Genomic DNA, 71161 nt, shown 5'->3' with positions numbered 1-71161 from the left:
TAACACCCCCCCCCAAACCAAATAACCTAATCAATAAATGGGCAAAGAAACTGAACAGGCACTTCACAGAAAAAATCCAAATGGCCAACAAATATATGAAAAAGTGTTCAACATCTCTAGCAATTAGAGAAATGCAAATTAAAACTACAATGAAATTCTCTCACTGCAGTCAGAAGGACAATTATCAAGAATACAAGTAACAATAACTGTTGGTGAGGATATGCAGGGGAAAGGTACACGCATACATTGCTGGTGGGGTGGCAAATTGGTGTAACTGGAAGGCAGTATGGAGATTCCTCAGAAAACTTGGAATGGAACCATCTTATGACCCAGCTATCCCACTCCTAGGTTTATACTCAAAGGACATAAAATCAGCATACTACAGTGACACAGCCATGTCAATGTTTATAGCAGCTCGATTCATGATAGCTAAGTTATGGAACCAACCTAGGTGCCCTTCAACAGATGACTGGATAAAGAAAATGTGAGATATATATATATATATATATATATATATATATATATATATATATATATACACACACACACACACACACACACACACACACACACACACATACACAATGGAATATTACTCTGCCATAAAGAAGAATAAAATTATGGTGTTTGCCAGTAAATGGATGAAACTGGAGGCTATCATGCTAACTGAAATAAGCCAATCCCCCAAAACCAAAGGCTGAATATTGTCTCTGATATTTGGATGCTAGCTTACTATAAGGGGTGGGGAGGGAAGAATAGAAGTTCATTGGATTAGTCAAGGGGGAATGAAGGGAAGGGAGGGGGAATTGGAATATAAAAGACAGTAGAATGAATCAGAACTTTCCCATGTGCTTATATAAATACATGATCAGTGAAACTCCTCTCCCTGTACAACTGTAAGAATGGGATCCTAAGTAGAGTAACTTATATTCCATGTATAAAATATGTCAAAATATACTCAACTGTCATGTATATCTAAAAAGAACAATTTTTTTAAATCTTTAAGTATGTGCTAGGTAGAATATATTTTTAAAAATTTTTGATGTTTTTACATGCTTAAAAATTAAACATCAAAAAATAAAAAAAATTGATAGAACAATAAGACAATTTGATATGATACTAGAAGAAATAAATGCCTAACAGTCTTAGTTTGCTATTTATAGAACACTCCGCCCAAAACCAGCAACACATATCTTCTTTACAAGTGCTCATGGGACATAAACTGAGATAAGGCACATGCTTGATGATAAAATGAACTTCAACAAATTTAAAATAATTGGAATCATGTAGTGGGTGTTCTTGGACACTGTGGAATAAAACTGGAAATTAATAACAGAAAGAGAACAGAAAAATTTCCAAACATTTAGAAACTAGATATCCTTCTAAGCAATCCATGAATCAAAGAGGAAGTCTCAACAAGACAAAACAAAACAAAACACACATTGAATGGAATGAAAATGAATATGTAATGTTGAAATTCATGGAATACACTTAGAACAGTGCTGAGAGGGAAATCTGTAGCACAAAATGCTAACATTAGAGAAGAGGAAAAATTTCAAATCTAAAATACAAGCTCAAACCTCAAGAACCTAGAAAAACCCAAAGCAAGGAGAAGTATAAACAATCATAAAAAACAAGAGAAGAAATAAATATGCAGTTGTTTCTCAGTATCCCTGGGGATTGGTGCCAGGAGCCCCACTAGGATACCAGAATCTGCTCATGTCCCTTATATGAAATGGAATAGTGCTTGCATTAATTAGAACATATGCACAGGCTCCCGTATCCTTTGTCTTCTCTCAATTACTTATAATATCCGATACAATGTAAATCCTATGTGAATAGGATACACTGTTTATATTGTTTAGGGAATAATAAGAGTCTGTACATATTCAGGACTTTCTTTTTTTGGAGGGGGAGTACCTGGGATTGAACTCAGGGGCACTCAACCACCGAGCCACATCCCCAGCCCTTTTTTGAGACAAGGTCTTGCTAAATTGCTGAGGCTGGCTTCCAGCCTGCAAGCCTCCTGCCTAATCTTCCTGAGAACCTGGAATAAAAGGCATGCAGCATTGCTTTGGCCCACCCCTTTTATTTTTTATTTTTATTCTAAACTGTTATGTACGGCAGCATAATGCATTAGAGTTCATATTACACATATAAAGCACAATTTTTCATATCTCTGGTTGTATACAAAGTATTTATTCACATCAATTTGTATCTTCGTACATGTACTTTGGATAATGATGTCCATCACATTCCACCATCATTTCTAACTCCATGCTCCTCCCTTCCCCTCCCACCCCTCTGCCCTATCTAGAGTTCGTCTATTCCTCCCATGCTTCCCCTCTCTACCCCACTATGAATCATCCTCCTTATATCAGAGAAAACATTTGGCATTTGTTTCTTTGGGGATTGGCTAACTTCACTTAGCATTATATTCTCCAATGCCATCCATTTACCTGAAAATGCCATGATTTTATTCTCTTTTAATGCTGAGTAATATTCCATTGTGTATATATGCCACATTTTCTTTATCCATTCATCTACTGAAGGGCACCTAGGTTGGTTCCACAGTTTAGCTATTGTGAATTGTGCTGCTATAAACATTGATGTGGCTGTGTCCCTGTAGTATGCTGGTTTTAAGTCCTTTGGGTATAGACCGTGGAGTAGGATAGCTGGGTCAAATGGTGGTTCCATTCCCAGATTTCCAAGGAATCTCCATACTGCTTTCCAGATTGGCTGCACCAATTTGCAGTCCTACCAGCAATGTATGAGTGTACCTTTTCCCCCACATCCTTGCCAACACTTATTGTTGTTTGTATTCTTAATGGCTGCCATTCTGACTAGAGTGAGATGAAATCTCAAGAGTATTTTTGATTTGCATTTCTCTAATTGCATGGGAGGCAAGCACTCTACCAACTGAGCTATGTACCCATTCCCCCATCTAAGATGTTGAACATTTTTTCATATATTTGTTGATTGATTGTATATCATCTTCTGAGACTTGTCTGTTCAGGTCCTTGGCCCATTTATTGATTGGGTTATTATTATTATTATTATTTTGGTATTTAGCTTTTTGAATTCTTTATATACCCTAGAGATTAGTGCTCTATCTGATGTGCATGTGGTAAAAATTTGCTCCCAAGCTGTAGGCTCTCTATTCACCTCACAGGTTGTTTCTTTTGCTGAGAAGAAGCTTTTTAATTTTAATCTATCTCATTTATTAATTCTTAATTTTAATCCTTGAACTATAAAAGTCTTATTAAAGAAGTAGGGGCCTAATCCGATATGATGAAGATTTGGGCCTACTTTTTTTCTTCTATTAGATGCAGGGTTTCTGGTTTAATTCCTAAGTTCTTGATCCACTTTGAGTTGAGTTTTGTGCATGGTGAGAGATAGGGGTTTAATTTCATGTTGTTGCATATGGATTTTCAGTTTTCCCAGCACCATTTGTTGAAGAGACTATTTTTTTCCTCCAATGTGTGTTTTTGGGGCCTTTGTCTAATATAAAATATCTATAATTATGTAGGTTAGTCTCTGTACCCTCTGTTCTGTACCATTGGTCTACCAGTCTATTTTGGTGCTGATATCATGCTGTTTTTTTGTTACTATTGCTCTGTAGTATAGTTTAAGGTCAGGTATATTGATGTCACCTGCTTTACTCATCTTGCTAAGGATGGCTTTAGCTATTTTGGGTCTCTTATTTTTCCAGATGAATTTCACAACTGCTTCTTCTTGGTTGGCATCCATTTTGTTTCAGAGTTTGGTGTATGTTGTCCCAGGATCTTGTAGTTTTCAGGGTCTGGGTTGAAAAATCTGCACATAATCTAATTGGTTTTCCCCTATATGTAATCTGATTCCTTTCTCTCGTGGCTTTTAATATTCTCTCCTTATTCAAAATGTTAGGCCTTTTCATTATAATGTGCCTTGGTGTGGTTCTGTTGAGATTTTGTATATTTGGTGTCCTATCAGCCTCTTGAATTTGGTTTTCCAATTCATTCTTCATGTTTGGAAAGTTTTCTGATATCACTTCATTGAATAGATTGCTCATTCCTTCGGTTTGGAACTCTATTCCTTCCTCTATCTCAGTAACTCTTAAATTTGGTCTTTTTATGCTATCCCATATTTCTTGAATGTTCTGTTCATGGTTTCTTACTATTTTCACTGTGTGGTCTACATTCTTTTCAAGATTCTATATTCTGTCTTCATTGTCTGAGGTCCTGTCTCTCAAGTGGTCTAATCTGTTGGTGATGCTTTCAATTGAACTTTTAATTTGGTTTATTGTTTCTTTCATTTCAAGGATTTCTGTTTGGTTTTTTAGAACCTCTATCTCCCCACTGAAGGCATCTTTCGCTTCCTGTATTTGTTTATGTAGCTCTTTGTCAAAATGATCTTTTGCTGTCTGTATTTGCTCTCTTGTATCATCCTTCAATTTGCAGAACATTAATTATGTACATCCTGAACTCCTTCTCTGTCATTTCATCTGCTGTGCTGGCCGTGGATTCTAATAATGTGGTATCTTGATTTGTTTGGGGCATTTTCTTCCCTTGTCTTTTCATATTGCTGTGTGTCTGCCCTTCTAGCTCTGTGGATCCCAGGCATTACCATTTTTACCCTATAGGCTTATAGTGCCCCTGTAGAGTTTCAATACCTCTCCTTTGAGGTGAAGGACAATGTTAATAGAACCCAGTATAAACAATATACACTCTAAAAACAAATGTTTGCTATTAAGACTTTTGCAGTTTGGTCACAATGTACAGAAATGTTGAATTCAATTATTATCTACAATATACTCAGTAGGTTTGTAAAAGGGTTTACAGTTTCTGATGGTGGACAAAGAACTGGGAGTGAGGAGTAGGATGATATGCTGAGGAGGTAGGAGGAGAGGATATAGAGTTATTAAATCTTAGGAAGTGTGAAAGAGAAATCTAAATAATATTAAGGTCTGTAAACAAGTCTGGATGGCGCCTGGCATTTTGCCAGAGGGAGTGGTTTGTGAAGTAACACCAGTGAGCCATTAAGTGTGGAGATTCCTTATTGGTTGACTGCGTATCTAGTTTATGTTAATTAAGATAAGCTGTGTGGAATGTATAAATACCCTTCCTGTCCTACAATAAACAGCTCCCACTCCTGCTGTATCAATCTACACAAGTTGCTCGTCACCCTCCGGCTATTTTGCCCAGCCAGCCGGGCTGCGGCATCTAAAGAGGAAGATTAGTAGCAGAAGAGACAGGAAGTAATTTTTGGTAGACAGGTAAGTGGGAAGACAGTAGAGGACATAAAACAAGCTTATATATATCAAGAAAAATTAAAAAGAGGTAAAAATAGTAGAAATTGGTGGGAAAAAGGGAAAACAAACAAACCAAAAAAAAAGAAAAAGAAAATATAAAACACAATTGTAATATCCTATTCAGACCTCCCTGTCCTCAAAATCCTAGTTCATGCAAAGTACTTGGTTTCACAAATGTTGGGGATGTGAGGGCCGGAGAATAGAGAGGGAGAAGAAATAAAAAATCTTGAAGGAAGAAACAAGGATATTTTTGGTTGGAGATCAGTATCTTTCCTGCTTTCCTTCTCATCCAATATTTGGGTGGTCTGTTGTTAGCTGGCTTCTCTGCCCTCAGGATGGTGAGGGTAACCAGAGTGTCACTGTGCTGGGATAGTGGCTGCTGGGGAGAGGGGGCAGTTAGATCCTGGGTACCTGGCCAGCCAGAGTTCCAAACTGGGAGTTGCCCATATTGAATATGGCAATGAAGGTGACCCAAGATGGAGGTCGTTGCTTTCAGCCATGGGGTGTCGGGTCGGATGGGGGGAGCCAAGCGATGGCCTTGGACCATGAGTTCAGAGTGTGCAGTGTGTGGCAGTCGGCTGACTTCAGAGCCTGTGTGAAGTTCCTGGGTGCTGGCAGGCTACTGTGTGTAGGGGACTCTCTCCACTGCTGCAGAGTCCCGACATGGAGGTAGAGGGGGTCACAGGGGAGTGGTGGCTGGAGTTCCTGTGTGTGGGAAGCTGCCAGGTGTCTGGGGTCAGTGATTTCTGCTCGGGTGGGTGGCCGAAAGTTCTGCACCGTCCTGCTCGAGTAGCCGGTAATCCTGTGTGGCCGAGTAGTTGGGATACCTACTCTGACCCTGAGTCCTGGAGCCCTGGACAGCACAGTGGCCATGATTCCTGGGCAGGAGCAGGAATATCGTTCGCTGAGAAGCAGGATTCTCACTACTTGAGTCCCAGGTCAAGGAGCGACACAGAATACTGCCTCCCTCTAGCCTGCTGTCTTGGATCCTCTTGGATCCTCCTCAGCCCTTTTATTTTTTGAGACAGGGTCTCACTAAGTTGCCCAGGCTGGCCTCGACTTGCAATCTTCCTGCCTCAACCTCTCCCCTCGCCACGATTACAGGTAAACACCACCATGCCTGGCTCCAAGAGGCTCTCTGGCACTGCCTTGGAGTAAGAGACAAAAGAGAAAAGGCTTCTTAGTTTCTACAAGAAAATGCTGGGGCATGGATCTTACTGGTTCTCCATGGGTCATGTGACCACCACCTGGCCAAACCCTGTGACCTAGAGGCAGGGGCATCCCCTAAGGCACAGGTCAGGCACCTCCAGTGTCCTGCTCAGATGGAGTTTCCCTCATTCAGCTGCGCTGTGCCTTGTGGAGCTGTGGTGCCCACTCTTGATACCTGAGGAGGACCCTTTGGCCAGGGCCCTGGAGAAGAGGCCAGATGTATGTGTAGGGGAAGGCTGGGATGCTCTGGTAGAGGGAGGACTGGTGTCATGGTTGCTCTTTTGATGAATCCAGCGAAATAATGCAAACAGGTGCTCAAAGTCCCGCAGCTGCCACCACCCACATCCCCGCCTCCCTGGTCCTGATGGGCTCCTCTGTACACATCCTGGGAATCCTTGGACCCGGTGACAGTGCCCCTTTCTGCCTCAGGACTCTGAAGACTAACTTTTAACCTTAGCTTTTGCCTCCAGGCAGACTTTTAAACAATTGCCACTTTTATTTTGAGTCATATAAGATCATGCAGAAAAGTACAAAGAATGTTTTTATTTTCTAGTATTTATATTATTAACATCATCATAAAATATTTATTCATACATAAATACATAGATATAACTATCACCCATCACCCAGGAGTGACAACTATCCCTTTGCCCATCTTACTTTCTAATTAAAATATAGAAAATGTTACAGATGAACTTTGCCTGTACCTTTCCTTCATTCCTCCAAGCCGGATTCCCACCCTGGCCTCAATTGGTAACTTGAAGAAAATTTTGCTTTAGTTTTATTTTCAGTCAGATACTGTTGAATAGGTGATTCATTCACATTTAAAATTCAATAGGTAGAAAAGGAAAAAATATCTTTCCATTATCTGCATATTAATGCTTCCAGATAAATGAGGTCAGGAACAGGAGGGGGACAGGTGGGCAGGCTCTAGGCAGTGATCCCCAGCAGTGTGGATCGAGGGTGCTGTTACTAGGCTGCGGCCTTCAATTGTGTTTTCTTTGCAGCAATTTGATCTTTAGTGATCTTTTCATGTATTACACCATTATTAAGATTAGGTTCATTAGAGAAGGATAGAAACCCCAAGAGACACTGGCTTCAACAAGGTACATGGTTACTTCTCTTGTACACAGATAAAGTCTTAAAGTAGGCAGTCCAAAGCTGTTAGGGTATTTTTACAATCTTCAGGGACCTATATTGTTGCTCTACTATCCTCAATACATGATTTCTACTTGTTGGTCCAATATGGATGCTTGAGCTCCAGACATCACATCCTCAGTCTAGCCATTAGGTAGGAGGAAAGAAGGAACAAGGCCAGCTGCTTCTCTTTCAGGATTGTTTCCTTAAGAACCAAGTGCATTTCCTCTGATACTCTATTGGTCATAGGAGGGTGGTGTAATAGCGGTCTACTTTACGTTTTGAATATAGCCCTTGCTGCTTTGCCGCTGTGAAATGAAGTAATTTAGACTTTGGGGATGGCACCAGAGGATCTAAGAAATGACTCTCAAATTAGCAAGTGAATTACATCTCCAGACTGGAAACACTTGGAATGTAGCCTTGGAATCACCTCTTTAAAAGCCCCCGGTTTCTGTGATGGGCAGAATTACAGACTCTGGCATAAGAGTCCCCTGTGTTTCTCCCTTGTTGACAAAGCAATAAACATTCTTTTTCCTTTTCCCCAAAACCTCATCTTCATGATTGGATTGGCTTTGGGGACAAGGACCGAGCTTTCAGGAATGGGGGTGAACCACATCTCATTGTAAGGGAGACTGGGAAGTAGAGGCTGGCCCACTGGTACCTGGAGGTTCTACAAACCTCGACTAGGAAGCACAGAAAGCAGGTTCTGCTGCAAGGCCCCAGTTTCTAATCCTTTCAAGAGGAACAGTCCCTTACTGCAGGGACAGCCAGCTGAAAATAGGCAGGTACCCCTCAGGCAGCTTGCCACAGTGCCTCTGGACATCCTCTGGAAACACGTTCAGACTGTGGGGCAGACTGCTTCCTAAATAAGACCGTGCAAGTCCCACAGGCGGGTCCTTTGTTAGGCCCAGTTCAAGCCCTTTCTCTGAGCCAAGCGCCCCTCCAAGCTCTTCCTGCCCCCCCACCCCACCCCAAGGCTTTGTCATACCACGTCACTCCCTGGAGAGGGGACTGTGAAAACACCAAGCCCCTGTCATTCAGCATCTCAGGAACAATATTGCCTGAAGTGCCCCGGGCTGGCATAGGGCTTGGGGAAGGGCGGGCACCTTGGGAACAAAGAAGCTTTGCTGAGCTGGAAGCCAGAGGCCCGCAGCCGACTCCCTGGAGTTTCGGCCTCTGGGTCTTGAATGCCTGGCTTTTTGTTTGAAAAAGAAAAGTGTTTTGCAAAGTCCCCAGGCTGCCTCTCACATAGAAATCAGGGCTCCAAGGAGCCAGAGGGAGGGGGAGGGCAGGGAACAGGGAGGACTGGAGGAAGCTGCCAAGGTGCTGGGAGCTGTGGGACTTGGGGCAGCGAGGGAGGGAGACACGTGGTCCCTGCCGGGGCGGAGGCAGTAGGAACAGGTGGAGGGGCTGGGAGCTGCCAGTCTGGAAGCCCAGGCCGTGCAGTGGAACGGAGGGGTCAAGTGACAGGGGGATCCAGTGTCTGGGAGTTAGAAACCTGTGCTGAGGTGGGGACTCAGCAGCCCAGCCTTGGATGGGGCAGATGGCCCCAAGGAGGGGTCTCTGTGCCTTGCCTGAGCCAACAGGGGAGACCCCTGAGTTCCATCTGTCCTGGGCACCCCATGGGGAGCAGGTGGGGACAGGGACTGGCATCCTGGCCCCGGGGGACCCTGTGTGGGTAACTTGTCCCTGCTAGGGGTTGAGTGTGCCTTCACCCAGAGTGAAGGGGAAGCAGAGATGGAGAGGGGACCCTAAGAGACTGGTTCAAACCAGCAGAGACATCACTAGACCAGACACAGTTTGAAAAAATGTAAATCATCCTTCAGGGAATGTGAGGGGTTTCTTTAAAAAGGGGATATTTAGAGCAAGTCTGGGCAGTGCTGTGTGTCTAGACCCTCCTCAGCCTGGGCCAGGAACCCTGCTCCACCAGAGGGCCTGGGGCGCTGGGCTGGGCTGGGCTGGGAGTGGGCTGGTCTGGTCTGTTGGACAGGAAGCTGGAGTGAGCAGAGACCCAGGGGGCAACAGGGCAGGCTCTCTGCTAGGAGAAGATAGGACAGAGACCCACCCAGCCCTGGAGGTCAGAAAACAAGATGACCGGATCAGGCAGGGTGGGTGGAGGGTGATGGGTGGGAAATTCTCAGCAATTTGGGGAGGAAAAAAAGGGGTGGTGGGGAGCTGAGTATAGTGGTGCATGCTGTGATCCCAGGGACTTGGGAAGCTGAGGCAGGAGGATCTCAAGTTGGAGGCCAGTTTCAGCAACTTGGGGAGACTGTCTCTCAAGATAAATAAATAGAAGGGCTGGGGGTGTAGCTCCGCCCAGCGTGTGGGAGGTCCTGGCTTCAATCCCCAGAACTGCAGGAAAAGGAATCCAGGATGGTCCTCAGGTAGGAGGGACTGGGGTCCACGTGGTTTTGCTGCGTGGTGGCCCAAGCCGTGGGTCTGATCCCATTGGTTCAGGTTAACGCCGGGACTCTGCTTTTTAGTGAGCCCTCCTAGGGGACTGTCCCTCTGTAATCAGGGCTGGAGACTGTCTTCACGGCAGGAGTGGGGCCAGAGCGAAGACCTTGCCAGGCCCAATTCCTCCACTGGATGTAAGGAGGCGGGATCCCCAGCAGCATTCCCAACTGACGGAGAGAAAACGCGTGGCCGGTCCGTGGTCCAGCTGAAATTCAGTCCTCCATGACAGAGCAATTCCTGAGAGGTCTCTGTGGATGCAGTGTGCTGGGGAGGGGAGCGAGACCAGGCTTTCCCACAAGAGTGGGCGTCCCCTTGCATCCCTGAGGTGAGGCCTCTGTGGGAAAAGCAGCCCTGTCACCCAGTGTCCTCCTGGAGGCCTCCCCAAGACCACCTGCATATTCCCGGAGGGGACTTGGGGCTCCCATCCCTGTGAGGTTGGCCAGAGGCCAGGCTTTCCTCTATGCCCCTGTTAAGGGGAGCAGGGGTCCTAAGCTAGGCACCTGTGGGACCAGGCCTAGGAGGGGGCAGTCAGGACCCAGCGTCTTCAAGAAAGAAAAGAGGCAGCAAGTGTGCACAGGTGTTCCCGGCTGAGAAGGGTGAGGACAAGCCAGGCCTGCTGGGGACTGAGAGAAGACAGCAGGATTGGGCTGGGTGACAGCCAGTCGTGGTGTGGGTTTGATGGTAGGCGAAGAGGGTTCTGCTTTTGTCTGAACCCAGAGACCTGGGGAGGAAGGAAAGATGTGGTTTCTTTCTCAACATTACTGGAGGGTGCAGGGGGCCGCCAGCAGGTGGGCCTGACCTCATCAGGAGCCGTGCACCAGAAGTGATGAAGGCTGGGCTGGGGGTGACTGGAGCCCCTGGATCTGGCTTCAAAGTAGTCTTCAACTTGACACCGACAGAGGAGGATGAAAAAAACCCCCTGTTTTTAGGAGAGCTATTTTCAGGACTGATTTCAACTCTGATCACAACACCAGCCCTTATAGGGCTGAATGGAGCCACCAAAAAGCAGAAGACCCTTTCATCCTGGGTCCTCCGTAGCAAGAGCCGGGTGGAGGTCTGGTCCACAGCATCCCACAGAAACCTCAAATGAAGGGTTTAGGAGGGGCTGAAGCCCCTGGAGATCTTTGCACGTGGAGGCAGTTCCTTAGAGTGGCCGCTCCTTACTTACTTGGACCCACGTGTTGGAGAATACAAGTCCCTAGTTGGGGTCTGAGGCTGGGCTCTGAAGGGGCAGCTTCATCCTCCTCCTGTTCTGCTGGTGCCATGATTCTTCCAGAAAGGCCTGGTCTGCAGGAGGTGTTCACTTTTGTTTGTTTTGACTAAATTGCAGGCACAAGCCCCCAGGTGACCAGCTCCTAGGAGCTCTGCTGAGAGCTGTCCTGGGCTCCCTGTGGCTCTTCTAACTCCTCCTCTGCAGGCAGCCAGTGGGGAGTAAGCAGGTGCATTCCTGCCCCCGCAGAACAGAGAAATAAAACTAGCACCAGAGCATTCACCCGGAGAACCACCTCCCCGGCCTGACATTCAGGCCCAAGATGTTAACCAAATCCAATCATGAGGAAATGAGAGAGAGAACTGACTTAGTCAAAAATATCAATATTAAAAGAAATAATGCTGGGCATGGTGGTGCAGGCCTATCACCCCAGGGACTCTGGATGAAGGAGATGAGGGGAGTCATTAGCTGCACTGTGAGGTCCTGGGGGTTCCAAAGGCCTTCTGGAGACATCTTTGGGACAAGAGGAAACTCTGGCTATAGATCATTACATAATGATATATCAATATTAAGTTTCGGGGATGTGATAATGGGGTTGAGTTCTGTAGCCCGATATCATTCTTAGGAGATAGGTGTGGAAGCATTTAGGACTGAAGTATTCTGATGAGCACAGTCTGTTTTCAAATGTTTCATGTGAGTGTGCACATGTGTGCATGCCAGAGACAAATGGGAGTGTGAGCACAGAGTAAAAAAATATGACAGCACACTACCTGCAGGCTTGCTGTGGTTGGATACGGTTGCTTGTGTTGAACTCAAGCCCAACTGTGACGTGTCAGAGGGTGGGAACTTCATCTGACCATAGAGGCCACAGGTGGGGCCTTTGGGGGTGAGCGGGATTAGACAAAGTCTAATCAGGGTGGAGTCTAAGTTCCACTCCTGCTGGCTTTATAGAGACAACAGAGGACACACAGATTTCCTCTCTTGCTGTGTGATGCCCCGTGCCCCAAGGCAGGAAGGACTGTGCCTGTGAGGCCATCATCAGATGCTGTCCCTTGACCTTGGACTGGAACTATGAGCCCAAATTAAACCTCATTCCTTTGTAACTCACACAGTCTATGGTGTTGTGTTATTGGCAACATAAAAGGAACGAATACAGAGCTTACTAGTGTCTATGTTCGATCCTTTTGAAGTCTTTCCAAATAAAAGTTGAAAAGAGGTCATTGCCAATGTAACCAAATGGCATCACCGTCCCTGTCAGCCTTCTTCTGTCATCTTTCCAAACACTGTAATAAATGATTAATGCATCATTCCTCTCTGTGGTAAGGACAGTCACAGTTTTTACGCTGGGCACCTCTCACTCCATGTTACTGCTCTCCCTGGGCCCTCTGCATCCACAAGACCACCTGTGCTCAGGGATGCTGTTTTAATCACATGGAGCAGGGAGCCACTATGCCGGGGACTGCTCTGCCACCACAGACCACAGCACACAGCCTTCCTTTTCAGAGTTTATTTCATCTGCTAACATTCATTCTCAACCTAGACAAAAACAATTAGATGATTATGACTTGCCTTTCCATTATCAACTCATTTTTTTTGTATGAATAACCAAAAGATTTCTTCTCAACACTTTTTTTTTTTAATAAGAAGCTATAAATAAATAAAGCTTTTAATCACTTCTGGGTTCAAGTTAAACAGTTCCAGTTCCCAAAAAGTTCAGACGTGTTCATCGGACAGTTCTGCTGTCCCTGGCTCCCCCTCCAGGAGGGGACATCTGCAGGTCTGTAGGGTGCTTGTGACCAAGTTGTTAGCTCACTGCCTGCTGGCTTCTGTCCTCTGAGTCCTGGGACATCTAGGTGCTGTGGGCACAAGGAAAGTTTGCCCCCAAAGCAGGTGGCCTGAGTGGGAAGTGCTGGGTTGGACGGCTGAGGAACTGAGGGTACCTCAGCCTGGTGATGGCCTGAGAGGGGGCTATTTTCCCAATGCAGCAGATATTGAGGAGAGACCCATGCTTCCATGAGAGTTGGGACAGCGGGGCGTAGGTGAAAACATATTCCAATATGTACAAATCAGATCCTACACTCAGGCCCGCGCACACGGGAAGCACACCAAGGAGAGGCCATCTTGAGACTTGGGTACCCACTTCCTGTGGCCTGTGAAAGACTGCAGGGCTCCCTGAACAAACTCATCCTCTCCCTAGGAGTATGCCCACCCCAGACAAGCATCAGAACTGATCCTTCCACATGGCTTGGCCTCTCTTTAAACGAGCCACCCTGCTGACTCACCTTGGTGCTCACCTCCTCAGTGTGGCCACTCACGCGGGAGGTGGCTCTGGGATGGATGATGCCCACCTAGAGCCTATCTTGCCTTGGGACACCAAAAAGTCCCTTACCCCCTGCCTGTGGCAACAGATGCCTTCATTCCATGGTGGGACAGCAAGGGTGGCCAAGAGAAACCCGGGGCAGGAAAGAGGTCCCTGTCCTGCTTCGGGGTCAGCCTGCAGCCTCTGGGCACATGCACATGCCCTCTGCAGAGCCAGAGTGCCTGGCACTCAGGTGAGGACTCCCCTACGCCTCCTAGAATGAATGGGGGACAGGGCACGGGTCAAGTGTTAACAACATGGCTTCTAGTAGGGCCACTGGCTAGCCTGCAGGGCTGCTGGAAACAGGGCCTGGTCAGTCTTTGTGAGGAGCAGGGAAGTGCAGAGAGCCAGGGTGGGGAAGGCTGAGTATCTGGGTACCAGAGCTGTTTCTTCCAACCCTAGTTGAAAATCGGAATCTAATGCGGTTCATCCTGGCCATCCAGAACTACTATGGCCCCAGGGTACGGCTCAGGCAGCAGTGTGGTTCTGCCTTCCAGCCAATGGAAGCTTATTGTACTTTTATACTCAGGGTTGTAGGAGCAGTGGGATGTGAGCCCTTGACTAATTGCCCCAGTGATGGGGTTGGGGGCAGAGGGTCAGAAAGAACAGGGGTAGGGAGAGTTCTTAATGCCCATGCCCTTGCTGTCTGAGCCTGTCTGCCTGGGTGGTCACCCCCAGAGATCAGGTTGGACTGAATTTTGACCATGGGCCAGAGAAAGAAGTGGACTTCCCAGATGCCACAAGTCTCCTCTGCCGCAGCTGGGGTGGCTTCTGACCATCAAGCAGCTATGGATGGCTGAACCTAGAGTTCCGGTCCTGAGGACACTTTAGACAGCTGCCTGGGTTCCCAGGGATACCCTTCTAGGACCTGGGGGTATCAGGGCCCTCAGAGGCCAAAAAGTTTCGGGTTGGTTGCTTGGAGTTGGTCTCTCGTCCTTCCTGGCCTGGACAGAGGGCAAGAGAGTACAAATGTGTGCATAGTTGGTGTGGGACTCATTCCTGGCACATCCTCACTCTGATGTCTCTCTTCTCCAAACTTCCTGCTGTTGTGACAGTGATGTGGGGGTCAGGAGAGCAGAGAGCCACCTACCCGGAAGCCCAATCATGTCCAACATGCCTGGGGTATCCTAGCACACCTTCTTCTGACCTAGAGGGCCGCACACATTGTCAGGCCTCCAGACTGTGGCATACAGCAAGACCCGCCCTGCCTGGCCCACCCTTTCCCCACTCCATTTTTTCCCAGGATGTATCTGCCTTCTGATAAACGGGTTTGGGATGCTCCCCTAAACAGTTTTGGGTGGGCCCTTCTGTGTGTGAGTCTGCGCCCCTTTCACCCCTGCCCCTGCGAGGCCTCCCCAGCGGCCGCCACCACTACCACTTCTCGATGATGTGGCTCATGTAGTCCTCGGTGGGCACTCGGCCTGGCTCCTCCGCGTCCTCCCTTGGCAGCGCCTCCTTGGCGCGATGCAACAGGCGCTCCTCGCGGCTCTTGAGGCGCTGCTCCCTGCGCTCCAGCTGCCGCTTGTACTGGTAGCGCTGCTGGAAAAGGTCCTTGGCATAGTCATAGAGCTGCATGTCGAGGTCGTTGAGCTCTTCGATGCGCCGGATGGTGTCCTCGTCCACCTCCACGCCGCCCGCCCGCGTGCTGTTGTACTGCATGAAGGGCCGGATGAACTTGAGGTTGAACGTCCGCTCGAACAGGTACTGGGTCTTGCGCTGGAACTCGGTCAGGCCGAAGAAGGCCATGCCGCGCAGGTTCTTCTTTGCGCTCTCCAGCAGCAGCTGGGCCCGCTTGCCCTCAGGGATGAAGGACAGGTTGTAGCAGCCCACCAGGCTCAGGTCCGCCAGCATGCGCACCTGGCGGTTGTTGGCCAGGTTGTACGGGCAGTCCATGAACTCCTGCAGCGTGCAGCCCGACCAGTCCGTGCCCTCGTAGCAAGGTGGCAGCTCCTCGGGCGTGGGCGTGCGCCCATCACACATGTGCAGCGATGTCTTCCACGTGGCCCCACGCTGCACGTGCCGCCACTCACTCAGGTAGCGCGACACGGGGTCTCGTAGCAGGGTGATGTAGTAGAACTTCCTGCAAGGAGAAGGAGACCAGGAGAGGAGTTAAGGTAAGACGGGTGATGAGGTGGGAAGGGAGGAGGCTGGAGCTGTGACTATATGGGTCTCCACTGCAGGACTCCGGAGCAAGTAACTTCGTCCCTAACTGCTGCATTTAGCTGTCAGAATGCCATTTTTGAATGGGAAATCCCTGGAGTCTGAGATGTGAAGGAACCCATCCGGGGAACAAAGGTACCAAGTGGGACCACCAAGGGGTGTCCTGCAATGCCTGACCTCTGTGTCTAGGCTGTAGGCTGGGGGTTGTTCCCAGGAGCTCCTGACTATCCTCACACTTAGTTTTAGTGGCGTCTGATGCTCCTTGCCTTCTTTGCCAACCTCTCTTCTCAACTCCACTTTTAACAAGAGTGACAGTGCTCCTGTGTGTCTGGGAGCTGCAACGAGGAAACTGGTTAAAAAAGCCCGTGGAAAAAATGCTCCACTGCGTTGGTCACTGAGGCAGTGACCTTCATGAGATAGCCATGAGATAAGCCATTATGAGATGGCATTTGAGTGACAAGAAGGAAAAATCTGACAATAAATAGCTGGGCATGAATGTAGGGCTAAGCTAACTCCCAGCAGCTGCTTGTGGGATGTGAACAGGGACAGGTGTTTAGGGCCTTCACCGGAAAGCTCAGCATGCACACACCCCATGACACCTCCATTCCTCTCCGAGGCAAACATCCCACAGAAATCTTGTCATGTGCAGCAGCAGGCATGGATAAGACTGTCCACAGCAGCATTACTGGTTACTCCCCTAGGCACCTACCTACCCTACGGCATGGGCACATCAGTGGTGGCATATTCTGGAGGAATACTACTCAGCTGTTCACAACATGGGCAAATTGGAAGAATAAGATGTTGTATGGAAAACAAGAAAACTTCACCAAGTATATGTTTATCAAGTTTCTCAGAATAAACAAAACCCAAGAAAAATTAGTGACACACATATATGAAAATTATCAAAAAGTGTGAAAGATGACACATATGGAAAACTTAAGTCAGAGGCTAGTCCTGGTGTGTTCTGGGGGTGGGAGAGGCCAGGCACGGCACCAGGGGTGCTCATGGTGGCTCTGATCATGTCCCGATTCTGGAGGAGGGCAGTGGGGATACAGGTGTTTATTATGACTTATTTCTTACATACATCATGCAAGTTCTGTATGTACCAAACATGTTGTGACAAAAGATTTAAAGGGAAGGAAAGCAGACAAGATAGATCCTTTGGGGCAGTCCAAGAGGCTCCCACTGCCTCACAGGGGAACTGGCCATCTTGCCAAAGCCAGAGCTTTGGTCTCACACAGCTCCCCAGGCCACTTTGTACCTTTGCTCCTGCTGCGCTCTCTCACCTCCAGTGCCCAGCCACCTCCACATCTCCAGCATGTCACCTCCCTGTCCCTTCTACGCCAACACTACTGCAGTGAGCCAGGAGGGGGAGGCTCTGTGGGTTTCAGTGATGGGGGAATGTCTCCACTTCGGGATGGAGAGGGTGGCCAGCTGCCAGGTCAGCTGGGGCTGCCCTGTGGTTTGTTAACTAACTGCAGTAATGAGCCTGACTGCTCTGTGGCTTCTCCATGAAGGAAGCTCAGGTCTCACCGAGCCCGAGCATCCGGCTGGTGGTTGGTCTCGTCATCAGAGGGACTTGGGGATGAAAACAGGAACAGCTCTGACCCCAGGGACTTCACTACTGCTAACCCAGATGCAGGGGATCAGGGGACCCTGTTCAGTAGCAAATTATGCTCTTTCAGGGCGACAGGCCCCTGGAACCTTCTATGAGTACAGTGGTCCTCTCCTACATGGTACCCACAGCACACTGACCTCCACTGCAGGTGTCTGGATGCCTACTGTGTGCCCTTCTGGACTCTCAGCAGTCGCCCTGCAGTGGGGCATGTACTGGTCACCCAAGGGTAAAGACGTGGCCTTGCTTATACTTCTTCCTTTGAGCCTCCCTTGCAACTCTGGCTGCTTATAACCACCCTCCAGCCTGTGACAGGATGGGCTGTGGGCAGCACCTCTACAGTTGTGGGCATATTGTCCCTAGGCCTGTATGTGCCAGCCAGTCCTGGTAATTCTGGGACAGCTCATGCTGCCCAGAGCGATGGGGGAGAGACTGCTGAGAGTGCCAAGTGCCCACATCAGTCTGAGGGCTAGCTGGCCTTGGCCACAGGGCAGGATGGGCCTAGGTGGGCTGCATAGGAAGGGATCCATCCACCTGGGAGGGGCCAGGGGCATTGGGAAGCGGAAATGGCTGTGCTATCAGTATTTGGCCTCCAACCCTTTAGTTGGCCATGAATTCATATCTGGGCAGCTCACTGTTGTCACATGGGAACTGGTGGACTGTTGGCCAGTGGGTTCTGGGATTGGATACATTGTGGGGATGACATGGGGTGAAGCAGTAGTCCCTGTCCTAGTGCCTAGGTGGCCCGTGGGAAGGCAGGTTCTAAACCTCCACACTAATGCTTGACAAAGGTCATGAAGTAGCAATGCCTCTGGCCCTTGATGACAGCAGCCAGTACTTGGGTGTCTGCTTAGGGAGGGCAGGCATTTCTCCTGTTCCACAGGGGGGTGTCCCAAGGCTGAGAGGTGGGGTATGTTGGCTTTCCAGTACCATTTCCAAATGCTCTGGTTTGGGTGGAGTAGGACCAGAAGAGAAAGGGAGGTGGCGATCCCTGGGGCTGTGGGCACCAATCTCGAATGTGGGGGGACAGGGGGGCTTCTCAGAGGAAGCCTTACAGTGGGGGCGTGGCCTTGTCTCAAGAAGGAGGTGCAGTGGAGGCTGGAGGCTCAGGCAAAGCCAGGCTAAGGAGGGTCTTATGTATTTTATAGAAAAATAAGCTCAAATGGGTAATGGCCCAGAATGCAAAATTCACACAGAAATCAAAGATAAAGCATGAGACCTCAAAGAACTTCTGCCCTGTGGAGTATTTCTCATCTGTGTGGAAAGCAGCTTCTCCTGACAGCCCATGGGATTTATCGCTGGGATCGTGCACTCTGGCATTTAATTATGGCTGTTCTAATGCATTCTCTGACCTTCAGCTGTTCTGACATTTTTGTGGGCACTGGTTTAAAGTGCCCTACAATCATGTAAGATCCTGGTGGGTAAGGAGGACGTTTTCTTCTTGAGTCTGTTAAATAAGAATTGTAGGAGGTGGCTGTTTTGGACAAGACTCCTACACTGGCCCAATGGAACACACTAAAAACCAAAATGGAGTGACTCACGCTAAAATTCCCTATCACCAAACACAAGCTTAGTTGTCAAACTTAGCTGATGATTTGGAGAAATTAGGAGACAGCAACAAATAAATTTCCCCAACAGGCCAGTTTCAATGGGCAGGATAACAAAAGTTCTCTTTGCCTTTATTAATCCTTACAAAAAAAAAAAAGAAAACCTAACCTGATATTAACCAGTCAGTTATTTCCCCTTCATTAGTCTGTCTCCCTGCCCCCGCCTTACAAGGAAAGTAACTTTAAAATGACCAACTGCTGGGGCGAGGATTGTGGCTCAGTGGTAGAGCGCTTGCCTAGCACGAGTGGGACCCGGATTCGGGTTTGATCCTCAGCACCACATAAAAATAAAGGCATTGTGTTGTGTCCATCTACACCTAAAAGATAAATATTTTTTAAAAAATGACCAACTGCTCTTTGTTTCTGCTTTCTTCAGCCTCTTCTCTCTATAAAACCAACCTCCTCTGCTCAGATCATTGGATCACTCATTCTATTTTATGGAATGAAGTGCTGCTTCATTTTAGAATCATAAATCGAGTTAATTGAGATGTTTAGTTTAAATTAGCTTCAATCTGGTCTTTTGACAGTTGTGAAACTGCTAGGGCTCCAATGAGGATTGGATCAAGATGATTCTAGCACCACTAGACCTTATAAGTGATGGGGAAACTGGGTTCAGTGCCAAATGACCCCAGGCCAGAGCAGGCAGCTTTGCTGATACCCCCCCCCCCCCACTGCCAAAACCTCTGAGATGTCATAAATTGCAAAGGCTGGAGGAGGATGGAAAAGAAGAGAGAAAAAGAACTTAGTTAATTGGCTGAAAGAGGAGGGCCAAACCAACAAGACTGTTTTCAAATTCCTGACTTAAATCTCAGGACCAGGCACCACCATGCCTCATTTACATATAAACCTTTGGGACTATTAATGTCAACACAGAAGCAATAAGTGGACTTATTTATGGACTGTGCACCTATCTCAAAACTTTCCCTTATTAACATAATCCTGTCCCTCTTATCTACAGCCACCTAGGTTCAATGTGAACAATTTGTGTTTTCCTTCCCTCAATTTTCACTATGACAATACTCTTGGCTCTTAGGTCCAGGGAGGTACTTCTAACTGCTACTGAACTTTGCTGCTGGTGGCTATGGAATCTTGTCCCAAGACGGGTCCTTTCCTGGGTGGCATCTGAAACAGCTCAGTAAACCCTTTTATTTCACAGATCCCTTATTCTCAAGAGTTTTAGTGAAGGGATGGGGGGCGGGGCGGTTGGCGGTGTAGCTTAGAGTCATGCCTAGCATGCATGAGACCCTAGCATTGGTTTAAAAAAAAAATTCCCATTCCCAGCACTGGTTTAAAAAAAAAAATGGTTTTAGTTAAACACTGGGCACAGCAGTGACTGGAGGTGACTTCATTTTTCCTCCTCTGCCCGAGAGAATTGGTTTGACACAAATGATGCCTGCATCTACCATTCCTGACTCTTCCTTGGAAGCCCAGGACTCCAACCAGAGACAAGACCTTAAATCTGGCTCAGGAGACACAGTGGTACACACCTGTAGTGGCAGCTACCTGAGTGGCTAAGGTGAGAGGGTTTGCTTGAGCCCAGGAGTTTGAGGCCTGCCTCGGCAACACAGCAAGAAGAATATCAAAAGACCATGAATCTGGCTCAAGGCATGTGGAAAGTCCAGAGTTGGGGGTGCTGGTGGCTTGGTGAGGGCCTTGAACAGTAATTCCACCTGGAAAGAAGGGGTGAGGTATGGCCATGCCACATCTGGAGCATGTTTCCTACAGTGCTGTGTTCCAGGGAGACATGGAAATACAGGAGGAAGATGAATGAACACACACCATGGACTCTTCTGCAGCCCACAATAGAAACGCCTGCATCTACCAGAGCAGTGATAACTGTACTGTGGTCACAATTTTGCAAAAATTATATATGTTCATGAAAAAAAAAAAAAACAAAAAAAACCCCCCACCACCCAGGATGGTAATGAACTACTCAATGGCTGCTTCAGGACTGGGAGGCTGGGATTTTCCCCCAACACTGTATTATAAACATTTTCAAGCTTACAGCAAAGTTGAAAGTTCAGTGAAAATCTATCAACTCAAATGGGTGACTTTAGCATTTTCTTTATGTATTTCTGCACTGTCTGCAACTATAAATTATATGTTGAGCATCCCTAACTGGAAATTCAAAATCTGAAATGCTCCAAAACCTGAAAGAAACTAAGAGTACAGCATGATACCACAAATGAAAAATCTGACCCCTGTCAAAACCCAGGCACACTAAAAATGTTCTATACAATTAACCTCCAAGCTATGTGTATCAGATGCATATGAAACAAATGAATTTACTCCTTATATATGTACAAACATTCCAAAATCTGAAAGAATCTGGAATCTAAAACACTTGTGGTCTCAAGCATAAAGAATGTTCAGTCTGTATATAAATAACTGAAGTAAGCTGGGTGCAGCGGCGCACACCTATAAACCTAAGAACTCAGGGAGCGAGGACAGGAGTATCCCAGTGTGGCCAACTCGGTGAGACCCTGTCTCAAAAAAAAAAAAAAGGGATGGGTGTCACAGTGCAAAAAGGATAGTTTTGTAGTTTTGCAAGTTCTGCCTTCGACTGCCCTTTTGGGGGTGAAATGCAGCATTTTATTAGGGCATGCTGCCTCCTTGGGCCACTCAGACTGTGCCTCCTGCTCCACCCAAGGGATGGATGGACCTGGAACGTTTCGAGAACAGGGTATAACCTATGAGTTCTATCCTTAGACCCTAAAACAGAGGCACTTTCCTATCAGTGCCAGCAGAGTCTCACCCCCTCTTTTGACTGAGAATGCTATTATTTAGTCAGAATGACAAACCCGTTTTTAAAAGAAATATCTCAGCATAACTTCTGAAGCAGGCACTGGAAGGAAGTTGATGTCACGGTTCACCAAGAGTCCTTGGGTGCTAGTTTCAATTCAGCAACGAGAAGGTGTTGCTGCATTCTCTCCGCCAGGACAGGCTTAGCAGGGTCAGAGGGAGGCAGGAGATGCTCTGTGAGGGGCTCCAACAATCCCCATCTACTGTGTACTCTGGTCTCTCTGGACCCAGGGGACCCTTCACAGTGACAAAGTCCACACCACTAGGATTAGATTCAGATGACTGGTTTTTAAAACCACACTCCAAGGGGTATCAGTAGTTCCGAGGGCAGACATAGGTCATCCAGGAATGCTTGGGCGCTTGGAAGCAACCAATGATGGTATCCTGCTTCCCCAAGACTGTTCTCCTACTCCCCATCCCAAGGCTCATGGGCATCACGGAGCAGGGGAAGTGATTGTGGTAAGTGACCAGACTTCAGAGGTTTAGAAGTGACAACATTCAGGAGACTGTCAAAGCTGGGGAAACCCAGGGCTTAAGGCACCTGGGCCAGCCCCTTATCAGTGCTGCCCACCTGCCAGGTATGAGCTGTCTTTGTCCTGAGATGGCCTCATGTAATGGCTACTGGCAGCACTAAGTGGCCCAGTTCCTGCTTAGTTCTTTAGAAAAATGTAAGTCTGACTGTGCATGGTGGTACATGCCTATAATCACAGTGGCTTGGGAGGCTGAAGCAGGAGGATCTCAAATTCAAGGCCAGTCCAGGAAACATAACAAGTTTTTTTTTTTCTTGGTACTAGGGATTAAACTCAGGGGTGCTTTACCACTGGGCTACATCCCCAGCCCTTTTTATCATTTATTTTGAGACAGGGTCTTGCTAAGTTGCTTGGAGCCTTGCTAAGTGGCTGAGGCTGGCCTGGAACTTGTGATTCTCCTGCCTCAACCTCCTGAGCTGCTGGGATTACAGGTGTGCCCCACCACACCTGGCTGACAGTAAAATCCTGCCACAAGATTTAAAAAACAAACAAACAAACAAAAAGGGCTGCGGATGTAGCTTAGTGACAGAGCACCCCTGTGTTTAATCTGCAGGGGAGGGGGACAAGGAAAAGAAAAATGGAATTCTGATTTTGGCTCAGAGTCCCGCTATGAGGTGGAAGCCTTGTGGGTCCAGCTACTTCCTCCCCTTTCCTGTAGCAGGAAGGGGCCCACAGCGGGAAGATCCCCAGGGCTGTAAGGCTGTGTCACTTCCCTGCTAATAGGGCTCAGCAGCAGATAGAGGAGGCGGCAAAGGGCACAACCCAGAGGAGATGACCTGCTCCCAGCTGCCACCGGAACACGCTGCTGAACAGGTTCCCCATGGGCACTGACCCCTATCCTGCATCTCACCTCCTTGCACCTGACCTGTATGCAGGAGCAGGTTGCTCTTCTTGGTCCCTGCAGGAAAATCCAGACCACCAACTGGGGAGCCCATCTCCAAATGCAGGGTGGAAAATGCTGCTGGGCACTGTCCCTTCCTGGTAACATCTGCATGACAGCAGGGGTTATCTTTGTCGATTAACTGAATCTGCTTCCCAAAACACTCAGGTTCAGAGGCAGGCCTCACGACCTCAGGAATCAGGTGCTGTGTGGGCACAGGTGTGGGCAGCGCTTGCCCATGAGCTTCCTGGGAAGGCAGGGCTGCCCAGCCTTCTCCTAGGGCCCCCTTTGCTTTGGGAGGCCCAGGGCAGACAGCATGTGCAGCTGGCAGAGCCCTTGAAGGCCTCATCAGTGACCCGTGAGATCTGGGTGCCAAGTGCAGACAGGAAACTGACACCCAGAGGGGCAAATGAATGGCCCAAAGTCACTGGGTCCCTGGAGGGTCCCAGCTTCAGTGTAGCCCCTGGAACACTGACCTTCTTACAGGAAGGGAGCATGGCCAAGGCAAATCCCAGACATAGGAGACCCTGGATCCTGGGCAGGATGGGCTAGCTGGGGCTCTGCTGGCCTCACGACTCTGCTCCCTGCCTCACCTGCCTCTAGCAAAGTGAGGAGGGCTTCATTGGCCCACCCAGGTAAACTGAATTCTTATGACGGTTGGAAGAAGACTGTCTAATACAAAGAGCTGTGCTCATGTGCACTGTCCCCCAGAGATAGGTTCAGGAAATAGCATAGAAGTCCCTAAAGAGGAAGCAGCCCAGGAGCCAATTCCCAGCCAGGTGTGACTGTGTGACTAAGTCTGGCCATCCGGATGTCCTTAGAGACATCCTTCTTTGTCCTGTTTTTCCTCCTGTTGGCTGGAATGTGGATATAACTGCCGAGCATCAGCAGTCATCTTGTACCATGAGGTGGAAGGTCCACTTTCTGGGGCTGATGGAGAAAGATCCTGGGTCCCTGGTGTTTCCCTAGCTGAACCCCCAGCATATCCTGTCTCTGCTAGTCTCTTTTGCAAAGGGAGGGAAATTATAGCCACCCTGTTTTGGCCTCTGAACCTGATCCATCTACTCAGAGCAATGCACTAAAGACCTAGGCATGATCAGAGGGTGAGCTCTGGGGGTGGGGGTGGTAGAGGTTGGGTCAGCAGGGCCTGTGGTGTCAGGGTGGCAATAATGCCAAATTAATTACTTAGCTGAACTGCTGGTTCTTTACCTGGTCATCCTGACCACTCACTGACACCTATGGGCAAAATTGATTCCCATTTTGCAGACAAGGAAAGTGAGTCCTAAAGGGGTCCCAACGGCTAACTCAGGCCACAGAGTTGGCCAGGCAGTGTGGGTGGAGGCCAGGCCCACTTGGACCTGGGCTCTAACTGTCTGGTGAGATCAGCTCACTACTGAGCCACCACCTGGCTGGTGCAGAGGCTGATCTGGACAACCCCTGGGAGGCCAGGTAAACTTGTCCATCAGCCTGTCCACAATGCTGGCTGGGCACCCTGCTGACCAATGTCCAAACTATGGCCCAGGGGTGGTAGTGTTTTTTAACTTAGTTGTCAGCAAAAATCACAGGCTATTTCCTTTAAAGCACAGTGAATTAGTTAAAAGGCGGAGAAGTCTTCTGGACCTGCAGTGAAGACACACCAGCACAGGGCTGAACGACTCTAAACGGAAACCAGGACAGTCCTGGGTGGCATGGGAACAGAGGTCACATCCTGGACTTTGACCCACCCTGGGCAGTACCTGCTGTGGGATGCTGGGGCGGGCCACCTCCTCTGGCCTGGACAGGTTCCCCTCTGGTTACACACCCCATGGCCCTACCCTACCGGGGACAGGGAAGAGGTCTCATGACAGAGATGCCAGCTCACTGGGTGGAGTCCTATCAGCACTTTTGCCCCCTGCTGGGAAGGCAGGTGGGTGGAGACGTGGAGGCAGGAGGGCATGCACCAGTGTGAGGCTCTGCCATGCATGGAACAACGGGAGAGGCTGCAGTGAGCCACTACCTCAGGGCCTCTTCAGCTGCTCCAGCCCCCTCCCAACTCCGCCACACAGACCAGCGGTCAGGCCAGTGTGGGAGTGCAGGACAGAAGCCGGTGCCACTAGGAACTCTATCTGGAGAGGGACCAAGCCTTGTGGGATAGCAGACGGCTCAACTCAGAAACCTGAGCAAGCCCAGGCTCCAAGCCACCCGGGCCCGACAGACCTCAATGGCCACTATTTCCTGGGCCTTGGATACTCAAGGGACCAGACAGTTCCAGGGACAGGCTTACTTCCCTGTCACACTGTCTCTACTTTGACACACTCAGCAACACCTCCAGGTCACCTTTCCAGCAAACAGCTAGGCCCATAGCTGTGTGATCCTGAGTGTGCCACACTATGAGCCCACCTCCCAGCTCCTGCAGGGAAAATGGGGACAGGGTTCTCCAGCTTCCTCCCACATGGTGATGAGCTGGGGAGAAGGTGACAGCATCCCCAGGGCAACACACTAGAATCTGCTCACAGGATGGAACACGGTGAACCTGTCACTGTCACCTTGCCAAGCATCTACGGGTCTGAGCAAGAGAGACCCTGGAGGAACTCTGACTCTGCTGCTCGCTAAAGGTCTCCTCTTGTGGAAGGCATCCCTGAGCATCCCAGAGACCCCTCATCAAGGGACCTGGTGGCCTGGGAGTCACTGTCTAAGCTATTCCAATGTGAGGCTCTGCCATGCATGGAACAACCAAGAGGCCTCCAGGAGGAGGTGACCCCTGGGCCAGGTGTCCAGGGTGAGCTAGTGGCCTCTAGCAGTGGCACTCACATGTGGAACTGTGCGATCTCGAGGGAGCTGAGCCCTGACACAGGTGCCCACTCTGCCATTAGTATGTGTCTGCCACATTCTCCCTTCCTTCTGTCAAAAGCCAGCAGGGGTGGGTTTTGGCTCAGTGAAGGTGCATGGTGCCCGGGGCACACAGAACTCTGCTCCCTCTTGGCAAGGGGCTGGCATCTCTCAGCTGTGCTAAGCTCCGAGGCAGCTTCTACCTCTGCAGAAACATCTCTCCCACCCCAAGCTTGGGTGGGGGTTACAATCACCTCCTAGGACTGTGGGAGACCTGGAGATGAAAATGATAAAAATAAGCCCCCCAGGCCTAACCCCTACGTTGTAGGTCCAGAGAACAGACTGGGGAAGCTCTCCCCTGGCAGGGGACACAGGCCTGGACCAAGCTGCAGACGGGCTGACACTCAGCCCGATGGGCAGCCCCCACTCCCTTCATCTCCCTATCAGCCAGGCCCACAGGCAGCCATTCTCCTTCCTGCTCAGTGCTCTGGGGCTTCCTGCTGGGAGCAGGCTTCCTGGCTCCAAGTCTTCTCAGGCTCCTGTGGCCAAATGTGAAGCTGGGTGCTCAAAGGCAGGAATTCATGGCTTAGGCATTTTCGTGTGACCCTCCTTTGGCCTCTGTGCCCTGGGCTGGCAACAGACACCTTTCCCTACCCCCACTCTAGGACCTTCCCTCCCATCTGTTGCCATCTGTCCCCCGCCATAGTCTGCCATCTGCCCTATACACTCTGCCATCTGCCCTACACATATCCACAGGCATGCGCCCAGCCCCTGCCCCAGGACCTCCCCCTTTCCCTGGACACACCAGTACCTACCACGCTAAGGAAGTATGACTCTCTGTCCCTTAAGAACTGAGCCTGAGCGGGTGTGACTTTCCTCCAGTAAGGACAATACAGCCGGAGCCCCTTATTGCAAGGCACCTTGGAGTAGCCAATTCTGAGCACGGCCTTTATAGATACCCAGTATCTGGTCAAGTGGCTCCTCATGCTGGCCCCCAGGATTGCCTCCACTGCTGTCCTGCCACTCACCAGAACACCCCAGGGGAGCGAACCTATCTCTGGTCTTCAGGAAACCTGAGCATACCAAAGAACCTGTACTGACTAAGCACTTACTTACTGTATGTACTATCTGCCCACTAGCTTTGGGATTCTGGGCCACTTCCGAGGACCAGGCTCAGGGAGACCAAGGATGCTGATTTAAACTCGGGTCCTGCTGCTTTCAGACATGGATGTGAACTGCACGTACTGCATGACTACAAGTGAACACAGGGGTGGGTGGTGCCAAAGGCCCCATCTGGGCCCATCTGGTCAGGTGGTGGAGGCCGGGGACCAGAACTGCCAGCTTCTCCTGGGGAAATCTCTCTTCTCTCTCACAGTGTTAGCACACTGTTTCTGACCATGCCTGCACAGGGCTCCGGCTGCTGAATTTTCTGTGAACTCTGGCAGATTCTAGTGTGAAGGTGATCTTGTTTCCTGGAGCCAGGGTGATGTGTGGCCCAAGCTCTCTGGGCTCTGATATTCCTCTCTGGGGTGCCCAGGCCAGGTGTCTGGTGGGGACCCATGTCCTCTGTTCCCTGCCAAACTCCAGTGGAGCCCAAAGAGCCTCAGCAGGCACAGACTCGGGGGTGTGTGAGCCTGCACCGCTCCACACCAGGTGCTCTGTGCTCGTTCTCCCAAGACCTCCTCTCATCGTAAAGCTTGGTGCTGACTATGGAAGCCAGCAAAAGCCTCAGAAGAGAAGGCTTGTGCCAGGTGTGGTGGTGCACATCTGCAATCCCAGTGACTTGGGAGGCTAAGGCAGGAGGATCACAAGTTCGAGGCCAGCCTGGGCAACTTAGTGAGACCCCCGTTTCAAACTAAAAAAATTTAAAAAAAAGGCTGAGAATACAGCTTAGTGGTTGAATGCCTCTGGGTTCGACTCCAGTATCACATATACACAGAGAAAAGGATGTGCAGGCAGAGCCCCTGTGTGGGGGTGCCATTGGGTCCCATGGGAGTTGTGGCCAGGATAAAGGGTTGTTTGAGCAGATGCTGTATTCCAGCAAAGCTCCAGACAGCAGAGGGCCCCTCCAGCATCAGCACTACCCTTGTTTCCGCCTCCATCCCCCTGCCAGGCTAAATCCTGCCCCAGGCCTGGTGGCATCTATTATCTTCCTATCCAGGTGCAAGCTCCGGGCCTGCCAATTATTGCCTGGTGACAGCTTAGGCAAATGCCCCCCAGGGGGCCTGGGCCTTTCTGTATGGATAGGGGGTGGGGAGAGGGTGTAATGGTGGGAGGAGGGTGCTGGGAGCCTCCATCTCCATGTCTGCCCCCTCCTGGGTCAGCACTGAGACAGTCCAGCTGCTCCAATCAGCTCTGTCCTGAGGAGGGAGAAGCCATATAAAAGGGAGCAGAACAAGGAAGAGGTCTCAGAGTCAGACTGATGGGCAGGTGGGACTGTGCTCTGCCAGATTCTCCTGGGTGGCCTGGGGACAATCACCTGGTCCCTCTGAGCCCCTAGGTGTTTTTACTAAATAGGTGGCCAGAGCGTACCTACTTCCTAGGTCCATAAGGACTGGTGGAAGGATGTGTATTAAAGAGCTTTACGGCCGGCAAGGATCCAAAGGTGAGGAACCCACTCATCTACTCACTCATCCCAAGGAGGTACAACCTGCTCAGGTGCCAGGAAAAGGGACAGGTATGAGCAGTGTGACCTCACTCACTCCAGGGATCAGCTCTCTGTCCCCTCTGGTCTGCCCTTCACAGGAGGATTCCCTGAGTGCTTGCTATGTGCAGGACAGGGGGACATTCCTTCCTCCCAGCAGCCTCAGGGAAGGCAAGGAATACAGCTGCTAAATAACCAGATAAGCAAGAACCACGGGAAGGACAGGGTCTCCTGTGGCTCCTGGTCAGGCAGGGCCTCCGAGGATGAGAGCTCTGAGCTGAGACCTGGAGGATGCAGAGCAGCAGTCCTGGCAAAGGGCGGGGCGAGGACACTCCAGAAAACCCATGGGGGACAGAGACGGGGGTGTGTGGCTGAGCTCACGCCGTGTGTCTAGAGCTGGCAGTGCACCCAGGTGCATGGGTGGGTGAGAAGAGGAAATGAGTTCCTGGTTTCAAGGACAGGACATTGTTAGGAAATGGTGGGAAAAATGAAATTTCCCATCCTTGTTTCAAAATACCCAATTGTTAAAAAAAGACAATGCTAGCAGTCTTATTAATTTGGGCGTAGGATACACCTCCAGTCTTCTCCCTCCTAACACCATCTGTTATTAAAGTGGGCTTCTGAAAATCTTCACTTCTTGTTTTATGAACAGGTTAGTGTTGTAGTTTGGATGTGGACTTTTCCCCAAAGCTCATGTGTTGAAAGCCTGGGCCCTAATTGGTGGTGCCACTGGGAGGTGGCAGAGACATTCAGAGAGGGAGCCTAGTGAGAGGAGGTGGGGCATGCCCTGAAAGGGTTTGTCTTGTCTCTGTGTCTGTCTGTCTGTCTCTGCACAATGAGCAAAGTCTGAGGGAACACAGTGGTCCGTTATACCAAGTGGCCCTCATTCCCTGCAGAGTTCCACCCACACGGGCAGAGAAACTGAGGTATCATCTGGATGCATCATATGGCATAATGTCCTCAAGGCAGGCAGACCCTTCGAAGGTATCCCTGAAGGCCCAGGTCTCCTTGGGGGAAGCCCCAAACCCCCCTCACCTTCATAATCTCACTAGACCATGACAAGGCCCCAGGAGAGCCCTGGGGAGTGGGTGACTTCCTGTCAGGTCAGCATACCTGCAAGGGTACACCTACCTACCTGTGCATGGGTAGTAAGGGGGAAGTAAATGGGGGAGGTGCTGGGTGTGCCCCCTGGCCCCAGCTTGTGTACTGGTCACTCTCCATTCCTAGGAGGGTTCCCTATTCCCCACACTGAGGGTGCCTCAGTGGACTTGCTCAAGACCTGGGCCCCGCTACAAAGGCACAGGTGAGGGCCCTTCCCCCTAGACACACTTCCCAGCTGTGCCCCCATGCATGGCTAATGCAGACTCACAGCAAGTCCCTTACTCAGGTACCCAGCAGACTGGGAGGCGGGGTTGGGATGCTAGGCCCGTGAGTGTCCCCATTTGGCAGATGTCAGGTATGGTTGGAGGTTCCAGGAGCCCTGCCTAGGATGCGGTGAGGAGGTATTGGTCATGTCCTCTCAGCAAGGCTGGTCAGCAAGGCCAAGCTTGAGGGTACTTTCCATTAGCCTTCTCAGTGAGCAGGGCTCTCTTGGTTGGACATCAGAATGATGTTCTGCCTGGAGGCTGAGTTTAAGCAGGGGGTGGTGAGGACCATATCCCTCTGCCCTCCCAACTCCCAAGCTCCTAATACTGCTGGGCAGTGCTCCAGTGAGTGGACCCTGACAAGGAGGTGAGCCCAGCTAGGCTTCAAGACCCCAAAGGGCTGCCATTCACTCATATTTTACACCCACTTGCCTCAGACTTTCTGGCTTCTGATACCCACAGTGAGATGTCACTTCTGTCTGAATGCACACACCCACTCCTTGGGGAAGTGGGGGGCGGGCCAGGGAAGATGATGGTGCTTTGCTCCTCTGCTGGATATGGAGTTAGGTAGCCAGGCAGCAGGGAGACCTGCCTCCAGGGCCCCGATCTCTTCTTGTCCCTGATAAGAGTATTGGGGCTCACTCTTTCTGCTTCCTAGCCTCTGATAGGGTTGTTGTCCAGGGATCAAACTGCTCTTCCCCCACGTCACCACAGCCTGAAACTTCCACCTACACTACAGCTACCCAGGCCCAAGGGAGGATGTGAAGACTGTGAGGTTGGCTGAGGCTCTGCCAGGGTATGCAATATACTGGTCCTTGGTGGCCAGTCTCCACCTGATCCCGATGCCCACGATTAGGCAGATCTCTCAGCAGGTGTGTGTCAGGCATAGACCCTACCCAGCATAACCATGGACAAAGGGACCATGCAGTACTCTGCAGCTTGTTGGAGACTGTCCTTGCCAGGTTCCAAAGTGCTCAGGGGCTAATAAGCAAGGGGTCAAGGGCATGCTAAGCCTGGCAATTCCATGGCAACTGGGAGGCACAGCCCTTCTGGGGCATCTGCAGTAACTCAGGAACATTTTTTTTTTGGTACTGGGGATTGAACCCAGGGGTGTTTTACCACTGACCCACATCCCCAGCCCTCTTCATTTTTTTATTTTGAGATGGAGTCTTGCTAAGTTGCTTAGGGCCTCACTGAGTTGCTGACCCAGGAGCACACTTCTACATGCACAATGAGCAAGAGTCACACCAAGCTTGGAGATACACCCTTAGGCCAATGCTCTGCCAACCAGGCACAGAAAGGAGACAGGGCAGAATCACTAACATCATCTGGGTGGTAAGAGGCTTGTCCTTGCCTGGAATCCTGGTCAATTTTTCTTTTGCTTTTTCTATATTTCTCCCATTTTATTCAAGCCAAAGGAAGAAAGAATCAAACAAAAAGGTAATGTCCATAATTGAATCTGATTTTCTTTCTGAAGAAGGTGTGGTCAGGGAGGCCTGGGAGGCTCAGGGCGTTCCCAGCGGCGTCTCACGAGGCCACAAATGATCTGCCTTTCTGAGGGTCAGGAGGGCCAGGATTTGACTGAAGACCACAGGAGTGTCCTAGGATCTCCTCCAGGCCCAATCTGCGGACCCCATAGCTGGTGTGTGGCTCCACACTCCAAAATGACCTCTTCTCCCAAGATCCCAGGTAAAAGCTCCTGGTCTTGCCCCTCTTTCCAGAGAAGATGGGGCTGACACCTGCCCCTACCATCTACCCATATAAGCACAGTGGAGCAGGGGATAGATGGCCTCAAATGCTCTGGAGCATTGGCTATTTCACTCTAGATAGAAAAATTCAAAGCCTCAAACAGTACACTTCAGAAAGAAGTCACCCCAAGTCCAAATCAGCATCCCCACTCTGCTTTCTACCACCTGAGGTGCTGTTGATCTGTGGCTCTGCTCACAGGATGGTGGTAACCTCCTCTGGTTGACGCACTGGCAGAATTATCACCTCAATAGTGACCTTTGGTCCTGCTGCCTCGGGAGTCCTCCCTCAGCCCACAGGGACACTTAGGGTCCCTGTCCTGTCAAGTGTTTTTGTGGTTGGTACCTCCAAGGGGGAGTGAGGCCTGCCAGGCATTCCCTTGCTTTGTTCCTGTGACGCCTGCTATGGTCAACATTATTAGACCCCCTCGGCAGATGGGCAAACTGGCTCATCTTCCTGCACCTGAAGACTCCCAGATCCCAGATCACATGCCTGATTTGTGTCTGCCAAGGACGGAGCCCACAGTGTACTCATAAGAACTGGGAGTGTTGTCATAAGCATCAGGAAATACGTCTCCTGCTTGCCAAGGGCTGTTACTGAGCAGCCATGTGGGCATGACAGGTTCCCCAAGAAACACCTCTGGCACTGTTTTTCTGAGGTCCATAGCTTGGTGCCCTGCATGAGGTGGGGCCTGATCCAGCATGGAAAGGAGAGGAAACAGCTGTAATGGACTTACCTGTTCTCGCCAATTGAAGGACGGCACCAGGAGAGCATGCAAGAGACAGAGAAAGAGAAAAGCCGTCAGATAAAATGTTCAAATGTACAACTCATAAATAGCTCTATAACTTCCAAAGAAAGGTCAAAGCAACAGTTTAAAAAGCTGTGGGAAGACCCACAGCTTACTTTAAAAAATGTTTATGCTAAAAGCAACACACCTATGTAATCACACGCAAGTGTCCACATACGTAAGCATATTTGTTATCTACAGGTCCACATTCGTATGTAGAAAGTGAGGGAGTACAAATAAAACAAAATGTTTTATTTTGTGGATCTATGTGAAAGGTAAAAGTCTCATTTTACTACTATTTCAACTTCTTTGAAACTGTATTTCGACTTCTTTATAGGTTTGACATTTTTCAAAATAAAAGTGGAGGGGAATATTTCTACGAAGAAAATTCAGACTATTTCTACCAAATTATATTTTCCAAAATTAATTAATTATGTAGCACTAGAGATTGAACCCAGGGGTACTTTACCACTGAGTTACATCCCCATTCCTTTTTATTTTTAGACTGGGTCTTGCTAATTGCTGAGACTGATCTTGAACTTGAAATCCTCCTGCCTCAGCCTCCAGAGTTGCTGGGATTTCAGGTGTGTACACTCAGCTTCTACCAAATTTATAAGGAATAGATTATCCAGTTTTAAGGAAATTTTTCTAGACAGAGTATAGGAGTGAATACTCCCCAAGTTATTCTATGAGGCCAATGGAACCCCAATACCCAAATCAGACAAACACAGAAGAAAGGAAAATTACAGTCCATTTAATCCACAAGAAAAAAATCCCAAGCAAAACTTTTCATATCAAATCCAAAACATCATATAACATATACTATACTATAAGCAGGTTGGATTATCCCAGGTATGCAAGGATGGTTTAATATGAAAAAAGACACATATGTGACTTACCATAGCAACACATTATAGATCTCAACAGGTGTACAAGAACCATTTGCTAAAACTGAATACATATTCACAATATAAATTCTCAGTAAAGTAGGAATAAAAGAAAACTCCCTTAATGTAATGGAATACCCCCAAACTCAGAGAAAACATAGTCCTGTGGGTAAGAGTTAGATGTATTTCTTCCCAGATCAGGACCAGGACAAAAATGCTTCCTCTTCCTGCCAGCAACTTTCTGCATATGGGGGCCTAAGCTGATATGACAAAATGCCAAGGTACTAGAGACACAACTGTTGACAGAGTTCCCTCCTATACGCAGGCATTACTGGTCTGGGTGCTTTACACATCGTCTCCTGGGTCAACAGGAGCCACCAGCATGGGAGAGAGAGACTTCCCGTACCCTCTACCCTTGCCCAGGGTCCCAGAATGCCTGACATTAGGGCTATGGTTTGCTCTTAGAAGGCTGGAGATTCTGGAGGCCCAGAGCCGTGGGAGGAAGCAGTGGCCACCTCTGCAGAGTCCTTCCTGTGACGGACCTCCTGGGGTGCTAGGTAAGCTCACAGGTGCGTCAGTCAGGGCAGCCAGCTTCGAGCAAGCTCAGTAGGTCCTAAAGGAGTTCTGGCGTGGGAGCCGAGGTCTCCCAGGGCTGGCTGGTGCCTGCCTGGAGCAAGGTGGATCTAGGAACCCTGGTGCGTGCTGTGCTCTGCCTGGCACGGCAGGGCTTTTAAAAGACACACTGGTGGGGCAGGGTCTCTCCAAGATTTGTCCCATGGCACTGGTCCTGCTGCCATGCTCCACCTGGAGCCTTCTACCATGCAAGGATGTGTGTTCAGAGCCTTTTAAGCTGGCTGCATGCCCAGACTCTTCCACCTGAGCATACACTCATTCATCCCCGAGTGAGCCTCAGCCCTCCTCTCCCATTCAACTCCCTCATTGTGCAGGGCCACAGGGGCCTCTGAACCTACGTCTCTGCCACTGCTGCCCAGGTGACTCTTGCACATCAAGCTCTTCTATCCCAAGTGGCTATAAGGGGAGGGTCTGGCTCAGGAGAAGGGCTCTGGATCTCTGGAGAAGCCTGGGCTTGTCTTGGAGGTGGGGGATGCACAGGGCAGCAGTGAGGAGAGCTGGGAGAGGTGGCCAGAGGGCAGGGCTGAGCAACACCACCAGAAACTCCAGCCCTGCTCTGCTGCAGGTTCTCTTACTGCTAGAGACATCTCCTCAGTGCAGATGGGGAGAGAGGACCCATGAGGGGCCATCCTGGCTGGCCAGGCTTGCCGCACGCTTGTTTTCTCTGGGGTCGGAGCCTGGCAGCCACTAGTCTGGATGGGCTCTGGGTTGTATGGCCTGGACCTGCTCTGACCGAGGGTGGTTTCCTGAGAGTAGTTGGGCCCAAGGCTCTGGCCCGTCTGTGGACTGAACACTGGGGGCAGGGACACCCACATGAGTCTGAACACAGAGCCAACTCAGGGCTAGTCTCTCACAGGGGTGGAGGATATGTATTCCTCACCCACAAGCTCCAGGGTCCTGCTTCCAAGGAGGAGCAGGCAGAGAGTCCATCAGCCAGGGCTTCAGGGCAGGATGCCAGGGCTCCAGTATCCTGGCTACAGGAGGGCTGATGGACTCACAGGAAGAGCCTGGCAGAGGGGAGTGTGAATGGGCAGTGGGAGCACAGGAGGCCGGGACTGTACTGCAGGGGAGGGACTGCGATGCCCTGAAGCAGGGGAAATGCACCTGGATCAGGGAGCCAGGCCCCTGATCTGGGGCACTCAGGCTGCAGGCCAGGGCACATGGCCTGGTGGGGGAGGGGGCAATGACTCATGAGAGCAAGAGGAAGGGTGGCTGGGTGCTGTCAGCTGATGGATTCCCAGTGGAAAAGACCTGACTCACACAGGAGGGCGTCTGAGATAAGAGAGGGAGGACCAGTACACAGAGTGTGAAAAACCCCCAGTATCCACCTCCTGCAGCAAGATCAAGAAACTACAGCACAAGGTCCCTACACCCTTCATGCTGAGCAGAATTCCTGAAGTGGGAGATGGGCTGAGGTCTATTGATCCTGTGCCACTAGCTGGACATGACTTCAACTCCACCTCCTCTAAGGGTTCATACTGCCACCTTGAGGGTCAAGAGGGACCCCACGCCTGCTGCTGTTGGGCATGGCAATGGTGTCCCTCTGAATGACAGGCTCCCAGGCAGAGACTCCTTGGGACCTCCTCCCACCTGTCTGGCCCTCCTATAGTCTGCTCCTATTCCTGCTGCAAAAGGGCCCTGGAGATCTCCCAGGTGACTCTGGGGTCCTTGGTGTGGCTAGAGGCCCTTACCTGTGCACAGCTTGTGTGATTTCTGTCTCTGGGTCTGATCGAGTTGCTCCCTGGCTCAGTTTTCCTTCCTGAGAGCCCAATTCTGCACTCACAGTACTAGGCATCTAAGTACCCCACCACGGACCTCATGCCCTTGCCAAGGAGTGCTGCCTGCAGGCACCTCTGATTCCCACGCCAGGGGCACCTCAGGCTGTACCATGCTGTTTTCCTCTCCTTGCCTGTCTCCCTGCTAGCCTGGTCCCATGGGGCCTGGGCAGAGTGAGGCCTCAGAGTGGCTAAGGCTTCGAGGCTTAGAAAGAAGCTGACCCACTAGTGATCACAACAGCCACTCCATAAAACTGAGAGCAAACAGTGGCAGTGACTGTCCACACCTAAGGAGCACTTGCACAAACCCTGGGTGGAGCCCGGCACAGCCAGAACAGCAGCAGCAGGGGAGGTCAGGAAGGAGGCCTGCAGAGCAGCTTCCTATTTCCCAGAGCCCCGGCTCCTCCCACCCCAAGGGGCGGGGCCTCTCCAGGTAGAAGGAAGCAGTGAAGGACCTGGGATCCACAGAAAGGGGTAGCCGGGACCAAAGGAAGTACCCAGAAGACAAATGCTCCACATTGATGAATCACGGTATCAAGAATACCAAGAGGACAATGCAGAGGTCCTGCCGCATCCTCCTGCATGCACCTTTTCTGCATCTCATGACTAGCCCTGGCCTGGGGCTCCAGTGTATCCATGAAGAGGTGAGAAAATATATTTGCAAAATTTACCACATGGGGGAATAAATAATGTGGTCTAGGTTGGGTCTGGAGGCTTAGCCAAGAGACTGTGGCCACCACCCCTCCAGGGACTTGAGGGCCCCGTCCTGCCAGCAGAGGCTCACACCTGTAAGACCTGGGCTTCTGATGATAGTAGTGCCAGCTGCTGTGTGGGAAAGGGGCTTACACTTGACCATGGAAGCAGGGAGGCACAGGCTCATGGAGCCTGCAGACCTGTGAACAGTGCTGCTGGATGGCCACAATGACCCTGTGTGGTGCGTAGGACAGGAGCAGTTGGTCTATTATAGCCTAAGACCCTGGCAGTTTCACGATCCTCCTGTCTCCACCACATGTGCTGCTAGGATTACAGGCATGTGCCACCATGCCCAGCTGATGCTGGGTTTCTAGATGCTGATCCTTGTGCGCAGGGATCCCTGAGAAATCAAGATCCTGACAGTGAGAGGTTTGTCCACTGGTCTGCACTCCTAGCTTCACTGGTCCCATAGGACAGATGAGCAAGGAGAGGACATCAGGGTGGCCTGAGGCCACCAGCAAGGGAATCCAAGCCACAGGTACATCTGAGCACCTGCTTCTGAGTAGCCTGCAGGGCTGTGAATATTACCAACCAGCCTGGAAGGCAGGAAGCTGAGGGAATGGGTGAGATCTATGTACACGGGGTTGGTAGCCACCTGGGGCCCAATTAGCCCCTAGACCATGGAACTGCCATGCTGGAACTCCTGGGGAGGCGAGGCAGGGTGGTGGTGTGGTGGCCTGGCTGCAGATCAGGGGTCCAGGCTAAGACCACTCAGGGCCACTGGGATGACCCAGGCCACAGAGCTGGTACACTTAAGCTGTGGTCTCAAGGGCAGAAGCCTTGCCCTCTCCTCTCCACATCTGCTCTATTGGCCCAGACCTTCTGCTGCATACCCGCACAAACTCCACCAAACACTGTCCCTGCACCCTCAACCCCACCACAAGACCCCATATTGGCTCTTGGTCCTGGCACTGCTGTCTGTGCTCTGGGCCCTCTTTTTCTTTGTGCTCCTCTTTCTCTCCCTTTTTTTTTTGGGGGGGGGGGGGGAATGGGGTCTCACTCAATTTAGCTCAGGCTGGCTTCAAACTCCTGTGTTCAAATGATTCTCTTGCCTCAGCCTCGTAAGCCGCTGGGACAGGCATGCTCCACCCTGTCTGGCTTATACTGGGCTCTCATGAACTAGGCCAGTGAAACCTGCAACTCTACTGCATCTTTCAGAGGAGGCATAGACAGGGTGGGCTGTGACTGAAGGTCCTGGGACCTGCCCCAGGAGGTCCCCAAACCCTAAGCACTGAGGTCACTGCCTAAGGTGGAAGGGCTGGGCTCCTCCCAGATCTTGTAGTGGGCAATCCTTCGTTCTCCAGCTGCCGACTCTCCTGGGCAGGGTCTCATGCAAGCTGCCTATAACTGCCTGTCTACTTTGGGGAAGTCCACCAGGGTCAAGAGGTCTGCTGGCTTTGGGGTAGTGGCTCAGGCTGGCCCCCCTGGCCCCCAGAGCCGTGGCGATGAGCGACTCTCAGCACGGTGTGCTCCTCCAGCCTCCAGGATCGAGAGGTAGAAGACCTGATGAGAGGGTAGGCTGCCTGAGGGGAGGAAGGTCAGGATGCTGGCCAGAGGCCATTAGGAGATCCAGGCCTTAAGGGTGCATGTGTGGGGTGGGGGACACGCAGGTCTTCTGACCACGTTCTCATACTCAGGCTCCAAAAATTACCCGGTGGTGACTCTCAAGAGTGTCAGAGTGGGTGGACAGGCTCTGCCTGCTGAAACCTCTTCCTTCAGGGATGTTTGTGCTGACCTTCCACAGACACAGACTGGCTCCTCAGATGGGCTCCAGGAGGAACAATGAAAACACAGAGAGAGGTTGCCAGGATACTGGCTCTAAGGCTCAGTGGGCCCTACACCTGTCCCACCTGCCCCTCTTAAGTCTCCTCCTTGGCAAGGCAGGGAAGCAGGGGTACAGAGACAGGGGACTGGAGGCCCCAACAGAGCCAATGCTGTCTGAGCTCTCGGTCCCTCCTCTGAAAGATGACAGAGCTGCCGTAGTATGGGCTGACGGTGCTGGCCGACAGCATATCCTGCATCCCTGGTGCTCCCCTGTGCTGGGCATCTTCTAAGAGCTCATGCCTACTTGCTCATTTGGTCCTCACCCTCACCCCAGGGTAGGCGATACTGATTCCTTCCTGGCACCCCGAGTATCTACACCTTTTCCAAACTCTTCCCAAAGACTGCAGACTAACTCATTCTATGAGGCCAGCATTAACCGGATACCAAAGCCAGACAAAGACACAAGAAAACTACACATCAATACCCCTTATGAATATCAAACTCCACAGCAAACCTGCAAGCGGAATGCAACAGCATATTAAAAGAATTATGTCTCATGACCAAGTGTGACTTATCCCTGGAATGCAAAGATGGTTCCACATATTCAAATCAATCAATGCAATATGCCAGATACACAGATCAAAGGGGAAAAACCCATGTGGACATCTCAATTGACGTAGAAAAAACACTGGACAAAATACAATATGCTTTCATGATAAACAACATTCAACAAACTAGGGAGAGAAGAAATCTACCTCAGTAAAGACAACTGCTAGACTGAGTGCTTGTGCTCCCTCAACACTCATTTAGAGAAGCCCTAATCTCCAATGTGATGGTATTTAAAGGTGAAGACGTTGGAAGTTTGTGAGGTCATGAGGGTGAAACCCTCACGAATGGGATTAGCGCCCTTATAAATAGGAGACATGAGAGAGAAGATCTCTCTCTGGGCCATGTGAGGACACACACAAGGTATATGACAAGAAGTATCAGATGCTAAATCTGCTGGTCCCTTCATCTTGGACTTTCAGGTCTCCAGAACAGTGAGAAATAAACGTTTAAGTCGCATGGTATTTGTTACAGCAGCTGGGATAAGATAGCTGTATATGAGAGACCATAGATAATATCACCCATAGTGTTCAGACACTGAAAGCTCTTCCTTTCACATCAGGAACAAAATAAAAATGCCTACGTTTGCCACCTCTAGCAAACAGAGTACTAAATTAAAAAAGAAACACACCCCATAGATTTGAAAAATTGTGCTCTATATGTGTAATAAGAATGGTAATGCATTCTGCTGTCATATATAAATTTAAAAAAATTAAAACACCCCATAGTACTAGAAGTTCTAGTCAGAATATTTAGGCAAGAAAAAGAAATAAAAGTAATTTAAATTATAAAGGAAAAGGTAAAGTTATCTGTTTGCAGATGACACAATGCTATATGTAACAAACCCTAATGATTCACCCCCCAAATCTGTTAGAGCTAATAAATTTAGCAATGTTGTAAAGACAGAATTTAAAAAAAAATCAGGTGTCTTTCTACACACTGAAAATAAATTATCCAAAAAGAAATGATTTTACTTACAATAGTATCAAAAAAATAAATAAATAAAATGGGGCTGGGATATAGCTCAGTGGTGGTTGTTCAGCATGCAGAAGGCCCTGGGTTTGACCCTCAGCACAGCAAAACAAAACAAACAAGCAAAAATTTAGGAGCACACTCAACCGAGGAGGTCAAAGACTTGTATCATGAAAAGGATGACAATGAAAGAAATTAAAGATGACATCAATACATGAAAAGACAGCCCATGCTCACAGATTGAAAGATATAATAGTATTACAATGTCAGTGCTCTTCAACTGGATCTACAGATTCAACACAACCTCTGTTATACCCCAACGGTATTTTCTTCATATATAGAAAAACTTATTCTAAAATTATTGGAACTCTAAGGGGTCAGAAATAACCAAAGCATTTGACAAAGAAGAATAAAGTTGGAAGACTCATAAACCTTGATTTCAAAAGTTAGTACAAAGCTACAATAATCAAAACAGTGTGGTACAGAGACACAGGGACCAATGGAATAGAATAGAAAACCCAGAAATGAACCAGGGTGCCAAAATCAATTCAATGGGGGAAAGGACATTCTTTTCAACATGTGGTGCTGGGAATGTGAGTGTACAAATATGTTAGACAGCCACATTCGAAAGAATGGAATTGGATCCTTACTTTACACCACATATAAAATCTAACTAAAAAATGAACTGATGATCTAAACATAAGAGCCCCAAACACAAAACTCTTTGAACACAGGGGAAAGTTTTATGACACCCAAACATACAACAACAACAACAAAAGTAGTTACGCTGGACTTCATCAAAATTAAAAAAACAGAAAACAAAAACCTTTTATGCCACAAAGGACTCTCTCAACAGAATGAAAAGCCAACCCATGGAAGAAATGTTTGCACATTGCAAATTGTATGTCTTATAAGAGACAAAGATCCAGGATATATAAAGAGCTCTTAGGACTTAACAAAAACATCAAACAATCCAGTTTAAAAAAAGGACAAATATCTCGAATAAACATTTCTTCAAAGATATACAAATGGCCAACAGGTACATGAAAAGATGCTTAACATCACCAGGCATTAGTGAAATGGAAATCAAAACTGTAATGAGATCCTAATTCCCATCTATCAGGAGGCTATTAAACCAACCAAGCATGGGGGTATGCACTAGCAGTTCCTGCTACTTGGGAGGCTGAGGTAGGAGGATGGCGTCAGGTCAGGAGTTCTAGGCTACAATGGATTGTGGCTGCTGGGGGTCTATACTAAGTATCCGCAGTGGGACTGTGACTATGTATAGCTGCTGCACTCCAGCCTGGGCAATAGTGAAACCCAGTCTCTCAATAAAAAGCAAAACAAAGGGGCTGGGGTTGTGGCTCAGTGGTAGAGCGCTTGCCTAGCATGTGTGAGGCCCTGGGTTCAATTCTCAGCACCGCATACAAATAAATAAATTAAATAAAGGTCCACCAATGACTAAAAAAAAAGAAATTAAAACAAATGATCCAGAAATAAGAAATGCGGGCAAGGATGCATAGAAAATAGAACCCCCGTACGTTGCTGGTGGGACAACAGTAGGGTGGTTTCTCAAAAAATGAAACATAGAATCACTATATCATTCTGTACTTCCCCTTTTAGGTCCATGCCGCAAAGAACTGAAAACAGGAACTTGAATAGGTGTTTGTACACTTATGTCCACAGCAGCAATCATTCACAGCAACAAAATGTGGAAGCAACTCAAGTGTCCACTGATGAGCAGATTAGCAAGATGGGGTCTATGGACACAATGGATATCTAACCAGCCTTAAAATGGAAGGGAATTCTGACATATGACAACCTGGGTAAACCCTGAAGACAATATGCAAAGCCAGTCACAAAAATACAAACATCATGAGGTACCCAGCACAGTTAAATTCCTAGAGATAGAAAGTAGAATGGTGGTTGCCAGGGGTTGAGAAAGGGGACTAGGGTGTCCTGGTTGAATGGGTAATCTCAGTTTGGGAAGATTAAAAAAAAAAAAAAAAGTTTGGGAGATGGATGGCATGAAGGCTGACAAGGGACTTAATAACACCCAACTGTACCACAAAATGGTTCACTTCATAAATTTCACGTTGTGTATACTTTATAAGTAAAAAACCAAAAGGTTCCCCACAATGGAATGCCTGTCGCAGGCTTCTCAGGAAAGATGGTGGTCCTTCTCTGGGTGCTGCCATCCTGGGGATCCTCAGTGACTGAGGATACATGATGTCCACTTGGTCTAAACCTGCCACTCACCGTCTCCTAGACTCTCTTGGAATGATAGGACCAAAGGGAAGGCTGAAGGCACCAGAGTTGGCCTTGGATGGGGCAGAAGTGCACCTGGGCATGGTCCAGGACTCAGGCGTGACCTGGAGGAGAACCTGTTTCTGTACTCTGGTCAAACAGCGGGGCCTTGGTGAGCGCACCTCCTCCTGAGGGGCAGAGAGCACATCCTTTGCAGGGATGGGGACAAACTGGAGGCTAGGAAGACCCCTTCCCTCCCTAAAACCAACACTGTAGCTGCTGTCATCCAATTTGTGGCTTCCATAGTCAGCCTGCCCCCTATCCCTGTACCCCTCACACCTCAGCCGAGTAGCTCCAGTGGCTACAGTCCTCCAGCCTCTGCGAGGTCCATCCCCAGAGGCCACTCTCCAGTGAGAAGGGGAGGGGCAGATGCCCTCTCTGCCATGACTCTCTGTGCATCCAGCCTCCCATTTGTAATTGATCTCTTCAACCAGGCTTAGAAAACATCAGAACCTGAGCAGTAGCACACGCCTGTAATCCCAGTGGCTCAGGAGGCTGAGGCAGGAGGATCATGAGTTCAAAGCCAGCCTCAGCAACTTAGTGAGGTGCTAAGTAAGACCCTGTCTCTAAATAAACTAACTCTAAAGAAGGGGACCAGGGATGTGGCTCAGTGGTTGAACACCCCTGTGTTCAATCCCTGGTATCAAAAAACTAAACAAAAACCAAAATAAAACCAGCAAAAACAACTGGGACCTGTCACCCTGCTAACACTGCCAACCACACCTCAGCACCCATACTCCTGGGCCCCTGTGGTGCAAGCAGGGTCCACTTCTCCTGGAAGGGCAGAAGGGAGTCCTAAGGACACACCACCTGGAGTCTGGCTTTCTGGTGCTTTCACAGCCTCCTGTAGTCACCCTCATGGGCAGGAGATCCCACCCCACACATGGAGGCTCCAGGTTGCCCCCCACCCCCTTTTCTGCAAATCACCTGTGAAAACACTTTTCCTCTGATATCCTGGCTGCATTTTGAGAGCTGGGGATTTAGGAGCAGCCCAGCCACCGAGTGGAAAATTGCTCAGCTTTTAGTGGGAACTAGTGGGAAGGAATTTCAAATGGGAGGAAATGTCTCAAAGTGCCAACCACTTGTAAGGAAAAAAGGAATTCTCGTTCCAGAATGTTTGAGTCACCACTGGCTTTGAGGCCTGAGCTGCTGCTGGGAGCGTGCACACATGTGCTTGTTGGGGGGTTAGTGCCTTGTGCTGCCCCTGGTCAGCCCTGGGACTCTCCCAAACTCTTGCTCTTGAGGACATGCCTGTACAGGTGTAAAGCCTGTGGCTGATCCTGCCAAGCAGGGCCCAGCTCCCAAAAGGATTCCCTGCACTGATGGAAACCGTGGCAGACAGTCTTCTTGGGGCTCCACTGGCCTGTTCTTCCACCAGCTCATGCAGGCAGCAGTGAGGCTGATGACCAGTTGGGGACACCTAGCTCACCAAGATCCTAGATGGCACGAGGGGAGGGAAGGCAAAGGACTGGACTCTCCGTGGAGCCCTGGGTGCTCTCCCTACATAATAAAAGACATTTGTGGCTGAGCCATGAAGTCAGTCCTGCCCTTCAAGAACACCTACCAGCACCTGCAAATACAAGGTGTTGCTACACATGGTAAAACTGAAGAGCAGAGTGCTGTCCAGTGGCTTCCAGCAAGGTCCGTGTCTTAAGCTGGTGCTGTTGCCAGGGCCACAGCAAGGGGAGGCCAGCTGTTGAGCTGTGGGACCCCCAAGTTCACAGACCTGGAAGTCAAGAGTGCTGGCAGCAGCATGCTTGGGTCAGGCAGGGCTGGTCTGTGCAGTCAAGGCCGTGTGTATGCATGTGTGTGTATGGCTGTTCTCACTGGGCCTCCTGCTGAGAACATCTGTGACCACAGCACTCCGTCCCTCACTCCTCTGCAGCTCCTTCAGGTTTGGGCAGCAGCTCCAGAAGGGTAGGTTTTAGTTCCTTCTGAAGGCCCAGGGAAGGCTCTGCACAGAAGCACTTGGTTGTCACTTACCTCAGCTTCCTGTGTTGCCTCCTTGACCTGTGGCTGGCTCTCTTCTGGTCAACCCCTGGGACGCCTCCCCACCTGTTGCTTGGTTTAAGGCACTTCCCAGGGCTCTAGGAACTAAAGGGTGGGTGGCCAGGCTGTGCAGGGCTCCTGTGGGTCACCTTGTGGGAAGGCTGCTGCTCTGTGCTTGGTCTTCCCAGCTGTACAAATGGTAAGGGACACGGCCAGCCTCCTGGCCTTCTAGATCAGACAAGACGGCCAGCACTTGCTAGCACTTACTCTGCCATTTGATGAAGGTCTGGGGCACGCCTGTGGGGGCCCCTGCCCTGACCCCTTCAGAACCTTTCAGACCATGCTGATCTGCTCCATGTGCTGATTCCTGGCTTCATTTCACCCTTGCCACAGCTTGGGGTGCACAACCCTGTTTTGTAGACTAAGAAGCCAGAGGAGGCAAGGCCCAGCCTGATGGTAGAGCAAGGGAGGAGTACCCAGGAGGAAGCAGCAGCAGGGGACAATGTCTGCAGGGTACACTGCGGGGGGGGGGGGGGGGCTTTCTCCCCTGATCTTCAGCCCTAGCAGGGGGTGGGCTCTGCGGGGGGCCTGGCCCTAGAGCTGCTCTGCTTCTTTGCTGTCCAGGGCTAGCAGAAACCCTGAAGGTGATCCACTTATATACTGCTGGCCACCAAATCTCTCCTGCTGAGGCCAGGAAGCTCTTGCATACATGGCTGGGGACATCTGCTACCTGCTGAATATCCTGCCAATATCCTATTACTTTGTAATAAGCAGCTTGCCTGCTGGAGGGGGTCATTAAGTGGGTGCCTCAAAATACATGACCAAGGCGCTCTCTGAAGAACGCTGCTGCCACTCTGGCTGCCCCACCAAGCTGTTGCCCAACACTTGTTTCCATCTCAGGTCCCAACTCAAAGGATCTAGTAATGGCTAATTTTAGGCGTCAACTTGACAACAGGAAGGATACCCCCATAGCTGGTAAAGCACACTCTCTGGACATGTCTGAAGGTGGTTTCAGAAGGAGAGGAACATTTCAATCAATGGACCAAGTAAGGAAGGCCCACTCTCACCCAATGTGGGTGGGCACTATGCAAACAGCTGGGGGTTTGCACAGATCAAAAAGGCAGAATCTGGGCAGATTTGCTCTCTGGAGCTGGGACACCTTCCTCCTGTCCTTGGACATCAGAGTTCCAGGTTATCAGGCCTTTGGTCTTAGACTGAGTCATGCCACTGGCTTCCCTGGTCTCCAGCTTGCAGAAGACTACTATAAAACATCTGTCACTATAATCACGAGAGCCAATTCCCGTTCAACTATTCACCCACCTACTCAATCCATCCACATACCCGTGCACCTACGTACCGATTTACATCCTATGGGTTCTGTTTCTCTGGAGAATATACAGCTGTCCCTTGGGGGATACCACTAGCCATGTCTACTTATCTAAAGTATGTTGGCCCTTTGGAAGATTGATTTCCCCAGGGCTTGGTGGTCCCCAGGAGACAGGGATGGTGCAAGTGCCAGGCCTGACAGCAGGAGGGCCATGAACCTCTTAGGACAGAGACCACTGCTATTCCAAGTACCCTTTTGCTGAGTACTGCATGGGGCTGAACTGTCTACCTTTGGCTAAAGGAGCAGGTGGAAGAAATAAGGGACTGCCATAGACGGCAATGTTCTGGGTCTCTGACAGGCTGCCTTGTTAATGGATGTCAGCACAGGACTCTCCAAAGACCTCTGGGCTAGCTGGGGTAAATCCCATCCTGCTGATGACCAGTTCAGTACCTTGGCGGAGTCCCTCAACTCTGAGTGGTTCTCCCACCTGCAAGTGGGAAATGAGGTACTCACCGGAAGACTGACAGGGATGGCTCTGCCCTGGCTGACTCTCACACAGGGCAGCTGCTCAGAGCTGATGTCCCTACACCATGTCATCTTCCCAGGAGATGGCTACCTGCTCCCTTTCCTAAGACCAAGTATCCCTGCACCCATGAAGGCCTTCAGCTCTGAAGGTCTTCCTGATGCCCCAGAATAGCTTATGTAATGTGTCACATGAAGGGGTCACTGTCATGCAAGAGGCCAGCTGGGCTCGGCAGTAACTTTACTCCATACCCCCCACCCCCATGGGCTGCACTGTGAGGGCAATGCTACGTTATCACCATCCATGTCCCCCGGGGTTACTTCCTTCATGCTCAGTTCCTACTCAAGCACCTCTGGTCTGGCTGGCAGAGGACAAAATAGCCCTATGTATGGTTTAAGGGATTCACAGGTCTGCGGCCAACGTGTAAAAGGAAGTATAAAAGGTCAGGGAACAGTGACCAGTGACAGTAAGGTTCAGACTGGGTAGGGTGCTGAGAATGAGAGTGGGCAATAGGGATTGGAGTGGTCTGCTCAGCTAGCCGCAGTTTCATGATGTACCAAGTAATGCCCATCTCCCTAGCTGTGTGGGTTCTCTAGTCCGGAAGGCCCCATCCGATGAGTTACTTGCCAACTTGGATGGGGCCATGGCAAAGAGCTGGGCCCGCAGACTGGGGCTGTGGTGGATGAGGGAGTCCCGACACTGGCCACACAATCTTTGCTTCTGGAGACTTCTGAGCATCTCACAGGCCAAAGCAAGGGGCCCGCAAAGTAAGAGGGGGCCCTGTGCTGCAGAAGGAGCCAGAAGGAAGACGCCTCAGGTTGCTGGGGCCCCTCAGCTCTTTGACTCAGGGATTCTTCATCCTCTGCTGGCCTGAGTACATTCCATACCCCTGAGAGAGTCTGGCCTGAAGCCTGCCTGCGACCCCCTTTCAATCCAAGCGCTTGAGCAGTGGGGCTGGGGGCTGATGTGCTGCAGCCCTGGAGCAGCCCATCAGTCCCCATTCCTGCCTTTTACCCACTTGGCTGAAACCTGACCACTCTTTGTAAAAAGTATGTTTTCCCCTGGGCACGCTGCCAGTCCAGCTTCCAGGAAAGCAAAGGAAAAAATCTCCCCTTACAGGACTCTGCTTCCCGAAGGGCACGCAGGAGGCCCTGAACTTTTTCAGGGTTCAGGAGGTGGGCCGACAAACAGCTCTGCCGGGACTTGCACGAACAAAGCCAACCGCCTGGACCTGCCTGCCTGCCAGAGGGAGCAGGCGCTGGAGAGGAAGTGCTGAAGGAGCCCCTCTGAGCCCAACCCTGGAGGGATGGGAGCAGGCAAGGAGGATTCCAGCCTGGCCAGCTGAGGCCTTTGTTCTCCAGGAAGGGCTGGAACCTGTAGGCTTTGTGCCTGGGCAGGGCCTCTCCTTCCAGGTGACATCAGACACCTCCAGACTCCCCTGAGAGACCATCTGCTCTGCCTTCCCCCACCCTGCCTTTGGATCTCTCCAGGGAGCCGCCATGTTAGACCTGATGATTTGGCTGTTTGGGGCCAGGCAGCCAAATTCATTCAGCTGGACTCTGAGAAGTGGGGGCTGGTGGTCACTCAGGGAGCTCTCCTCAGGACCTGGCAAGCCCACCCATGAAGCAGCACCATTTGGTGGCCATGAGTCCACACTCTGACAGACTTCTGGCTCTGCTGGCAGGGAGAACTGCCTGGCTCCTTGCCACGGGAAGGGCTGAGGGGGAACTGTGGAGCCACAGGCCTGTGTGTGAATCTGGCTCTGCCACGTGGGATGTTAGGTGACAAGTTATGTAGGTCCTCTGCCCCTGGGTTTATTCAGCTGTAAGATGGGGCCCTTGATAGTGAGGCTTGTATGAGGAAGGCTTGGCACCATGTGAGGGTGGCACTCAGCCACAGCCACACTCTGCTCCTAGGACTGTGACCTAGGGCAGGGATGCCCACATGCCTCCATTCCCCGGCTATGCCACCTTGGGCAGCTTTACTCCACATGATGGCATCAGGACTCCAGAGAAGTCATGGTGCCACACTCACACCCCCAGGCTCACTGCTAGGAAAGGGCATCCCCTCCTGCCTTTTGCCATGGTGACGCAAACACAAAACCTCAGTGCTGGCAGGTCCCCATTTCCCAAAGATGCCAAAGCTCCAGAGAGGTAAATATTTACATGTGAGTTTTGGCGTTCATTACTCAGAGGGGAAACGCTCTCCCTGCTTCCTATGGGCTGCTAGTGGGTGCCCATGTTTGATCTTGGGGTCTTGCAAGCCCTGCAGCAGCAGCAAGAGCTTTCTTATTTTGGACAGGGACTTGGGGGCTACTCACCCCCAGGCAGCAGGGGGTCCAACTTGGGTGGAAGTAGGTTCCCAGGTGATGGGTTCCTCTCCTGGATGCTACTTATGCAGTGCTGGCACTGTCACTGGGGGAGACTGAGGCCCAGGGTGTGAATGTCCAGCTGGGCCTGTCACTGGGGGAGACTGAGGCCCAGGGTGAGTGTCCAGCATCAAGGTCAGGCTGAGTGGGTAACAAGGGCAGGCCTTACCTGGGCAAGGCCCACTCAGATCTCCATGTGGAAGGGGGAGGGTCCTGTGAACTCCAGAGCAGTGGGTTCCCGGCTCTGTGCTTAGCTGTTTTCTTCCAACTCAATCTCACAGGAACCCTTATAAGGGGGCCAATACCAGAAGGGCCTGATGGCTTCTCTGGTCCTCCTGGGCTCAGCCTGTACAGCTGCTGCCTTGGATACTATTGAGCATCTCCAGGGAAGGCCCCGGGGGTGTCCACACTGCAGTGAGGACAGCAGTCAGCTGGCCATCTGTCCACCCATTCAGCCTTGAGGCCTCTGGCTGAGATCCCATGACCAGCAAGGTCCCAGAGGGGTTCAGAGGTCATCAGGCACACCCCTGCCCACATGTACACATGACACTGGACAAAGGACAGGGTGTGCCCGGTCCAGCTCGACCCCTACCTGGTGCAGGTGCCATAAATCACAGGTCCACAGAGTGAATGGGCTCGTGGGAGGAGATGCCTGCTGGGCTTATCACCCACAGAGTCTGACACCAAGATACACAGAGAACACTGCCCCAGATCAGTAGGGAACTCCAGGGAAAACCCAGACCAAAGACACAGACAACTAATGGTGAACACCTCTGTGGCCAATAAACACCCCATGAAGATCTCACTAGTATAGCGCAAATGTGCACCGAGACCACAGTGGTCTCTGTTTACAGCTCCTGGATTGCAAAAATGCCCACGTCCGTCAGCCAAGCAGGGGGGAACCTGACACAGCACAGGTGTCGGGTAGAGGAACCACTCTGGGTTGAGGACAGAATGCCCTCTGACCCACTGCTAGGGACACACAAGAACCAGGTGCAGGCACAATCACTATCACCAGGATTGTGACAGCCAAAGCCAAACATGCTCCCGGCTCTTTTCAGAACAAAGCAGAGGGAAAGGGAGCTATGTCTAGACAGCGATGACAATAAACCCGGCAGTGGATGGATTAAATATGCATGTCATGGACCAGCACAGATACATCTCAGAAACGGGCTGAGAGAAGACAGCAGGTTGTAGAAGGTTAAATACAGTTTGATACGGGGTTCTAGAAAGTCTGAAACCTCAAAACAGCACTACGTATGGTTTAAGGGATTCACAGGTCTGCGGCCAACGTGTAAAAGGAAGTATAAAAGGTACTCGAAAGAGAAGATGCTGGATAGTGGCAATAGGGTGGGGTGTCTGGAGACTTCTCCTTCACCTGCAGTGGGACAGAGATATACACAACCCACAGCCCGAGGTCCCAGCTGCACCACCCGCAGACATCCTGTGGAAGTGATCCAAGCCTGGGTTCAGCCCACAGCTGGAGGGCACCAGGGAGGGGAAGAACTGCCACTTCCTGAGGAACAAGACTCTCACATGGTGTTTGCGTTCCTTTAGCTCCTCCACATGTGGCCTGAGAGGGCAGGGGCTCTCTGGAGACTGAGGTAGCAAACACTGCAAAGCCCTTTTGCTAAGTAGGCATCGATAAGAGGCCTGGGTGGTCCCCAATGCCACAGCCCAGGGTGAGATGGCGACCCCATGGCTGAAGCAGGGAACATCCCAAGTTGTCACCTTGAAAAACCTGTGTTGACACGTGGAGGATGTCCCAGATAAAGGGACCCTGCCTGCATAGATTTTAGCTACTTTAAGGGAAGCTCTGGGCCGGCCCTCAAGCACACCAATTCATGGATAAGAACAGAAGCCAAACTCCTGGCTTTGGCTTGGAGGTCCCTTTCCTGTCCCCCCAAAAGAGATAAGACTCATCGTAGTCTTCTACAGAAAGGAGCCCACATTGGGACTGCATGCACAAATCCAAGCACCTTCTCCCATGGCAGAGAAGTTGCAGAGCTAGAGAGGCACCAAGCTGGGGCTTCCTTCCCCTCGCTCTGTTGCTGCCCCAGTATGTCCTGGTGGTCCCCGGCTCCAGGTTGCCCATCTCCCCAGCTGGCTTCCCTGCTTCCAGGCACTCATACCACCTTCTGTCCTTACTTGTCGTGGAGAATGGAACAGAACTTACGGAGCAGACTCTTTGCTGGGCTCTGCCCCCACCACTCCACAAGGCAGGGAACATAAGCATGGCTCAGAGGGTTCCAGGTGGGGAATGAAGTCCAAGCTGGAAGCCGGTGTTCCAAGATGCACCTCACACACGGTGCCAAGCACTTTCTGCAGAATGGCTTCAGCTGACCAGAGGAGAGGTCCTCCCAGGGACCCCGAAAGGACAGGACCTGGGCTTGTTACCCTGACCTGGAGGCCCTGCCACGGGGAGAGAACTAACAAGGGGCCAGCTCCTGCCCATGACCAGAGGGGGTGAGTGACCCTGGCCACTGACCTCTGTGGGCTCCACAGTTCTGTAAACAATTAACTCCTCCTGTGTTTTAATCTCTCTAGTCACTATCTTGCCAGACAATTACTGATTTGTTCTGATGTCCCCCCTGGTGGGCCTTTTAGTGTTCCCTGTGTAAACAAACAGAGGCAGCTGCAGCCCTCAAAGGACAGATGCGGAGAGCAGGCTCTCACTGAAGCTCCCTCCCACGCAGTGCACCAGCCCGGAGCCTTGCCACCTCACCAGGGCACTGTGGGCAGCTGCTGACAGCCTGCTTTCCAGAGGAGGAACTGGGCCTCCAACTGCACCGGGAAATTCTAAGAGGTTATATGTGTCAAGGCTCCATAAGACATGGGACTGAAGGTACCACAGCGTCACAGGAAATCACAGATAAGTGGTCACTGGTGTCTCTATAGAAACAAATGATAGAAAAACATCTCTATCTTAGAGATGGGGAATCTGAGGTCCAATATTTTTCCCCCGAGCCATGAGCCACCCTGGGTGCGGCGACAAGGGAGGAAGGCTGTCTCAGGGGGTTGCTCTTTCCAGAAGGACCCTATCCCAATATGCCACACGGGCCTAAGCAAGCAGGCACGTCTCTGTGTTTCCTCCCCTGGAGTCTGAGAGTCTTGTCTACAGAGAGGACCCAAGAGGTCCTGTGCAGCCTGTGGTGGAACTTGGGATATGTCACTGCAGCAGGCAGCCTGCCCAGGCCAGGGTACAGGGCTGAGTGAATGACATGAATGGACGGACAGCTGGGTCTCCCCAATGGTCCAGCTGCCCTGGAGAGAACCTCAGGCCTTTGTAGGAGGTCATGCTGCAGGAAAGGCCATCCACACCCCCATGGGCTGTGTGTCCTCAGCAAAGCTCCCAGCACCCACAGAGCTGGCTGGGAGCCTGGCCTGGGAGGAGCTCCCTCGGGCACAGCCAGCGGGAGTGGGTTAAAGAGCAGCTCAGGATGGGCTCCTCCAGGTCCCAGCCTCTCCTCAGCACTGGGGTAGGATGTAGGTTGCCTCTGTGTCCAGACACTCTCTGTCCTCTGCCTGCCTCTGATGTTCTCTAACAATGTCCACCTGGAGTCTCTCCTGTGTACATGGGCATGCCATGTTTTCCCAAAATGAGAGCCCCTACATGCAGGGGACTTGGGACAATACCACACCTGGAAGGGGGCATTTTACCAAGGGATGAATAGGACCACAAGTCACATAGCCAGGAACTAACAGTCCTGCATTCCAGGGTAGATGGACACTAACACCTCGGCCTCTGTTGTCCTGTCCCAGAGCTCTCTTGCTCCTATTCATCCTCGCCACCAGCTGTGGATCTCAGATGACACATCTGAACCCTAACTGGTTCCAGAGTACTGCTTCCTGTCTACACCTCCCAGTGGACGGTCTTTTCCATACCCCTCAGACCACCCCTCCTGGTACCACCACACACACTCGGGCCTGTCACTGTGGCTAGGGCAGCATCTCAACCCCAGAGCATAGGCCTTCTGTGAACCTAACATGTTCTTTCCAAAACAAAAAACACACACAGCAAAATCTTAGGGAAGGTAAAGAGCTAACTGTTCTTGGAAACGCAAGAACAAGAATCTTTAGAAATGAAAAAACAAATACCCCCAAAACATTTTACAAGCACATGTCACCTCCAAGGTATGGGTCTCAATGCCATTTCTGTTTCTGGTTGGTTGGGGAGTTGGCTTGGCCTATAGTACCTGCTCCCCAAAGTGTGCTTTCTGTCATTTTCCTTTTCAAATCCCCCAAACCCAAGGCACACACAAAGGGAAGGGGGATCCCAGCTCCAGAAGCCCCCTCCATGACTTTGTGCTTTTAGATATCTGACCTGGAGATGCCCTGCAGTCTTTCACATAGAGACTCAGCTCAGTCCCACAAGGTTTCAAGAGAAAGGGTGAGGACACCCAGGGAGGGAGGCCTCCTACCGTCTATCACCCAGCAGGGCACAGAAGCTGAGGGGCAGAGGCCAGCGGGGCTCAGCCCCAGCTTTGCCAGGTTGCCAGCACTGCCTCTCACATGGCCCATCCTTCCGGGTCAGGAGGTGGACTCAGCCGTTCTTGTCCCAAGGACCACCTGTGAACCACCTGATCCCGCAGGGCAGGTGTGGCAGATGTTGGCCAGGCTGTGCTGTAAGTTAAGTGCCCCCTTGGATGGGCTCTGCTGACTGTCGGTAAACCTCTCTGGTGCTCCCTTTCCAGAGCCAGGGGAACGTGGCCCAGTTCTCATCCTGCAGCTACTTGAAGGCTGCCAGATGTTTTCCAGAAAACCTGATGACGCAGGTCTGCATGTGAAATTGTGCGTGTCTGCCCAGGTCTCAGAAGGAAGGCCACCCATTCTGAATCCTGTGGCTGCCATGCTCATCTGGGGATGGTCCTCCCCACCAGAGGGTGGGGCAGGGCACGGCAGAGGACTCGGCCAGGCATATGGGCTTCAGGACAGATAGATGTCCAAATCCTGGCTCCTGGTCCTCCAGGCATAAGGACTCTGACAAGTTCTCAAACTTCTCTGGGCCTTGAATTCCTTTTGTGGAAAACAGGCCAACCTTCACACACCTACTTTGCTGCCTTGGTCTGCTTTCCACTGCTACAACGAGACACCTGAGACTGAGTACTGAGTAAGAAAAGAGGGTTAATTAGCTCACAGTTCTGGGAGGTTTGAGGGCATGGTGCCACCTTGGATCTGGTTAAAGCCTCAAGGTGCATGGTATCAGGGTGGAGCTGTGAGAGAGATCATATGGTGAGACAGGAAGCTAGAGAGCAACTAGGGAACTAACCAGGGTCCCATGAGAACTACATCAATGCCTTCTGAGGGCAGTGACCCACCTCTTAAGGGTCCCACCACTTCAACACCACCAAATTGGGGACTAAGCTTTCAACAAACAAACCCTTTGGTGAGGGGGGGCGCATACGCAAGCAATATCCCAACTACATCAAGGGCCAAATGAGATAACCCACTCTTAAGTACCGCTGAGAACTCAGGGGACAAGAACAGTTCACCAGCCTCCTTATTTACCCCCATGGCCTCTTGCCCGGCTCCCTCTGGTTCCAGGCTGCACCCCTCTCTAAGTAGGGGTGAGATATAAACATCTGTGAGCAGGTGGAGAGGCAGCTTTGGGGTGACTGAAGCACAGCTGCCCCCAGTCCCCTAAAGTGCTGGGCCACCCAAATGGTGCCTGGGTGGGGCAGGACTTTGGAATAAAAACAAGGTAAGCACTTTTTTTTTTTTTGCCGATTTAAGGAAGCAAACTTTAAACAAACCCAACAATAATACCAAGTGTTATTAGGGTGCTGCTAAGATGTGACCATGGGCAAGAACTGGATAAGGTGTGAAATTTCTATGTGTGAAAAGTAGGTTAACACTCACATTCAGAGCATTAAAACACTCAGACTCTTCAACCAAGAAATCCCACTCCTAGGAATTCCCAAAGGAAATCAGAGCTATGTAAAATATCCGCACACAAGGATGTCCATGGCAACATTCTTTACAGGAGCAAAAAAACTAGAAATCTGCACATTCAACGTTTGAGAGCCAACTGCAGAGCACAGAGAAGGGGGGATCATCTGCAGTCACTAAAAGTAAGTTTTGAATCACATGGAGCAACACTCATGGTGTGTAATTTACACTATGGTTTCAATTAGAGAAGAAAACGTACTTGTGGGAAATAGTATGGTTTCTCTTTTCTCCCTTGTACTTTCTTTCCACTTGCTACTGCAACAATCATTGCAATAATAAAAAAGTGTGTGTGTGTGGGGGGGTGGGGCACGTGAAAGAAAGACTCAAGTTCTTACTGATAATAATGCCAGCCCTTTCCTCCTCCCTCCCTACTGGCCTAGTGGGCTCCAGATCCAATGTGGCCTGAACCACCACTGCCAGCCTTGCTCCCAGAATGGGAGCCAAACAGCTCGGATCTGCCATGGAGAAGGACAACCAGTTGAACCCATAATGTCCCTGCTGTTCCACTGGCCTCAGAGCCCAGGGTGGGCACTGTGTCCATCAGCAAAGGGCTCTGTGACTCAGGAGACAGAGCTGGCCCAGGCTGAACACTGGAAGTGCCTAGAAGCCGTGGCTGGGCTCATCCTCGGGACACAATGACAAGAGAAGTGATAGCGCAGATGACCTCCTAGCCAAGAACCAGCTAAGATAATGACAGTCTGCCTTCTTATGTGTCTGCTTACGAGGAAGGAGTTTTTGGTGGAAGTCTAATTTGGAATAGCTTGTCCTCAGATTCCCTTCTTCTCTCAGCCAAAGGCCTCTCGAGGCCATGTAGGTCTGGCCCCAGGTCCTGGTCACTGGCTCACGGTCACAGGAAACAACTGCCCCCATTGCAGTGGATGCCGGTTTTCTCCCTTGATCTCAAAGAAAGTGACTGTGAAGGCACTGTTGAGTGCTGTAGGAATGCTCTGACCTAAGCCCTACCTGTCCTGGCTCACTGAAGGTCCCTGGGATCTCAGCACAGCACTCAGGGACTCACAGGGAAAGGTAGGATGGAGCACAGATCCTGGAGGAAAATGTTCTGGTTGGTACCAACAAGAGGGCAGCACCTGTTCTGCACTGGGGCACAGCCAGTGCTCATGTGCTATGGATGTGCCAAGGTGGCAGATGGGAGTGCAGCTGAGGGCACTTAAGGCAACAGAGACCTAGGAACAGGAAGACAGGGAAGGCTTCCTGGAGGAAGGGGCATCTGAGCAGCAACTGAAGTTGGTGGAGTAACCTGGAGGACAGTCGGGGACGGTGGGTGCAATGAGGCACAGGGGGAGTTCAGGCTGGGCACCAGGTAGGTGCTGGAACCTGAGGTGACTTCAGGATGATGGAGGTGAGGCAGCACACAAAGATGAAGCTATAGGCACTAACAGGACAAGTCAATGACGAGGGACCACTGGTTCTACTGCTCCCATGAGGAAGCACAGTCGCTGAAGGAGGTATCACAGATACTAGGAGCCCGGTGCATGCTCCCAAAGGTGCCCTGCTGCAGAGAGGATGTGACCTGTGCCCAGGAGCCCAGCCAAGGTGGGCCAGAAGCCACTCTTGGTCTCCAGATACCCTCTGTGGTTCTTTCCAAACGAAGCCCAGATGATTTCAGGGACATTTCCGGGTTGACCCAGGCAAGATCATGACTGTATTTCCTCTAGTGACACCTTCAGGCAAATGGGAAGAGGAAGAAGGGGCATTCTGACTACAGGTGCATCATTTGGACCCTCCGAGGTGACACCAGAGTGTGGAGTGCCAACACACTGACCAGAGTGGCCTTGGCCCTGGTGTCTGTAGGCAGCCACATCTCTCCAAGCTGGTCAGTGAAATTCCCTTTTCCTTCTTGGCTGTTTTCACAAGTGTCCTAGCTGATGGCAACAGGCGAGAGCCCCCATAGTGAAGGGGACCACAAAGTGACCTGCCAACACTTTGCTCTCATACCTGTTCCTCTATCAAGGCAAGAAGCACTAACAACTGCTGGAAGTTCCAAACCATATTCCAGGAAGGAATTGAAAACCTATCCAACTCCATTTGTCACCTGAACGAGTGCTCAGCTCAGAGAAAGCCTGGGTGGACGCCGCATCATGGGGTGGCTGGGAGCTGAGCAAAGCCCACTTCCCCATAACTCATACCTCTCTTAAACCCCCCACCCCCGATACTGTGGATGGTGGCACCAGAAGTGGGGAGAAGAGGGGACTCAGGGCAAAGGTTCCTGAAATGTGCCTTTGTCCAAGCCCCACAAGAGTCTCGGAGGAGGCAGAGGAGAAAGAGAGGTCCCAGACCCAAGAGGGGCTGTCAGGGCTGGGGAGCAGGCCCACACCCTCCTCAGTTCACCAGCTGGATGGTTACATCCACGCACACAGAGTGCGGGAAGGGCAGGTGAAGACAGCAAGACAGCAAGGGTGACATCCGAGTCCTCTGAAAACCCAGTGCTACTCAACACCAGTCATCCTGACATTGTGGACATTGCCCTACGCTCAGAGTGACCAGTCCCTGGGAAAGTGGAGGAAGTGCACCTTGGCCTCCACAGCACTGAGGCCCAGCTCCAGCCCTAGAGGTCCCTCAGAAGGTGACCTGAGGTGCAGCTGAGATGTAAATTTACAAAGCCAAGACTTCCTGTGCCTCCCCAGTCAGCTCCTTACAAAAGCAATCTACCTAGCCCTGGGAACAAAAATGAAAAGAGATGGGAGGGAGAGAAGTGACATGGAGGCACCGTCACCTGTTTGGTGGCAAGGCAGAGGAGGGACTCCTGAGGGCCCTGGTAGCCCTGCCGCCATTCAGCCTGTGTGCTGCTGAGACAGCGACTCTCAGGCCCAGGGGTTGGTGGTCTAAGAATTAAGAGGCATCTATTTGACTTTGCAATCACACAGGCTTCCCAGGCAGCGGGTGCTGGGGCCTCTCTCCTGTAGCACCTGGGGCCCATCTACCTCACTTGCTCCTCCCACTCCAGGGTGGGAGGGCAGCTGGAGCCTCTTCCTCTGGGGCCTCCAGCTCTGGGGAACAAACTCCGAGAAAGGAGACCAGAAGCCTCCCAACCCTGGGGGCTCACAGGGTTGCAGAAAGAGCACCCTGGTTACAATCTAGGTAAGCTCACTTCTAAAGCCCCAGCCTCTTGGCAACCCCAGGACCGGTCTGCACACTCTCCCCTGGAGCTCTCCTACAGATAGGATTCAACCTCCCGCAGGCAGGAATGTGTCCACCTGGTCTGGTGAGGTATGTCAGTATTCAGCTCTGGAGCCTACAGCCCTGGTTGGTGAAAGGGTGGATAGCCACAGCTGCCAGGCCCAGCTCTGTCTATAGCACAGTGCGGCTGGACCACGGGGGTGGGTCCTGCACCAGGAATGTGCATCTGTGCAGGGCAGATTGGGCAGAAACAATCTTTCAGGACAGGCAGTTCTGTAACCATTACACTAAGATCCCAGAACACCACTTCTTAGCTGCTGAGGGAGGAATGTGGTACAACTAAAGGAAAGTGGGAATATTCCCTCAGTTTCAGGATCCCTATTATCTGAAAATCTGAGAAAATTCACAGGAAAAAAAAAAGGACTCAGGGAAAACAGTGTCATGGACCAGCCAGCTCTAGGCTAGCCGAATCCTTCCTGTAGGATCTTCCAAGCCCACCTGGGAGCCCGTACCTTTCTGACCCAGGAGTGCCTAGGAATATCCTGTCAGTCACAGGCTGGCTCACTGCACCACCCCCCCACACCCCTAATCTGTTTGCAAATTCAGTCCTAAGGAAGAGAAACAGAAACAAAAGGCAGGCAAGAAGGCTTCACTTCTGGTCTTTCCCAGCTCTGACATCTGGGGAGAAGGTCCCGTAGGTGCATCCCTGCAGGGCCAGTGAACACCAACAGAACGCGAGGAAAACAATCCCAACTTTATGTGCCAGATGCCCAGCACTGCCAGGGGATCTGTTATAAAGTGTTTTCCAGGAAACCCCCAGCACCCTTGTCCACACACAGGTCAGCCCCGTGTCTCTCAATCCTACACATATAGGGGGAAGGGGAGCCCTGACAAAAGGTGTCTGCTTGAACAGGTACTACTAAAACAGCTCAGTCGGCTCTAACCTGGCTGTGGGTTCCCTGGAAAGGGAGCCCCCAATTGGCAGCTTTTGTTTCTCTTTCTGGGCTGGGGAGGACAGGTAGCACAGCCTTCTCCCCGCCCCCAGGCCCAGGTCACTCGGGGTCTTTGTTCTACCTGCACACACCGGTAGGCAGAGCCCACCCCTTCCCTGGCAGCTCCTCCCCACCCCGCTGAAAGCAGGCAGGCACCGTTGGGCTGGGGACACCACAGGTGCAGGGAGAGGGACCTCACTTCTCACTCCACTTTTGGTATTAGAGGGACGCGGGGAGGTGAACTCGCCGGGTGAGCTGTACACACACCAGGGAACACGCTTCCTCTCCCAAAGACCCACCGGGCTGCATGAGGCCAGCCTGGACCGTACCCCTGGCGGATCAGCTCTCCTGCCAGCCAGCGGTGCACAGCAGGTGGGGCAGCCAGACGGCTGCAGCAGGCGCTGACCCAGAAGGAAGTCAGGGCACCACGCAGCCAGGTCGGTCGTGGAGCAAAGACAGGCACAAAGATGTTAAGAGGGAAGTCAGAGGGAAGGGGTGACAGCTGCCAGAGCTGACGAGCTCCCTGGGAGCCTTGCGCGCCTCGCCTGCAGGTTGGAAAGGGCCGAGGCGAACGGGGCCCCCAAGGGGGTAGAGTTGGCCCAGCTCTGCCTGGCGGAGCCAGGACCCAGGCTCCAGGGCGCCCCGCGCGCTGAATCCCCAAGGCTCTGGGTCCCGACCGCGCTTCCCGCAGCAGGCGCTCACCTGGGCGTGCGCAGCGCGGCGGGGTCGCGGCGGTCCAGCACGCCGGGAACGCAGTTGGTGAGTTCGGTCCAGTCGGCGTGCAGCCCGCAGCTCCAGCCCGTGGAGAAGCGAGAGAAGAGCCAGGTCTCGCGGCGGTTGGGTCGGTAGCAGGTGCACTTCTTCTGGCCGGGTCGGCAGTCGCAGGGCACCTCGAGGCGCACATTCTGCACGAGGTGGCGGCCGAAGGTGGTGCCGCCTGTCTTCTGGATGTGCAGGAAGACTATCACGTCGTCGCCCTTCATGTCGAAGCGCAGCGAGCGCTCCAGCTCGCGCACTGGGAAGTAGTACTTCTTCTCGTAGTGCGGGTCTGGCGTGGGGAAGAGGTCCAGGTCGTCGGGCGGCGCGCGGCCGCCGGGCGCGCCCAGGCTCAGCCCCGGGCCCGCGTACTGGTACAGGATGAGCATGAAGCACGCCGAGCCCGCCACCACCAGCACGAACTTGCTGGCGCGCTCAACCATGGTCCTGCCGCCGGCGCGCCGCCGCCGCATGTGTCACCATCGCCGGCGGCCCGGGCGCGGGGCGCGGGGCCTGGGAGGGCGGGGGGCGCCGGCGCAGCTGCCTCCGCCGCCGCCACCCGCGCTCCGGCCCGGCCCGGCTACTCGGCGCCCAGGCTGCCCGCAGCGGCACGGGCCCCGGGCCTCCGCGGCGCCATGGGTGCTCCCTGCCCGGCTCCGGTTTCCCGGGCCCGTCTCCGGCTTGGCTCCCGCTCGGCCGCGACCCGGCCCGCGCCCCGCGCCTCTCGCCCTCCGCACCAAGCCCGCTCTGCTCCGCGCCGAGAACGCTCTGCGCCGCCCCGCGCGCCGCCGCGTCTCCGCAGTCTGCCGCCGCCCCGCCCCGGCCCGCCCCCGGCCCGCCCCCGCGGCGCCTCTTGTCGTCGCCGCCCGCGCGGATCCTCGGCTCCGCCTATGGAGCACTGGGGGGCCACAGGCCAGTGCTGGGCGCCGGGTTTGGTGTCTCCGGCGGTGAAGTCGCAGCCAGGAGGCGGGCAGCTGTAAACCGGGAACTGATTCCAGTTAACAAGAAGCGTCGGGAGCGACTAGGGAGCGCGGAACCGAGGCCCGGGCGATCCTCCTGGGCCCGGAGCACTCAGCGGCAGCGCCTCTGGGGATTGGGTCCCCTGCTCCTCTCCAGGTCTGGAGGCACTCTTGTCCTCACCGGAGGAGAAGCCTTGACCTTGCATGCTGGGCACTCAGAAGTTCCAAATTCAAGAGGGCCCAGCTACACTTCGAGAGACCAGGGGGTCGGGAGCACCACGTGGGTTGGGGCGACTGAGCTAGGGCCAGGAACTGAAAGGGAGGGTAGGGAGCCCACCCAGAGCCTGGTAAGACACCTTCCTTGCTCCCTGCCCCCTGGGTAGCTTTGGGACCATCACTGGGAGTCCTTCTGTGCAAAGATGTTGAAATGTCTGCAGAGGCCTGCGGGCCAGTTTTATGCAGTCTCTTCTTGTTTGAAAGGAATTTCAACCAATGTGCATTTTTCACCTTCATGTTTATACTCCAATAAAAAAAGTTATAAAAAGCGGAGCCAACATTTAAAAATTGTGAGAGTCCAGAGCAAATTCTAACTTCTTGATTTCATGGGTGGGTTGGAGGGTGTGATGGTGTCCTGGGTCCATCCTGTGTGGGATGGTGTCCAGCCTGGGCCTTCCTGTTGGTGCACACCTTGCAAGATGGGGTCTCCAGTGGATCCCAGGATGGGAGGATCTGGTGTAGCCTTGTGCACACTGCAGCTCTGAGAGTGGGCCACACCCAGTACCCTGACTCCATGCAGAGGTTGTAGACCCTCCAAGGAGCAGGAACTGGGGTGGGGTGTGAAATGATGGTCCAGAATCTCACAGTGGCAGGGGGAGCCTGCCTGGGCCTTACTGTTTTGATTCAGGCCAGTGTGGCCTCTGGGAGTGAGTTTGACTGTCAGGCCTGATGTCCATATCAAGCTATGCCATTTTCCATTCTTTTAGGGACCTGAGTGCAGGTGGGGGTCCTGATTGACATTTACAGCATGTCAATTATGTCTCAAAAAAGCTGTTTAAAAATATGGTAGATCACACCAAGAAATCCTCAAGAAGGAAACCCAACTAAAAGGGGAGATGCAGTTTTCCAAAGGGATTGAAGGAATATCTGGTCCACTTAGAGGGAGGGGTACAGGGCCCGGAGCACAGTATAGAGTGACCTAGAGGCTCTGCAGGGGAGGGGGGGGGGTGTCCTTGGTGAGATTCAGGACCTGAAAGCCCTGCTCATCTTATAAGCTGCTTTAAAACTGTCCTTGACCATGGAAGCCTGGGGGCAGCTTGATCTAGCTTCTCCGGTGAGAATTCATTCTTGCTAGGAGTGTGTGTGTGTGTGTGGTGGGGGAGGGGTGGCACAATGGAGCACAGCAGTGTGCCTGGTGCTGTCTGCTTCTGCCTACAGTCCCTGGACCCCATCTGTGGCTGAGGCCTGGGGAGTCTTCCTGCACAGGGCTGGAGGCAGCAGCCCAGAGCCACAGGGCAGAGCTGCCCTATCAACCCACCAGGTATCCTTACCCAGATGGAGCACTTTTTCAAGCAGCAGATTGTAATTAAGGCTGTTCTGTATTGAGAGCCCTGGGTACCAGGTTCTTTCTTATAGCTGTGTCTTTTCCAACCTCATGAGCAAGCCCAAGTCTATGATACACATTTTACAGAAGAGAAAACTGAGGTTCAAAAGTATTACTATACTGGTTCTAGGGCCAGCCAAGCTTGGGACAGTTACCAGAAGTGGGATCCTGATTCTGGGCTGTCTGGCTCCAGAACCCTTCCCTTCCCTTCCCTGGTCCTCAGGTCTGAGGTGGGGGACAGTGAGAAGGTCTAGAGGAGCCACTTCTCTGTGCTGGTGATAGTCACTGCTGCCAAGTGGGAATATGGTCCCAGAATGGTCAAGAGAAAGCTGGGATACTTTAGGAAGGCCAAGAAAACCTTCTGTGCTTGATCTGGGACCCACCAGTGACGATCTCTTGGTCACAATGGGGAAACTGACTCCAGAGAGGAAAGAAGGGCCTGGTGTAGGGTCCCCAGTGAGTTTTTGCCTATGTGACAATCTGCAAAGGGAGCCAGAACAGCCTGACCCATGGAGCAACGACATCTCCTCCAGAGGGGTTGAATCAAACTTCCTCCTTGCCATTATAGCTGACTGGGACCAGGCACAGTGGTGCATATCTAAATCTCAGTGGCTTGGGAGGCTGAGGCAGGAGGATTGCAAGTTCAAAGCCAGCCTCAGCAACTTAGGAAGGCCCTATACAACTTAGCGAGACCCTGTCTCAAAATAAAAAAAAATAGAAAGGACTGGGGATGTGGCTCAGTGGTTAAGCGCTCCTGGGTTAACCTGGATTGAATCCTGGGTTCAAGCTTCTGTACAAAAATAAACAAACAAATCCCGAAACCACCAGGGAAACCCAATTATTCAGGAAGCCCTTCCTTTCTTGAATTCTTTTAGAAGGAAGAAAATCTTCTTTGTTGGCTACAGGATTTTACTCAATCTTCCACTTTGACTTAAACCTGGCACATGCACCCTGAGATTTCAGGGGGTGACAGGTGAATTTCTAGGATCTCAACATCAGGTCAGATGAGTCACAAGCCTGAAGTCAAGTTGCTTTACGAATCATTGAATACTTGAGAGCATCGTGGAATGTAGGTGCTAGCCCTCACTGCCTGACAGCTTTCTTCAGGTTGCTGTCTTTGGTGTTCACACGTCCATTGAAGGATTGCTGTGGATTTCCATTGAGATCATACAGGCACAGCCCGGGCCTGACAGTCAGTGGGTGCTTCTATTTGCGGTTTCCTTTTCTTTTTACCTGATTCTGCCCAGTAGCCAAGGTTCCCCACAGTCCTAAGATTGTATGGGACCATAAGGGGAGTTGTTTGCTGGAGGCAGCGCTTAGAATGCATGCTTTTGAGAGTTGGGAAGAGCTATCGCTGCTCCTGGGCTCAGTGGCTATCTTGGTCCCCTGAAGACACACTTCATCAATTCTTTAATGCATTGTCTTTGACTTAATGTCAAGGAAAAAAAAAAAAAGAGCACCCATGGTGGAAAGATGTGATGATCCAGTAAAAGCAAGTCACTGTACGTTTTTGGCTCAGGAAAGTGCGAGGCGCGGTAAGATTTCGACTTTAGGAACCGAACATTATTCCCTACCCAAGATGCGTCCTCAGAGTCTGAGAACCAGGAGATCAACGGCGGCGCCCCTCCCTCCCGGGATGCAGTCCCGCTGAGTGACGCGCGGGGGCAGCACGGAAGCCGCTGGCTCGCCGAGCGCCTAGCAGTTGACAGTGCAAAATTGGGGGATTTTCCACACTTGCTTCCCCGGTTCTCTTTCGGCCGGCTGCCCATTGTTGTTTCCGAAGGGGTGGAGGAGGGCAACCGCGTCTGTCCTCAGCGCCTCCCGCGGCGAGGCGGAGAGAGGGGTTTTGTTTGGGGACAAACTTTTAAAAGGGCCTCGCGATCTCGGTGGAATCGGAGTCCCCTGTAATTAGACCAGCCCTGGCTCAGGGTCCAGTGCTGACTCCAGAGGTGGGACAGTGGGGTTTCAAGCGAGGACCTATTGTGCCTCTTACCGTTGTCCCCTCCACCCCTCCAAGTACCCGCTGCTGTCCGGCCTCCGGCGGGGGAGCGGTCCTTCCATGGTGTCCCCAGCCTCCTCTTCCAGGGAGGCTTCCCTTGCGCAGCACCCCTGGCCAGGTGTCCCCTCCCCCCGTACCCCGAAGTACGGGGTGCCTTTCTCCCCAGCGGGCGCAGAAGCCCTGCCCAGTGTCTTTTCGGGGCCCCCAAGGGACACGTTCTAGTCGGACCCTTAGGGAAACGCTGGGTTGTCCTGTGGGTTAAAGGACACGGACTGGAAGAAACCACCAGAGGCACTGGGACGCCGGCTGTCCCGCCTCCACCTGAGCTTTTGAAGGGCCTGCCGTGTGCCAGGCTTTCGCGCGCCCCCCCCCCTCCGCCCCCGGGCGGTGTAGACTCCCTCCCCGCCACCGGAGCCATCCTGAATTCTCGGTCTCCACCAGGTCAGATGTTGGGTAAGGGCTCCGATGACTATGTTCCCTCCCAGCCAGCGGAGCAGCACCTGCCACTGCCCTTCCCATGCCCCTGGACGCCTTCCTGTGCCTTGGCTGTCACTTTTCTTTGTGTTCTCTCCTGTTGAATTTAAAGGTCTCCTTAAATTCTTATAGGGACAAAGTGGGAGTATAAATAGATTAATGAGAATCTGAGCAATTCAAACCAGAGGACATGGCCCTGGTCTTCCCCCATCCCGTGGTTGCAGACCATGGGGGACTGCACTGTGACCCTTCCACAGCCTCCCCTGCTGGTTCTGGGCGACTGTTGACGGTAGCTGGCCACCCACCCTACTGCCTGTTCTAGATCTCAGTGACTCCTCTGTCAAGTGGGGCCCAGGACAGGTGGGTCCTGCTGGGTGGGACTTGGCCTGTTGCTGGGTCAGAGGCAGAATCCTGCGGTGGAAGTTCTGCATTTAGGTCTCCACAGGATGGGGGTGCAGCCTGCTCTCCTCCCCTGGCACCTTCCTGGGACTGAGTCTAGGGTAGGGTAGCTCCAGGCCCCACAGGGAGGGTTCTGCCAGCTTGGTAAGGCATAGCCCAACATGACCTTTTTGCTTGGAACTTATTCTGCAGGGCCATGCTTTGAGAAATTCCAGGACAGAGATTTGTGTCCTGGGAGGGTGTGTGTGGCAGGGTGGGATGGGGAGGGGGAGGTGACTGTGTGTAGATCCAGGATGTCCAGGGGAAGCTCCTGGATTTGTACAGTTTATTTCTCTGTACAGAGGGGTCCTGACCCAGCTGGTATGTGGGGGCCACCAGGGAGGCAGTGGATAGTGTGAGAAGATAGAGGGAGGAGGATATCTTCTGGGGGTGGGTAGTGGCCCTGTTGAGGATTAAAAGGGATAGGCAGAGACAAGGACCATGGGGGCACTTGCTGCTCTGTCCCCTACCCTGGCTCCTTGGAGCCACCTGGAGCCAGGGCATTGGTTGGGGGGAAGGAGACCTCTATCCTCAGCCCCAATGCTGTGCAGAGCCCTGGGGAAGGGCCATCTGGCAGCCTCTATTCACTTGGACTTGTGACCGGTTCACGTCCTCTGTTTCCTGCATGGTGGTTGTCCTCCCTCCTTCTCTGCCTGTAAAATTCAGGCCACCCTTCCTGGAAGATAACATCTGGCCCCCTTATCTGGCCTTGCTCTTTTTAACTCAGCTCATCTCCACTGACATTCAAGATTCACTCTCCTGATACATTAATGTCAGTTGGGACAAGTCAGTTGACTCTCCCCACCCTCAGCTCCTTTAGCGTCATGGGCCAGACCCCAGGGCCTTCATGGGGTCTGGGCCCTGGTGGGGGGCAGATGATGGAGAACATTGAGGTGCTTTATGGAGAAGGCCTATGTTTCAGAGAGGCTCCCTAGGCTAGCAGGACCCTGGCTGCCCCAGTGGCACCGTGAGGGGGCGTCCCGCCTATCCTGAGCCCAGGCCTTAGTCTCTACAGCTGTTAGCCTGGCTGGCCATGATCCTTTCTGCTTTTATTGCTCCAAATAGCAACATTCCTCCTGTCCTTCTTTAACTTTCCTTCTTTAACTCTCCTCCTTGAAGGAGGAGATTTTTGTGGTAATTAGACATTTAGGGGAAACCTGGCTCCAGCTCATCAGGGGCTTTGAGCTGTAGGAGGCGGCTTGTGTCACTCTCTGGGTCCCCGAGGGATGACTGCCAGGTAGTTGGGCAGCCACAGTATCTCCTCACTCCACAGCTCCTGGGAACAGGGGCTGCACCGTGTGTGGTGCACTGGATTATCCACCTGGCTCAAGGCCCACGCTAGCGATAAGGCTCCGTTGTGGCCAGGGCAGCCGCCGTGCCGACTGGAAGGACGGAAGCCAATTTCTGAATGAGTAGCTAGTCACAGGTTAGCTTTTCTTCAGCAGCAAGGATGGCATACAGCTCAGGCCTGCTGGGTCTGGGGACTGCCGCCCAGCTCAGAGCTTCACCGTCCTAATGGCCAGGGGAGTGCTGGTCTGGCTGGGCCTAGTTAGGCGGGGTCTCCTTTAAGCCACAGGGCAGCTCTTGGGAAGGTCTTTTTACAGAGCTGAGCTAAGCTTGTAAGGAGAGAGAAAACCATGGTTCAGGTGAGGTAGGACAGGGAAGGAAATTGGCAGAAACTCTGTATTTGCACTCAACACTGCCTTCCACAGCTTGGACAAGCCTGGGGCTGGGCCAGGGCCTTTTGGTGGGTATTTGTCCCCTAACTTGATATTTGGGTGACTGGGGCTTGGAACACTCCTTCTACCCTCAGGCAGATCCTTGGAGGCCCACCTTGGCTGAGTGGTCCAAAGAGGAAGGTCTTGGACCTATCCTATGAAAATGAGGTCAAGTGGGGCTGTTAGGAAAAGGGTGTGGGGTTCATATCTTAGCTTTGCCTACTAGCTGTGTAACTTACAGCCAATTACTTAACCTCTCTGAACCTTCCCATGTTCAGACACCCAGCCCTCAAGGAACCTAAGAACTGGGTTCTATGGCAGGACACATTCTCTGGCTGTGGTGCTTGGGGTCTCCTTGTCCGGCAAGGTTTGGGACTTCTGTGTGCCTTTCAGTTGCTCCCCTGGCAGAGCCATCCCTCCCCCTTTTTAATATTTATTTTTTAGTTATAGGTGGACACAATATATTTTATTTTTTTATGTGGTTCTGAGGATCGAACCTAGAGCCTCACGCATGCTAGGCGAGTGCCCTACCTCTGAGCCACAACCCCAGCCCTCCATTTTCCCCTTTTTATGGAAGTTTTTTTTTTTTTTTAATTCTAATACACCTGTCTAATTTGAATCTCCTAGTCCCGACATCTCCCTCTTTGGCTGGAAGCTTTGTTTGCCTTGGGTGGTTTTGGGCCTGCAGAGTGAGCATGTTCAGCATCTAGATTCCAGAATCAGGTGCTCTGAGTTTGCACCTGGCCATAGGTTTAAGAGGTGAATTTTGCTTGAGAGCTGAATATTTTCCAAATCTTCTTTCCCAGGGTGTCTGTGAGGGCGTTTCAGTCCCTTTGGGGCCTCTGGGCGGAGGCTGTCCCGCAGGGCAGCCCGTGATCACAGGGGAGGCCCGGCAGGACACACATGGTGACTTCCGTGGTCGTGGTTGGGAGGGGCTGAGGAGCCCTCCCAGGCAGCCCTGGGAACCTCTGTGGCGGGGATGGGGCCTGGGAGTTCCTGTGCCACAAACAGGGATGCAGAACTCAGAGACATGGGTTGGGGCAGGGGACTGCCCCTGGGCCAGTCTATTCCCCTACTACCCATTTCTGGGGGCTGCAGCAAGACCCAGAATCCCTTTAGATTCAGGCCTGGAGCCTGTACCCGGTGCACACACCCCCAGGCTGTGTCTGAAACACTGAGCTGGATCCAGACATGTGGTGTCTGGGGTTGACTTTAAATGGTCTAGGGCCCCAGGGGCCAGGGGCTCTCAGGAAACCCGATGGGCCGCTGGTTGTGGATGTTGGAGAAGGACAAGTGTGATCTTGATGTCACCGACTCTCCACATCTGTGTGAGTTTAACTTTTCATAAACAAGAGCTAAGACATAAAAAAAATCCTTAGCAATTATTGGCTCAGACGGGGATCACCGGGTGGCATTACGTCTTCGGGTTTTCTCTGCTCACAATGGGATGGATGAAAAGTGGATAGATGGGAGCAGACAGAGAAAGGAATAGCAATTGGTCCGGTTCTGATCCGGACAAGCTGGTGGTGACCTGTTTTTCCTGGTTCCTCCCTGCTAGGCACAGGTATCCCCTGGAAATGACCCCAGAGAGAGCCAAAGGAGGGTGCTGACCGGTGGAAAAGGAAGGCTAGCCCATTTTGAGACCGCAGGCCTGGAGGAATAGGGACAGGCTGATTCACAGCCACACCTGGCAGAGGACGGTGGACCCCGGGACCTGCTGTGCTGCCAAAAACACCAGGGGAGCCTCAGCAACTCTAAGGAGTTTGAGAATCGATGGGGTGAGGTGCGATGGCTGGTCCCCACCATCAAGGACACCCCAGGAGTCTCTTCATCTCCTTGGACTGGAGAATCTCTCTGCCTACCTAGAGGTACCTGAGCCTGGGGATTCTGTGCCCTCCAGCCCCAACAGGGACCCATGGAAGGAATCGGGTAAGCCATGCAGACCAAAATAGTGTCAGAAAGGCTTAAAAAGATGAGATTGTTTTTGGAACCACAGACCGCGAAGTGGATCAGGACCTGCTTGCTCAACCTAAACAGGGGGCTGACTGCTGAAGTCAAATATTTAATAGTCCATTCAAGACTCCTAACATAATAAAAAAAAGTTAAGGATACAATAAAAAATTCAGTCAATTACACCCAAAACTGGGAAAATTTCAAGTTGAATTTGAAAAGAAAATCAATTGATGCCAACACAGAGAAATGAATCAGGTGTTGGAATTACTGTTAGCCATCTGAGAAGTGCTTCAATAAGCAATTACAAATGCTCTTGGAACAAATTTATAAACTGGAAAATCTCAGCAAAAAAACCCCATAAAAAGTTATAAAAATGATACCCCCAAAAATACAATAATGGAAGATTTTTTTAAAAAGCCAATAATACAGTGGAGATGGCAGAGGACAGAATCAGTGAACTTGAAGATAAAACAATAGAATTTTCCCAATCTAAATAACACAAAATGCAGGGCTGGGGATGTGGCTCAATGGTAGAGGGCTGTCCTGCCATGTGTGAGGCCCTGGGTTTGATCCTCAGCACCACATAAAAAGAAATAAGTAAAATAAAGATATTTAAAAACAAACAAACAAGACCAAAACCAGAAAATGGACTAAAACCAAGCATGGTGGTGCACACCTATAACCCCAGAGGCTCAGGAGACTGGGGCACAAGGATCCCGAGTTTGAGGCCAGCTTTAGCAACTTATCGAGGCCCTGAGTAACTTAGTAAGCCCCTGTCTTAAAATAAAAAGGGCTGGGGATGTAACTCAGTGCTTAGCACCCCTGGGTTCAATCCCCAGGACCAAAAAACAAAACAACAACAACAAAAACCCAAAAATCCACCCAAAATCAAAACAAACCACCATCATCTCAACAAAAACAAACAAATGAACCAACCAACCAAACAAACAAACAAAAAAACCCAAACTGGACTTAAAGCAATGAACAGAATCTCCGGGACCTGTGAGACTCTAGCCAAAGATTCAACATCTATCTCACTGGAGTTCAGCTGGAGAAAGAGAAATAGAAATATTTGGAGAAATAGTGAGTGAAAACATTTCATATTTCATATTTGATAAAGATATACACTTATGGATTCAAGAAGCTGAGTAAGCCCCAAATATAACTCCATGTCTCAGCACACTACAATTAAACTTCTGAAAGCTGAAGAGACACACACCACACACACACACACACACTCATACAATCTTCCTATTAGAAGCAATACAGAGGGACTGACTCATGATAGTTCGACTTAGGAATTTTCCAATTTACCATGGTGTGAACGCGGTGCACATTCAGTAGAAACAATACATCAAAACTTGAGTGTCGAGCTTTTCCTGGGCTAGTAATATGCCGTACCGTGCCCTCTATACTTGATGCTGGGTATCGATAGTGAGCGTGGCCACCCGTCAGCCATGTAGTCATCAAAAATTCAATTGGTTGAGGTGGACTGGGCTATTAGGCTAAGATGGGGGTAGACATGTGCTTTTCACTGGGGGATATTTTCACCTTAGGTGGGGTTTCTGGGACAGGACCCGACTGTAAGTGAGGAAGTATCTGTGCATTCCCTGCAGGGCAACAGCGATGTGAGTGGTAGGAGACCTGCTATGAGAAGCCGCGGGATAAGTACCTAAGGAAAGGTCTCTTGTGGCTCAGGGTTCCAGCTCATGGTTGGTGGACTCCGAGGCAGATGGATCACGGTGGAAGTTGTGGTGGGGGCAAGCTGCCCATTTCACGGCAGCCACCAAGGAGAGAGGAGAAGAAGGAGAAGGAAGGGAGGGGAAAAGAAGGGGAGAGAAGAGAGAAAGGAAGGAATCCCTCCAGGACACAGCTCCTTTCTTTAACAAGGTCCCACCATCTACAGTTCCCAGGGATGACAACCAAGTTAATCCCCCAGTGGACGAATCCACTGGGGAGCTCAGAGTCCTCAGAATCCAGTTACTTCCAAATAGCCCCAGTCTGAACACCGCTGCCTTGGGGACCAAGCTTTCAACACACGAGCCTTTTGAGGACATTCCAGAGTCAAACCATAATACCACTCTCTACCTTGAGTGGCAAAATGTTGAAATCAGTAGATTGTGACAAATCGTATTTTTTTTGACAAATCATATTTGTATATCGTGCAAACAGAACAACTACTACATGTACCTAGGGTAATGGTGTCCATCTCATTCCACCGTCAAAAACTACACAGACATATACAAAAAAATACTACAAAGAGGTCAAATAAGAATCCTAAAAATGTTCAATTAACTCACAGGAAGGTAAGAAAGGAAAATGAGAACAAGAAAAGGAAACAAAACAAAACAAACAAAAAAAGAATAATAAAATGGTGAATTTACACATAATAGCCCCAAACTGGAAACAGACAAGATGTTCTTCAACAGGCAAATGGTTAAACAAACTGTGGTATGGTCATTCCCTTGAGTATTATACAGTCACGAAAAGGAATGAACTACTGATAAACACAACAACTTGAAAAAAATCTCAAGGGAATTTTGCTGAGTGGAAAAGACCCCCCCAAATGTTAAATATTGTGGGATTCCACTTATATAACATTCTCAAAATGAAGAAATTATAAGAATGGAGAACAGATAAGTAGTTGCCAAGGGTTAAGATTTATAGTTATAAAAG

The 71161-nt window shown here is 51.2% G+C and overlaps 1 protein-coding gene across 1 annotated transcript; it reads right to left on the bottom strand.

Moving 5' to 3' along the window:
• Positions 1-12795: 12795 nt before the first annotated feature.
• On the bottom strand, positions 12796-59854 carry Hs6st1 (heparan sulfate 6-O-sulfotransferase 1). Its single transcript, XM_027936781.2, has 2 exons — positions 59291-59854; positions 12796-15742 (listed from the first exon to the last, which is right to left on the bottom strand). Exons 1-2 carry the CDS (start codon positions 59815-59817, stop codon positions 15034-15036), a joined length of 1236 nt encoding a protein of 411 aa, XP_027792582.1. The 5' UTR covers positions 59818-59854; the 3' UTR covers positions 12796-15033.
• Between the last annotated feature and the right edge of the window lie 11307 nt (positions 59855-71161).

The sequence above is a fragment of the Marmota flaviventris genome, chromosome 11 (genome assembly GCF_047511675.1).
Source record: "Marmota flaviventris isolate mMarFla1 chromosome 11, mMarFla1.hap1, whole genome shotgun sequence".
NCBI lineage: Eukaryota > Metazoa > Chordata > Mammalia > Rodentia > Sciuridae > Marmota > Marmota flaviventris.
This window is presented reverse-complemented; position numbering and strand designations above follow the sequence as displayed.

Bases quoted from the DNA above. Each gene is read 5' to 3' on its own strand.
- Hs6st1 (XM_027936781.2), bottom strand. From the start codon at position 59,817: ATGCGGCGGCGGCGCGCCGGCGGCAGGACCATGGTTGAGCGCGCCAGC. The intron at 15,743-59,290 runs GTGAGCGCCTGC...TTCTCCTTGCAG, and splicing joins GCCGCGCTGCGCACGCCCAG to GAAGTTCTACTACATCACCC.